This window comes from Pipistrellus hanaki (assembly GCF_964339955.1).
Source record: "Pipistrellus hanaki genome assembly, chromosome: 3".
Lineage (NCBI taxonomy): Eukaryota > Metazoa > Chordata > Mammalia > Chiroptera > Vespertilionidae > Pipistrellus > Pipistrellus hanaki.
Window position 1 is genome coordinate 24,776,716 of NC_140505.1, and position 72,089 is coordinate 24,848,804.

At 40.5% G+C, this 72,089-nt stretch overlaps 3 protein-coding genes and 1 pseudogene across 4 annotated transcripts; 2 read left to right on the forward strand and 2 right to left on the reverse strand.

Annotated features, from left to right (window-relative positions):
• Positions 1-17,015: 17,015 nt before the first annotated feature.
• On the reverse strand, positions 17,016-20,443 carry LOC311620465 (arylamine N-acetyltransferase 1-like). Its single transcript, XM_084879923.1, has 2 exons — positions 20,368-20,443; positions 17,016-18,837 (listed from the first exon to the last, which is right to left on the reverse strand). The coding sequence occupies exon 2, from the start codon at positions 18,829-18,831 to the stop codon at positions 18,061-18,063; it is 771 nt and encodes a 256-aa protein (XP_084736049.1). The 5' UTR covers positions 18,832-18,837; positions 20,368-20,443; the 3' UTR covers positions 17,016-18,060.
• Positions 20,444-25,055: 4,612 nt separating this feature from the next.
• On the reverse strand, positions 25,056-26,350 carry LOC311620458 (arylamine N-acetyltransferase 1-like). Its single transcript, XM_084879889.1, has one exon. The coding sequence runs from the start codon at positions 26,247-26,249 to the stop codon at positions 25,377-25,379; it is 873 nt and encodes a 290-aa protein (XP_084736015.1). The 5' UTR covers positions 26,250-26,350; the 3' UTR covers positions 25,056-25,376.
• A 5,069-nt stretch (positions 26,351-31,419) lies between these two features.
• On the forward strand, positions 31,420-32,601 carry LOC311618544 (heterogeneous nuclear ribonucleoprotein A1-like 2; annotated as a pseudogene). Its single transcript has 2 exons — positions 31,420-32,281; positions 32,527-32,601. The product of its transcript is annotated as a heterogeneous nuclear ribonucleoprotein A1-like 2 (transcript).
• Positions 32,602-67,538: 34,937 nt separating this feature from the next.
• Positions 67,539-68,529, forward strand: LOC311620301 (arylamine N-acetyltransferase 1-like). Its single transcript, XM_084879611.1, has one exon. It carries the CDS (start codon positions 67,540-67,542, stop codon positions 68,410-68,412), a length of 873 nt encoding a protein of 290 aa, XP_084735737.1. The 5' UTR covers position 67,539; the 3' UTR covers positions 68,413-68,529.
• The last annotated feature ends 3,560 nt before the right edge of the window (positions 68,530-72,089 follow it).

The following is a 72,089-nucleotide window of genomic DNA, read 5'->3' on the forward strand; positions in this document are numbered from 1 at the left end:
AGTCCTTGACGTGACTCTAGTTCCTCCTTTCTTTTTTTTTTTTTTTTTTCTTTTTTTTTAATATATTTTATTGATTTTTTACGGAGAGGAAGAGAGAGGGATAGAGAGCTAGAAATGTCGATGAGAGAGAAACATCAATCAGCTGCCTCCTGCACACCCCCAACCAGGGATGTGCCCACAACCAAGGTACATGCCCTTGACTGGAATCAAACCAGGGACCTTTCAGTCCGCAGGCGGACGCTCTATCCACTGAGCCAAACCGGTTTCGGTTCTAGTCCCTCCTTAAATTGACTCCATCAGGGCATACTTTGTAGTCTTGGCTCCCCCTCCCTCCTCCTTATACACCACATATTCTCTGACATCTGTTCATGATATGCACACATATGAAGGCCTGGCTACGTTTTCATCACACATGAAACGTTCTCTGATAAACCAGGCATTTGTGACTAATGTCCTTTGAGTTGCTTATTTTCAGGGTTTCTCACAGCACTTCGTACCTGCTTCATCTCCTTCGTCATGTACAGTCATAACTTAAACCTCTACCCTAGGAAATGCTTCCAACGGTCAAGTGGTGGGTCTCCTTTCTTTTCTTAAGCCTTGAATATTTTAAAATTGAGTTTCTAGCATTATGTTTGTCTTTCTTTTGAGCCTGGGAAAATTAACTCATGTTTTCTGCACCCTCCAATCTTTTCGTAAATGAAAAAGAAATCATTAAAGCCTTCTTACAAGGGAGGTAACACAGAAAAGTAATTTCATCCACAGAGCTCAGAAGAAAAAAGCATTACCCAGTATTTAAATGGCCACTCGAGCCGACACTGCATGTTCCTACTGTTTAATCCTCAAGCCATGTCGCCCTCCGTGTGATTTATTCTCCAAAGTTGATTTAGCCACTGCATGTTCCCTGCCTTTCAGTTTTAAATTTCGCCCGCTTGGTGAGTTATTGGATTGTTTTCCAGCCGCAGCCGCTGAGGTCCATTGAGGGCGCCATTCATTACATGACCTAATTGCACAGAAACAGAAGCGCTGTGGAGACATGGGTTTTCTTGGACATTTGTTTTGAACCTAATGGCTGTTCTAAACCTTTTGCGCTTTCTTTTTGGCCCCTCACCGGCCATTATGCCACTTGTTCTTAACAGATGACCTTGTCTTCTTGATTGAATAGATCGATGCCATCTGTCTTGAACTCTCCCTGTTTTTAAAACCTCCAACTTCATCTGTTCCCATTGATCCAGGGAACCAAGCATCTGTCTGAAGGAGTGGTGCTTCAGCCCCTAGGCCCATGAAAACACCCCGAAACCTGGGTGGCAACCCGCAGAGTATTTGATGACACTGATGAGCGAGGCCTGGGCATTGGTGGTAGGTGTGAGCTCTCCGGGAAACTGTGTGCAGCCAGGGTGGAGGACAGCAGTCTGAGGAGAGGTCTGCCACTCTTTCTTTTTTTTTTTCTAATATATTTTATTGATTTTTTACAGAGAGGAAGAGAGAGGGATAGAGAGTTAGAAACATTGATGAGAGAGAATCATCCATCAGCTGCCTCTTGCACACCCCCTACTGGGGATGTGCCCACAACCAAGGTACATGCCCTTGACCTGAATCGAACCTGGGACCTTTCAGTCCTCAGACTGATGCTCTATCCACTGAGCCAAACCAGTTTTGGCTTCCACTCTTTCTCTTGGGGGACCTGGTTCCCTCTGGGATCTGAGCTCCCTGTCCTTTCTTAGGCAAAAACTTTCCCTCTTCGAGCTTCTCTGTGAGCCACCATTCCCTCCCTGTTGTTCCCTTTTTTTGGCAAAAGAAAGAGAGAAGTATACTCTTAGTACCCCTCATGATGCCTTGTGTCTTGATACAGATGCTATGCTGCTCTAGTGAAAATGCGCTCTCCAAGTTGCCAAGCACCCTCTTAATCATCATTGATGGGGTGATTTTGTTTCGGTCCTTATTTATCTTGTCTGATGCACTTCGCACTGTTAAACATGCTCTTTTCCTTTGACTTTCTGGGTTTTGCATCTTTTACCCCACGGAACTTATTTTCCATCACTTTTAACCATCAAGCCAGTGCTGATACGTGGTGCCAATAGCTGTAGTGATAAGCTCCTAGAAACAAGATCAGCTAGGCCTGGACCAGCCACTTAGATTTCACCTTAACATGGACAAAAAGGTGGTTCAGACTACAAGGAGCAAACAAAAATGAGAAGAGGACATTTCCTGTAGAACACTCTCCTTGAACCCTAAAATTGTCATTTAATCTGGAGAAAGTCATCTCTTCTGTATTTCAATTGCAAATGGTAGAAGCCCAAATTAAATTAGCCCAAGCAAAGTAGTCATGGACTTGTTGGCTTACGGCATTTATAAGACTGGGTGTACATTATTTCAGACACAGATGAACCAGGCACTCAAATGATGGTTTCAGGACTGTTCTTCTCTATACCTACTAGCTGTTTTTGCTCCCTCACAGCAACTTGTGAGAAGGATGGCTGCCAACAGGTCTGTTCTTGTATTTTTTTTCTAGCTCGGCTACTGCAGGCAACTGAGAGTATTTTTCTCAATAATGCCTACCGGAGTTCCAGATCTGATTCCATCATCCTGGACTGGGGTACATGCTCATTAGTAAACTCAGCACTGTAGCTCTACTTGGTCAGTCTGGGGCTGTGGGTTGAGGTCTTCCCCACCTGAATGACATGGGTTGAGAATGAGGAAGGATGATTCCCAAAGGAAGATCAGGGACCTGTTAACTGAAGATGAAATGGACAGGACAGCAGAAATAACAGGTGTCCTGCCCCCTACCAGACCGGATCTCCTTTCAAGTTCCTGACTCCTCTCCACAGTTCCCTTTCTCTCTGAGACAAGATCATCTTGAGTGAGCCACACCTGTTCTCCTTTCCCCCAATCAAAAAAAATATAAGGACTTGTTCTCCTGTCATACATTATCACATCACATGCACCCAGAGTTTTCTCAGAGGACCGGGCTCTAAATGTTGAGATTAAGACCTAGGTTTACATCAGAATAAAAGAGAAGCCAGGTCATAGGCTGTTTTACAAATGACTCCCATGATCTCCTCCTCTTGGTGTTCATGTCCTCGTATAGTTTCCTCCCTTTGAATGTGGATGTGACCTCTGACTATTTTCTAATCAATAGAATAGATATATAAAGGTGATGGGATATATGGGATAATGTAATTGTGTTCAGAAGATGGAAGCACTGGTCTCCCTCTTACTGGTCTCTCTCTCTTTTTCTCTTCTGTTTCTGGCTTTGATGAAGCAAGTGACCATATTAGGGCACCCCCAAAACTGCCAGTGACCTCTAAGAGATGAGGACGGCTTCTGGCAGTCAGCCTGCAGTATGAGCACAGGCCCTCAGTCCTCCAGCTATACAGGAATGAGTTCTGTCAACAATCACAAAGGCTTGTAGCAGAGCCTTCCCCAATCTCATCCTCAGATGAGTCCACAGCCCAAGCCACATCTTCATGGCAGCCTTGCAGAGGACTAGATTCCTGATCCACAGGAACTGGGTGATAATAATTGTTTTAAGCACTGTATTTGTGGTAAAATTTTCCTTCTACCATTTCTCTCTCTCTCTCTCTCTCTCTCTCTCTCTCTCTCTCTCTCTCTCTCTCTCTCTCTCTCTCTCTCTCTCTTTTTTTAAATAACAGCATCCTTTAGACATCCACCCCAATCCACTCCAATTTTAAATTTAGGCTGGGCCACGAAAGTTGGCCAGGGTTTGAAGGTGGGGGTGAGGTTGCTTTTACATGATTTATAACAAGCTCACAAACAAGCAGTGGGAAGGACATCCACAAGATCAAGGACTCAGGTGAGTTGGTGTAGCTCCCCACCACCTCATGGAACTATGCCCGAGGTGGGATTTCAACCAACTTGCACAAAATGATGAACCCACCACGTCAGAAGAGCTAGCCCAGGTGATTCCTAACTTCATATGGAAAGAAGAAGAAACAGTGGGAATTGCCCAGAAGTTCTACGAAAGCAGAGCAATGAGTGGGGACTAACCCAACCAAACACACAAGCAATAAATCTTGGTAATTAAAACCATGAAGTATCAGTCATGAATACATAGTCAAACAGATCACTGGAACATAATAGTTCCAAAATAGTTTACCTGTGTGTGGGTGATGCTGTGGGGAACAGGCACCTTTAAACAGGCACCTTTAGTGATGAGAGGAAAAATTGGTGCCAGCCTCATGAAGGGCCATTGGATAGGAAAGTTACCAATGCATCTATCTTGTCCCCCAATAATTCCACTACTGTACTAGAAAATTATAATGCTAATAACATATATTGATGGGTTTATTTTTAAGCTTCTCCTGAGGGTATGTTTATTGATTTTAGAAAGAAAGGGAGAGAGAGAAACATTAGTCGGTTGCCTCCCATATGAACCCCAACCAGGGATGGAACTGCAACTTAGGTATGTGCCCTGACCAGGAATTGAACCCACAACCTTTTTGGTGTTTGGGACGATGTTCCAGCCAGCTGAGCCACCCGACCAGAGTATGTTGATTTTTTTTTTTTATTGTAGCTTTGTTTATAGTAACAAGATATTGAAAGCAATCCACATGATCCAATAGATTAAATAAATTATGGTGCCTATATATAATGCTATTTTATATCTATAAAAATAAATAAGTAGGCTATGTATTGATGAGGAACAATCTCTGGAATATAGATCTAAGTGAAAAGTAAGTACAGAGGGGTATATGGAGTATAGTATTATTTTTAAAAAGAGAGGGAAGAAAAAAATACATCAGATCCTATATGCATGATGGTTCTCTAAAAGGGAAAAGAAACAAGAGCCGTGTGTGTGTGTGTGTGTGTGTGTGTGTGTGTGTGAGTGTGCGTGCAAGTGGGTTGGGGTGAGAATATTTGTACATATGTTGAGGAGTGGGAGGGAGATATTCATTTTTAAAAATACTTTTTGGTGTTTGAATCCTATAAATGTATTAACTCTTCATAAAATTGAATGAAAGCATCTATGCCAAATGGTATCCAAGCCATAAAGAAAATGTGGAAATGTAATTTATTCTGGCTCTAGAATTTGCATTTTGGGCAGGTTTCGTTTCAAACCATGTATTTTCAGACACATGAGAGTCTATGTTTCTAAAGTCATTTTAACTTCCACTTAGGAATTGTAGCCACTCACAGATCTGCAGCACATGTTCCCAAAATTTCCCAGTAGCTCCAGCATGAACGTGGCCATCCTTGGGAGACAGCAATCAGCCCTGTGCTGCAATGCGTGGCTCAGAGACGCTCTGGTTAGGATCCCAGTTGACATTTTTTCCCTAAATGCAGTGTTTTACCCTTACCCACTCTGGGGTTTTCTGCCATTTTCCTTCCTACCCACACTGCCTCGGAGGTCTTGCTACAGTTTGTTCCCATCAGTGGGGCATTTCTCAACTGAAAAGAGCTAGCCATAAATGATGGCAGAGGAGAAATTCCTGTGTTCTCTTCCCCAGATCACTTTCATAAAAACTGTGTTTATTTTTAGTCTTTATTCGTTTGCTCGAGACATAGGAAATAAACTTGCATTTCTATAGGGGCAGGAAGTAATGTGGGCGAAAGAAATGCCCTGGGTGGGACAATGGGAGAGGGAAGGGAGAAGACCCCAGCCCAGTGTAGCCCAATCTTTCCAGTGTTTTAAGAGCAGCTCAAACTTGATTTTTTTTAAAAAAAATAAAACGTTTGATTTTTTTTTTTTTTTTTTTTTTTTTTGTTAGGATTCTGTGTGGGCTAAACTAAAATATCTGCAAGCAGATCTGAACTGTAATTTTCAACCTCTGATTTTACCATTTTCTCATCCTTGACAAAACTTTTGAATCCTATAGTAATTTTAATGTTTAAATAGACCTTCAGTTGAAATCCTGCAAGGTATTTTTCAAAGCAAGATATATTATATTTTGGCCATTGTCTTCAAGATAGCTTTTTAAATTCTAAAGAGATGAAAATCCTTTTATAGAAACAGCATTGCCTTCACTTTAATAGGTATGTTGGCTTGTCTTGAGCATTTAAGCATTTTTGAAAGGGTGTGACCCCCCCCCAAAAAAAAAAAATGCTCTGGGTAGCAAATCTAACAAAGATTTAGAAACTTTTTATATAAAAGGACTTGTAAAAGAGAAATATGCACTTTGACTGGTGTGGCTTAGTTGTCTGGCGTTTGTGGAGTTGATTTTTACACTGGATAAAAACAAGTCTAAAGCATTGCCTGTAAGATAGGAGCTGCTCTGAGGCTTGCCTTTAAGCTTCCCCCTGCCTGGGCTGCTCTAAGGATCATTCTCCTGTTGCCGGCTGTGCATGCGCACCCTCCCTCCCCTGGGCTAGGACACAGAATGCCAGGCACACTGAGGACAGGGGCATCCTCTCATGGGAGAAGCATTGAAAACTGACATTTGTAACTTTAAGTTGGAAGCTTTTCCTTTTTTTAATCCATAGTTCAAAGCACACGGGAGGTTTTCTTGTGCGGGTGACTAATCATCACAGCCTCTTCGTTTTGTCGTGTAATAAGCTTTCTTCCTTTATTATGTGTCCCTCCAGTTGTTAGAGTGATTCTGGGTTCTTAGCGAACAAATCTCCTTCGTGAGAGGCTGCGTCTCGGCTGAGTGAAGAATGCGGTTGTAGTGTGCTTCCTGTGGCTTCCGTGTCTCCCAAATCCCGGCTTAGAGACAGTTTCCATCTGATGTTCTGTCACTTCGTCAAAAAAGCTCCTGTGGTGACGAGAGGAAACAGTGTTTACATCCCTATCACTTAATGCCCAGTCAGCCCAGTACAAAGAAGCATTTAGCTTCTCATTGTTTCCATAATTCAGATGCATCTATAGAGATCTAGAATTTAATTTCCTTAAATAATGAACAGATTATCCTAATGCAGAGTTAAGTCAAGCTATGAAAGTTTCAACAAGTTTTTCTCACGAATCTTTTCAATCATAGACAATCTAGAGTCCTCAGTCACTATTGCGTCACTTACACAAAGGGAGGGTTTTGATTACGCCCTTGAGTCCCTCGTAGTTTTTCATTTGAGGCGACTGGCAGATGGAGTCTGGAGGGCATCGGCAGGATGTGTTCAGTGATGATCTGCTGGGAATTTACAGGGGGGTCTGCCACGCTAGGCAGGGCATTGGACTCAGACCTTTGAGGTTCTTTCTAGAATTGAGTCAATGAAAGCCATATGTTCAAACTGGATTATAAAAATATCTTACTAAAACTAGAGATTCTCAGAGGGAAAGTAGGGGAGGATAGGGGTAAGGTGAAGAGATCAACCAAAGGACTTGTGTGCATGCATATGGGCCTAGCCAGTAGCCATGGACAACAGGGGGGTGGGGACATATGTAGGGAGGGGTTTGGGATGGGAATGGGGGGATGAGGACAATTATGTGATGCCATAATCAATAAAATTAAAACACACACACACACACACAAAAAAAACCAAAAAAAAACAAAAAACCCTAGAGATTCTTCCTCAGATGAAAAGGAATATGGAGGAGTGGTCACAGATGGTAATGTTTTCCACGAGTGGCCCCACACGGGGGAAGGAATATATGAGGACTGCACGGTGGCGGCCTTGATCGCCTTGGAGAGCAGCCCCACAGTCCCCAGGCCTCAGAACCACCTGAAGAACCACGTGCTCACCCCACACTCAGGGGCTGGAGCCGGCTGTGGGGGCGAGGAGGAGACTGGCTCTCTGTGGTTTCCACGGCGACCACAGTCATTGCTGGCTCTTCTTCTCATGTCTGAATACCTGTTCTTTCAACAATTACAAGGGAGTCACTTTGCCTGGCTGTTCAAAACAGATGGCTAGGATTGTTGCCCAGGGCCCAGACTCCTGGTTTGGGGTTTTAGGATTAAGCCAGGGAAAGCTGATAGTCTCTTCTACCTGTTTTATTGGCATTATCTTGTTTATATATTCATTTTGTGTACAAGTTCTTGCCCTCCTGTCATCCCTTCTCTCCACTGCACCTTGCCCTCGCCTCTCTTCTCCTCATTCTGGAAACAGGAGGGATCTTCCACAGGAGGGCATGGATGGGAGAATATCATTAAAGTAGAAAGATTTGGGGGGCAGGGATTTAGTACCCACTTTTATAATTTCCTGCAGCTCAGAAGTGACATTATGCTAGCACTGTCAGGCAGTGAAATACCACATACTCTCAGGTCACTTGGTTGGATGTGTTTAGCCCTCTTACCAAGAAGCAGTGAATGAGTGTATGTGGAGGAGAAGGGACGCATTCAGAATGTACGGCAAGCATGAGAGCTGTGGTGACTCCTGACTTTGTCCCTGGTATATGAAGGAATGAAATGACTGATTTATGAGTTCGGGAGATGTGCTTCTCAAACAACCCTCATTTCATAGGGCTTTGGTGAGGATTACATGAGTGCGATGGGTAATTGTGAATGTCAACGTGGCTGCCCCAATGTTTGGTCAAACATTCTTCTGGATGTTTCAGTAATTTTGTTTTAGGTGAGATTAAGATTTAAATTGGTGGTCTTTGCAGAAAGCAGATTGTTCGACATAAAGTGGGTGGGACTACTTAGCCTGCATAGAAAAAAGAAAGGACCAGCTTCCCCTGAGCAGACAGGAATTCTCCAGGAGACTGCCCCCCCCCCTTTTTTAAATTAAATTATTATCTGTGTACATATCTTACCATTGCCCTTGACATTCACTTTTCCCTGCTCTTCCCAGGTCTAGGGCCCATACTTTCAGACTCAAACCAGAGCATCAGCTCTCGTGTGTTTCCTGTCCATGCTGTAGTTCTGGACTTGCTGGCCTCCACAATCATATGAGCTGGTTCCTTATAAGTCTGTCTCTCTCTCTCTCTCTCTCTCTCTCTCTCTCTCTCTCTCTCTCTCTCTCTCTCTCACTCATTTTCGCTCTCTCTTTAAACACACACACACACACCCTGTTGATTCTGTTTCCCAGGGGAATTGTGACTAATACAAGGAGGTAATATTTTTATCCTTGTTTCACAGATAGAGAAACTGAGGCTCAGGGAGGACACAGACAGATGTGTCTGCCTTCGGAGCCTGGTCACTTATCCACTTGACTCATCTGCCTCATGAGAAGGTGGGGCATGGATGGATGGGTGGAGTAGCTTTAGGCTTATACTGCCAATCAATCCAGACGCTGAGTTCTGGCTTCCAGTTCTGGCTTTGACTCCACTGCACAGTTTTTACCAAGTCTTGCTCCCACGTTCCTGTTTGTTCTTGTTCTTGTTTGGTTAGGAGACAATAGGAGGTGCGGGTTCAGCGGGTTCAGCAAGGAAGGTTGAGTGCAGAGCAGCAGAGCAGTGCAGGTCCACCCTGACTGATGAGCATTCTGCTTTGTGACGGACTCCCCTGGGAGCCAGCCCCCTTCTGTGTCCTCTGTCACCTGGATAAACAAATACAGTGGAAGTCACTTCACGCATTTCAGCAAGATGTGTGGCCTCTGTGAGGTCATGGGCCAAGGAGTAGATTTGGTTTTCAAATCAAGGCATCTGTAAAAACCAATTTGTCAGATTCATACATTCAATTCCGAGTCACAAAGCACCACCAGAGGGTTGAAGCTTTGAATTCTTTTTTATAAATGTCTCTGACCCAAAGGGAAAAGCCCTTTTCTCCCGCTCGGGGCTGAGATGTCTCGTTCTGCTGAGTCACACTTGCCTTTAAAGACACAGGTTTGTTCACGGCTCTCTCCTTTTAGAAAGTGGGCGTCTTTTTCTCTCAGATTTAAACAATAGCTACATATCCCCAGTGCTTTCCTGTTCCTGGAAATATATCTCATTTCATAAAGCAAGTTACCAGAGCGTGCAGCCTTTGCATAATCTCCATTGTGATGGCACCGTCTCTACCTGAGGCTTGGACCGAGACGAATATAGGCCAATCCTCGAGAGCTCTGTGTTTCTGACACGGCTCCTTGGTGGGAGAGACACTTATTGGACCAAAACGCTTTTCCATTCAGGCCCGTTTTTAGACTATGAAGATGAAAACATAAAACTTGAAAATCATTTGCTTTCCCATTGCTTAGGATTTGTTAGAAAAATGGATGCTCGGGATCATAAATTGGCTAAAATAAGCAAACAACCAGAAAGTGAGTAAAGAATTTTGAGGTAAAGAATTTTGAGGCCTGTGAGATCTCAGGGAAGGAGCCAAGGGCCATCAATTACCCGTGGGTGCTGTGACTTTTTTTCTTGTCTAAACTGCCTTGCCTAAAATGCCGATGGACTTCGTCTTAACCAGATCACATGGGACATACAATCACCTTAACATAATAAAGTGATTCATAATGTACCCTTCCTCAAAAAATTAGACCCTCGCCCTAACTGGTTTGGCTCAGTGGATAGAGCATCAGCCTTTGGACTCAAGGGTCCCAGGTTCGATTCCAGTCAAGGGCATGTACCATGGTTGTGGGCACATCCCCAGGAGGGGGTGTGTAGGAAGCAGCTGATTGATGTTTCTCTCTCATCGATGTTTTCTAAATCTCTGTCCCTCTCCCTTCCTCTCTGTAAAAAATTAATAAAATATATATCTTTTAAAAATTAGATCCTTACCGCCTGCCTCCCAACTACAGAACAAGGATTAATTCTTTGTAATGTCAATCACGTCATGTCAGTATTCTATGGCCTGACCCTAAAACGATGTAGTGGTGTTACCGAATGGGGTTGCTGGCTGAGACCTCAATTCTTCTTGTCGATGCAGAAAAGATTTTAAGTTCAATGAAAAAGAAAGTAAAGCAAAGTGGGATTTATTGAAGATACACTCCAAGTGAGGAGCAGGGCAGTTGCTAGAGATAGTCACCCCCAACCCCTGGGTTATATGATTTAAATGAGAGATTTTCTAGGTAAAGACTTCCATTTGCATTCAGTGATGATTGACAGAAAAGGGTTATATAACTATATTTATTCTGCACATGACCTTACCCATCATGAATACAGAAAAACCCATGGGGGGAGGGGGGAGTGTCAAAACCACAATGCAAATTTTATTATAATTAGTCCAGGACCTTAGTAAGGTCACATTGAGGTCATGTGGTTTTCCTCTGAGCTTGTGCCAAGAACTGGCTGATTCTGAACCTGCCCACAGGTGGTCTGGGCCTCCCACAGAGAGGCAATCTGAAGGCAATGCTGGTCCAACTCCTGTCAAGACCCCAGAGCAGGCCCCATTCCACCCACTCTTGTCTAATCTCCTACCTAACAGTGGATCAAGAATAAATGGAGAAAGGAAACCAGGGAAGTATGAAATTTATCTAGCCTTTCTGGACCTCCCTTTCCACTATCATGATTAGTCCCTCATGAAAACTGTATGGTATTTTAAAAATCGAGTGTCAAAAAATGAATTGTTAAATCATCCAAGAAAATAGTTGTCTATAAATTATTTGAACCTATCCACCACTATCAGGAGCAAATAATGAAATACATTGGGAAACTGCTCAGGACAGCTGAAATGGTCCTTACAGGATGCTATGTTCTGGTTGCCTGTGGTGTGCTGTGAGGAGGGACATCATTGTCTTTGATTGGAATCACAGCCTATTATCCTGGCATTTGCTGTGCTCTGAGAAATTTCTGAAGGGGCTTTCAAATTAAAACAATATTGGCTTATGTCTAATGCCTTCCTTCTTTCCTTCATCTTTTCCTTAAAAAAAAAATTCTAGAGTAATTACTTTCTGAAGGGAAAATGTCAAGGAGTATTAAGGGGTGAAAGGTGACTACTGATTGATTTAAGTGATGTAATGCATAGAAGAAATGTGGTTATATAAAAATCTCTGGAGCCCAGCCCATGTGGCTCAGTGATTGAGCGTTGACCCAGGAACAAAGAGGTAGCTGGGTTAGATTCCTAGTCAGGGCACATGCCCAGGTTGCAGGCTCAATCCCCAGTAGGGGTTGTACAGAAGGCAGACAATGTTTCAGTTTCTCTCTCATCATGATGTTTCTATCTCTCTATTCCTCTCCCTTTCTCTCTATCTAAAATATGTTTATTTTAAATCACTGGAGATCTCTGTCACCTTGTCTAGCCTTAATTCAAACAACAACAAAAAAAAGAATGCTCTTACATGATCAAACTAAATCAATCTCTCAGGATGAGTCACATTTATAAAACTCTTTCCCTGTATTGGAAGAAGAACATGTCATAGGGAAAGAAAGAAAACTAAGTTAAAATAGTACTGGAATGTGGAAATCAGATGAAAAGAATAAAAATGTTCGCATTTGTTTTGTGCCATTAAATCCTTTCCTGTAATCAGAGGTCATACAGGGTAGGACAAAAGTATGTTTACAGGTGGGGTATGTGAAACATGGAGTTTATTCTTGTATTATTTATTAATTATTGTATTCTTTTCCATACAAACAATTGTAAACCTATTTTCCCCATTAATGGTAGAATTCTAGTTATGGACAAGTCATCTTATTATCTTATAAAATAGTGCTAATTTAATAAGACAAATACTGATTTTCCATCATCACATCAACTTGACTCAGCTCTGTGACTGAAGTATTTGCCCTGAAGTTATACAGAACGATTTTAAAAATAATAATAATATCTGAGTAATTACTAGAACTCTATACACCTAAATTTGTACCAAATAACCATACAAAGTCAGATAATATTTTTACATGATAACATTAAAAGTAGTAATTATATGGCTCAGATATTTTTAGAAATCATAAACAACCTTTCTTCATGCATGTACAGTATGTATAAGGAAAACCCAACCAGTGCCAGGAATTTGAATTTTATATAGCATTAGATGGGCCCTCTCCAAAAATCTACTTTCTCACAAGAAAAAAAAAAAAATAATTAAATAAAAATCAAGGCATGTATCAAGACAGCATTTCTGTCTTCTCGCTTAGCCAAGTAGCTATGGTCAGGTACGTGGCTATGGTCATCTGAGCAGCAACATTTGAGAAGTAGAAAGATGTAGAGTTTAAAAGACCTTACCCTCACCCTCACTTCATTATCTGATGCCTAAAGATCTACCATTTACTTAACACATGATCCCCTTTTCAGCAGGTTGCTCAACCTTGGCACTATGGTCATGTGCACATAGCATTTCAGTCAACAATGGATGGTATGTACAGTGGTCCCATCCTATATAATAAAAGGCTAATATACAAATTGTCCCCTTAACTGGGAGTTTGACCGGAAATTTGACCAGGGGGCGGGGCCAGCCGGCCAACCACCTGCAGCCCCTCCTCCCTGCCAGCCCTGCCCTTGATTGGCCCCTCCAAACACAATCTGGGGTGGGGCCGGCCAGCAAACCGCCTGTGGCCTTCCCTCCCCATCCCCCCACCTGCCCTGCCAATCAGGCTGATCAGGGTCGGCCGGTGGGACCCCATCTGTGTACAGATTTGTGTACTGGGCCTCTAGTAAAATTATAATGAAGCTTGTCAGCAAGAGACATTATGTTGTTGCATCACTCACATGTTTGTGCTGATGCTGGTTTAAACACACCTACTGTGGTCAATCGTGTAAAAGTATAGCACGTAACACTTGCTATTGATATTAAACAATGATGTTACTGTTTTATGGATTTACTACACTTTTAAGGTTATTTTAGAGCCTATTGTTTCTAAGAATTTAAAAAAAAAGTTTGCTGTAAAACAGAATGCGTTACACCTGCAGCAGCCTCATACATCTTGAGTTCACTGCATCTCTTGATTGTACCATTTTCTCTCGTGCTTGATTTAATCTGGCGTTGTGCCTTTAGTAACATGCTGTACAGGCTTGTAGCCTAAGAGCAATAGGCTATACCATATAGCCTAGGTGTATAGTTGACTCTACCATCTAGGTTTATGAAGTGCACTCTATTATGTTTGCACAATGACAGAATCGCCTAATAAACTTTTCTCAGAACATGTCTCCATTATTACGTGGAACATGACTGTATTGACATTTTGGCACTAGTAATCCTTAGTGGGGGCTGGCCTGTGCATTGTTGGATGTTAACAGCATTCCTGGCCTTTACCTCCTGGACACCAGTAGCACCTCTTCCCCCAATTGTGAGAACTAAAGGTGTCTCCAGATCTCACCAACCGTCTCCGCATACCGCCAAATGTCCTATTTGGAGTAAAGTTAGACTAGATTGAGAACCACTGCCTTAAAGATAAATGCCACAGTGAGCTGTCATTGGTCTCTTTGTGAGGGAAAGACCATGTAGAATAGTTTGGCTAAGGTGACGGGAAGATGAAACAACAGGTATTTGTGCCTTATGGAGACTTTACAGAGGCACTAGAATGACTGATTCCAGAAGTTGGGAGTTGGCTCATGTACTAAACCACAAAGAAGAATTAACACACAATTAAGGTTTTGTTTGTCTTATTACCCAAACTATTTGCCCACTAGGCTACATTTATTAAGCACTTGGATTTTTTTTTCCTATAGGAATGCATAGTTTAGTGGTGTAGACAAAACAAGTGAATGAGAAGCCCCTGCCCACTGGGCTTGTTGGAGAAGGAGGGCGATATAAGAACAACAGGGCCGAAACCAGTTTGGCTCAGTGGATAGAGCGTCTGCCTGTGGACTGAAGGGTCCTGGGTTCGATTCCGGTCAAGGGCATGCACCCTGGTTGCGGGCACATCCTTAGTGAGGGGTGTGCAGGAGGCAGCTGATCGATGTTTCTCTCTCATAGATGTTTCTAACTCTCTATCCCTCTCCCTTCCTCTCTGTAAAAAATCAATAAAATATATTTAAAAAAAAAAAAAAAAAAAAAAAAAGAACAACAGGGTAATGTGTGGTCAGGGACCTGAGCTCTTGGTTCTCCTGTGACAGAGGTTGCCCTGGTTTCTCCTGGGCCACTGCTGCTGGGACCTACTGGTGGGGGTGGGCAGGCTGCAGCTGATGCCTGCCTGGTGGTATTTGTGTGGCCTTTTTTTTATTTTTTCCCTGTTTTGTTAATCTTCACCCAAAGACATTTTTGCATTGATTTTTATTTTATTTTTTTAAAGATAATTTTTAAATATATTTTATTGATTTTTTTTTTTTTTTTTTACAGAGAGGAAGGGAGAGGGATAGAGAGCTAGAAACATCGATGAGAGAGAAACATCGGCCAGCTGCTCCTGCACACCCCCTACCGGGGATGTGCCTGCAATCAATGTACGTGCCCTTGACTGGAATCGAACCCGGTACCCTTCAGTCCGCAAGCCGACGCTCTATCCACTGAGCCAAACCAGTTTTGGCTCTTCCTCGTATTTGTTACATCAGTACATGAAGTACCCATCATCCAAAGTAACTTATTCTTTTAACTAACATTTTTTCCATTCTAGCCACTGCTTTTCTCTTAAACTTATTCTTAACTACAGAAGAGGTTCAGGCTGCAAAAAAGGACAAAAGGCAATCAGTTGAGCAAAAGGATTCCAGTCCAAGAGATGCAAATTCAGGGAGCAACTCAGCCTGGTTTATAAAGGCAAAACTCAAAACCTGTAATTGTTTTCATGCAAATGAGGGATTGCTGACTAGGTTACCAGGGATTGATTAGTTCCAATAGGTAAATGAGGAAAGCAAAACTACAAGGAGGAAGTCAAATTCATTTGTGTCCATTTAGCAATTGCTCTAGGGCAGTAGTTGGCAAACTGCGGCTTGTGAGCCACATGAGGCTCTTTGGCCCATTGAGTTTTTACCAAAGGCCAGCTTAGGAGGACCCTAATTAAGTTAATAACAATGTACCTACCTATATAGTTTAAGTTTAAAAAATTTGGCTCTCAAAAGAAATTTCAATCATTGTACTGTTGATATTTGGCTCTGTTGACTAATGAGTTTGCAGACCACTGGTCTAGGGTGTTTATGGCTCAGCCTGGAGCTGAGTTAGCAACGTAACAGCAGCTCAGAAAACTGAGGTGCAAGCTGTGCACAGGCTGCAGGGGCCCCACTTCCTTCATAGCCTCCTGACTCTATTGTAAGAGCCTCTCTTAGCAATGTTTATTCCATTTTTTTTTTCATTACCATCATTATAATCACAAGTTGAAAAGGGAGAATACTATTAGGATGAGTCTGCAGTTGAAATTATAGCCCTGATTCTGGAATTCACAAACATAAAATGTGAGTTATAGATAAGAAAGATTCCAACTCTGAAGCACAAAGCCACAGTCAGATTGGGGCCATCTGATACCATATTCACATTTAATCGAAGAAGAAGCAGGCAGATTCAAGACCGGATTCAAGCTACGGAAATAAAGCAAGATGGAAGAACTTCCACCAAAAACATTCCTGACATTCTCCATTCAATCACATAACAAATATTTACTGAGAGCTGACTCTTGTCTGGCACTTAATTGTGTCAGTATTAACCCCATTTTACCTCCGAGGGATCAGAGCCACAGATTCATGAAGTAATTCATTCAATGTCTACAGGATCTGAACTCAGGTCTATACACTCTCACAACAAAGTGTGGGAGGAAGTAAAAGAAAATAACTGGGAGATAAGAAAGTGGATGCGAGGAAGTCCTAGCCCATGGTCTCCTAACTCTGCCAAACAACCACTTCGTGACTGACATTGTATTAGCCAACAATGTTTAATGTACTTGTAGACATCAAGTTTTTTTTTCTTATGCTCTTTATTCAGATTTCCCAACTGCTAATTTTTATCCTATTTGCTTCATTATTTCCCCTCTCTTTTTTCCTGTCCTATTTAGAGTAAGTTGCAAACATTGTACCACTTTATTCCTAAATTCTTTAGTGTGTAGTTCCTAAAAACAAAATTAGGAAATTAATATTGATACATCCTATTATGGAATATATAGACCATAGTGATCTCACCAGTTGTCCCAATGTCCTGTATAGCAAAGAAAAATCCTGGATCCCACATAAATGGCAGCTGTGAGATTAGCACTAGATCTTTCAGCTCATTCTCTCATTGTCTTTCTGCCTCTCTACCCTAAAACATCTGCAGATTTCACTTCCGACAACACCATGGAATTATCCGGAAAACTTGCTACCACCTGAATGCACCTGATCTCGGAAGCTAAGCAGGGTCGGGCCTGGTTAGTACTTGAATGGAAGACACCAAGTTTTTACAGAAAAGTATTTTTATTTTATTTTATTGATTTTATTACAGAGAGGAAGATAGAGGGACAGAGAGTTAGAAACATCAATGAGAGAGAAGCATCTATCAGCTGCCTCTTGCACACCCCTCACTGGGGATGTGCCCACAACCAAGGTACATGCCCTTGACCGGAATCCAACCTGGGACCTTTCAGTCCGCGCAGACCGACGCTCTACCACTGAGCCAAACCGGTTTCGGCTACAGAAAAGTATTTTAAAATTCACAATCATTTTTACTTTTAGACAAAATGACTTAATTCAGGAATTTGAACATTTCTAAATATCAGTGTGTCTATATTAAGGAAATGCTACATAAAAAGCTGTGGTTGCAAAAAGCACCATGTAAGAAATTATTAGCTGTGTCACTCTCTGCGTGCTTAATCACACATTACCAAGTGTTGGTTTAAGCCTTATCTTGAGAACTATTAGAAAGCAATATCATGCCTCATTCTTCTTTGTTGAATTCTAATCCTAAATTATATATGTGGGGTTTTAAAGATTGGGATAGACCCTGTTTGGATTTAATAAAAACGATTTCCTCAATTTTCTATTTACTGAACCATGGGTAAACATTTTTTATGAATTTAACATTCAACCAGCATAGATGCTTTTCTAGCAGAAATCACTGTTTGCTCCCAACAAAACCTTTTATAATAAATAACCTTTATTATTGTTAATTTTGTGAAGACATGTGGTTCGGTTTCTTTTAAATATTTTCTAACTACATGTGCTAACATTTTTAAGAATGAAAATGATTCGATGTCTGATTTTCTTTAATATCATCTGGGATCACTGAGGAAATTTGAGAGAGAGGCAGCCAGTTGATAGTTGGTAAAATTGGTGATAAACAGGGGTTTCTTATTTTATTCTCTCTACTTTTATAATTATTGGAATTTTTTTATGGTAAGAAGTTTCAGTATCTGAAATGATGCTAAAGACCATTTCTACTCCTTACTCTAAATGGTAAAAAATCTATCGCCATGTTTGGGCACAAGCTTTCTCTCCAAGGAAATATTAAATACATTTTTCAACTCTTCTTCTATTTCTTCTTCATTCAGTGTCTTAACTCCACCAGATCCATATTGTCCTTATAACTGAATTTTCTAGAGGTGAGGGTGAAGCCCACTAAACACTGAACTCCGTTTGAGGTTTGCAAGGAGCAGAATGACTTGTTTGTAAACACAGATGCTGGAGACGTCTGAAGATATTCATTAACAGACTCAAAATCTTCAATTGTTCGAGGTTCAAGCGTAAAGGAGTAGATCTTTCTGTACTTTTTCTTTTCCAGGAGCTCAGAATTAAGGAATTCTTGGTTTGGAATGTACTGCTCTCTTCTGATTTGGTCCAGGTACCAGGTTCCTCCCTCTTCTGTCAAGCGGAAGATGCAAGGCACCTGAGGCTGATCCTTCCCAGAAATTAACTCCAGAGGCTGCCATATCTGGTAAGAGCGTCCAAACCCAGCATCAACTATGTAGTTCCTGCCACCCACGGTCACCATCAGCAGCAGGTGAATCATAGCACTGCTGTATTTGTCAACTGGAGTGTGAACATAGCCTCCCAGCATTGTGGTCTCAAAACCCATTGTGGTGAGAGCCCAGTACAGAAGGTGATTGACCTGGAGACACCACCCACCCCAGTTCTTCCTCACAATTTGATCAAAAACGGCCTCCAAGCCCAATTCCATGGGATCCCCACAATGGATGTTAAGGTTCTCAAAGGGAATGGTCTGGACCTGGTGCTGAAGAATGTCAGCTAATGTTTCCAGGTCCAATTTGTCCCTAGAGTTCTTATAACCAATTCTTTCAAAATATGCTTCGAGGTCCATGATCCCCTACGGCAAGGAAAACAAAAACACATAGGATTACTTTTGCACTTGGATGTCTTTGATTAGCCTAATTATAATGAATGTATTTTAAATATGTAAATACAGTCGATATAACTATCTACAATCATAAGTCTTTTGTTTACTACTACTATTGTAATACTGTGATATCAAATGACATATGTAGAAGAAAAACTTGGTACTCATAGTAACTGTCAATGGGAAGATAAAGTCATTAAACAATTTGAAAAAAGCCAAGAGAAAAACAAATTGGTGCTTCTGAAGAAGACTCAAAATGCACAATTAGAAACTGTATATAAAAATAACAAAATGTTTTCCTAAACTAAAGCAAAAATTAAATCTGAAAAACAGCAAAATTCTGAAAAAGTTTGATTCAGTGTTCAACACTGGGATATATTCTGATTAAATTATTGAAAATCAAAGTTAAAGAAAACTACTTGGGTATTTGATAGAAAAGCAGACACTTTTTAAGGGAGAAACCAGCAGGCTGGCATCAGAATACTCCACAGCAATATGTTACTACATCAAGAGGAATGTCTGATCTCCAAATACTATTCTCAGATGCCACCTTTGACTATTGTGAATACTGCTGCTGTGAATGTGTTCAAGTACATTTTTCAGCACAGTATGTGTTTTCAATTATTTTGTGTTTATACCAAGGGATAGAATTGCTGAGTTGATTAGAAGAATTTTAAGGAGTGTTTCTGAGTGACTTCTCTTTCCTGAGCTGTTATTTTCTTTTCCTCTCTGTTTCCCTCCCCGCTTCCCTCCTTTTCCTTCCCTTTCTTCCCTTCTCTTTCCTTTTATTTTGGCTCTGAGACCTACTCTAAGGGACACTACAACCTCGTTAAATCCCAGGGGCAAGTGGCAGGCCCAGTAATTTTCCGGATGGGAAAAAGGTTGATGGGCAAGCCTCACCCACAGACCCTCCTTCAACTCTGCTTGATGTTCTGACAGCCTGTGAGGTGGCCCAGGGAGTCCCATGCGTGGAGATGAGCTGTAACAGGGGAGCTTCCAGAGGGCTTTTGGTTTTTTTATTTTTCTAACTCCTGAGGAAAAGCAGAAACTCAGACAAACTCAGATGTGCAGGTGATATCTGTGTGTTCTTTAAAGTTAGCTCTGAACTTTTAAAACCTATGAAGGGCCAACGAAATAAGTCTCTGTGCAGGATACCTTAGACAGGAAGGTGTTATTATTTTTGAGTGAGAGAAGGTGGGGTCAGCTGTTTTGTGAGAAACTAAAATGAGGGCAGGGAAAGAGAAGGTTACCAGAAAAAAGCTCAGCAGATGCTGCTGCGGGCACTGCTGCTGTGGGCACAGACAGTTTGAATCAAGGGTTCATTATCTTCACATGTACAGTCCTTACAGCATAAGGATTCATAAGGTGTCACTTACTTTCTGAACCACCTCTGGACTTGGAATTCAAGCGCACTGTAGTATCTAGCCTCCTGCACTCCCATTTTAGATAGGATTAAGCCCCGATTTCAAAGCTAAAAAGATTCACTTACCATTCACTTACCGTGTTCAACTAGGACCCACACCAGGAACAAGACTGACTTCACTCCTCTCACTTGAGGTCAATACAGGAAGTGCCCTCCGGGCTTTCCAAACAGTCCCTCCCTGGAGGCTACTCAGAATCACGCAGGGATCTCTGGGAAATGTAGTTGTGAGGCCTTAGGTTGTTCTTGTGTGCCTCCTCTTCAAATCTATTCTTCGGAGAAGGGTGGAGGGCTACATTATCTGATGGGCCTCACGTCACTCAGGTGGTGAGGGGTATGATCTTGTATTTGACACAGTCCTGGCCTTAGGGAGCCTGAAGCCAGATGTCCTAGGTCCAATGTGGGAAGTGAGGGTTTACCGTGGTCCCAGAAGAGCAGATTCATTAAACTAGAACAGTCAGGGGGAAAAAATCAAGATCTTAAATTACTCTCCCAAATGTATGATACCATTTCTTCATCAGTCTTCATGAAGCCACTTGGTTTTTATTCTTCTGCCAGTCATCCCCCATCCTCAGTACCACTCACCACTCCCCGCCCTCCAAGGCTCTGTGGAATGTGTCCAAAATTAGTCTGAATATAGGGTGTGAGTGTGATGTGTCCACAGTAATGGGGTGTTTCTGCTTGTGTTTTTAATTCACATTAATGATATTGCTCTATAACTCTTGCTGTTTCTTACGCATTTCCCCTAGGCTGTGTCTTAAAGCCTGTCTACATGACACAGTTGTTGCCTCTTTTTGGCACTAATGGTTCTAGTCCCTAGCTCTGGTGTCCTGCTGCACGGATTTGGGAGGCCTTTCTCTTGGCCTGTGCGTGGGCAGGCTAGATGGAGATGCAACATAGTGCCCCTGGGACCACCACTCAGCCCAGGATGATGGCAGTTGAAGGATAAATACCCTCAAGTTCTACCTGCTCAGGTGGGATTACTCTGGGGCACAAACAACACTGTCTCCCAATGTCCTCCAGTGAGATTAAGTTCTTATTATTCATTGAGGTCACCTGCCAATATGTATCCTTTACTGACTCCCAAACTGCCCCTGACTCTGCCTTTCCCACTCCATGCTGGTGCTTACTTAAATCGCCTCCCAAAGAAGCTACTGAAGTGCAGACCCTCATCTCAGGGTCTGATTTTGGAGGAAACCAATCAAGTTCATTTGACTTACCAGTATCACTGGTGAAACACAATTAGGTGCCCTCAACTCCCAGTTCCTACAACACCAGTGTCATGAATACCTTCCTTCACATACCCTACAGGTGGACATGGAACCTTACATGGACATACACCAGGAATGAGATATGCTGGGGACAGGGCATATGTGTGCTTAATTTCACTGAGCATTATTGTCCTTTTGTGTAGAGTCCCATTTTCCTCATATCCTGATTGACACTTTCTGTTAGCAACCTTCTCATGTCTGCCCATCTCACGTATCTAAGATGGTAGCTCAGTGATGTTTTAATTTGCACTTCTCTGATTACTGGTGAGTTTGCACAGCTCTTCACGTTCCTACTGACCCTTCAGGTTTCCTGTTTGTGAAGTAAATGGCAAGGTGTTGAAGACACACCCCTCTGTTGTCACCAGGACTTAGCAGCAATGAAGGATAGATGGCAGAGCCAAACTTGTAAAACATTGCTCAGAAGGACACAATCCCATAATGTAGCTTTGGGGCTGGACTATTCTGGCACAAAGTGAAATGAAATGAAACAGATTGTTCAATCAAGTATGACTCTTGTCCCCCTGATCCTGGGAACTTTGACCCATGAGAATCTCCAGCAAGAACTGTCCCAGGAATCTGAGTCATGAGGTCATGAGTCATGAGGTCCATGTATGGATCCTGGTATCTGAGGGCAGTAACAGCTGGGATTATAGGGCAGAGATTTCTGTGAGCTTGAGAATGTTCTCCTGCCTCCAGCAGAGTGGTCATCCAAACGTTCAAGCAAAATCTCACTCCTTCCTATGTTTTCTTCATGGAAGGAGAGCAAAACAGGGAAATACTGTATATGAACTGACACCTAGCACTCTCCTCACCATAGGAGGGACAGAGATACAGAGGTGGCTGGCAGTGGTAATGAGGATAACACGAAGGAAGGCTCCATCTTCACCCTGACACAGGCAATTTGAAAGAATGCTGATTGTGTTTTTTAATAAATAAGCACTAGAATTAGTGTGTAAAGATTCTACTCTGAGTTAATTTTACTTGCATACTTTTTTTTTCCTTGCCAAAGAACCTACATTTATTTTTGTAAAGGCGTAAGGAAGGAAAGAAATGCTTGCTTTTCTCTGACCTCATCTGAAAGAGGTATCATGGTGGACAATGGCTCTAAGTAGAGATTTTATTCATAAGTGATTTTTTGTCATATTTTCTGTTTTCCCTGTATGTATAAGTATGGTTTCATATTACTGACATTTGGATAAAATTATTATTATTAATAGTGTGCAGTAAGCCAGAATCTAGGTATAATTTTCAACTTGAAACTGTGTTCTCCAAGTGGAAATTAAAAATACTTACTTGGGAAATAAAAAAGTGCTGAAATGTCTATTTGTAGATGAGTTTAAGGAGCAATTTCTTGCATAAATAGTTGATCTGGTGAATGCTTTGAATAATTTTGTGTCATTTCCAGAATGATCTGGGTTTCTTGGGTTTTAACTAAAATGTTCAAAGAAATTGTTAAATAATATTTCTACTGCAGACATGATTTTGTTTAGGGGACATGACCACAGTGATCTTGATCATGGGGGAAGGGCACATAATAAGAACAGAGCCACAGTTGTTTAATAATTGCTCACCTTACTAACTATAGATAAGTGGTTTTCTTACAGACCCTGGGAAACTGGAGGATGAAACAAGGTCGTAAAAAGATAAGATGCCTCGATGGATCCATTACTCATAAAAGAAATACACTTTGAGAACAGACCAAGGACAGAACATACTTTTGATTTAGTTGCTGTGCCGGGACCCTACCGGCCTGTAGGAGTTTGCCTCAGGAACAGGCTGAGCTTTTATAACATCATAGAAGATTAGCCACCTTGTTATCGGACTTTGAACTCCTGAAGGCCCAACCACAGACCCTACCCTCTGCTTTCTCTGTTACCTTTGCAGCTCACAGCTGCACGTAGCTATCTCCTCCCTCAAGCTTATATAATCAGCCAACTGGCAGGAGGCTGCAGGGATGGAGGTGGGGGTAGAGAGGGTAAGGGGGGTGGGGAGGTTGGAGAGTGGGGGGGGGGGGGTCAGAGCAGAATTCCCAGGGTGACTGACTGCTCTCTCCATACTACCAGTGTTACTGGAATAAACACTCATGTATGATTCAACCCTGTCTTTGCTCTGGCTGTAACATGGGGAAGAGAAAGGTCCATGGAGAAATGTCTGAAAATGCTCCTTTGGAGACACTTTCTTTTTATCTACCAGTGTTTAAACAATATGACTATATAGGCCTCAAACTTCTGTTTCTCTTTATGAGTGACCATAAGTCCTCATCGTATGGTCACTGGACATTCATGCACCTAGTACCCAACAGGATAAGGAGATGTACATATCAGATCATTTATGACAACCACAGTCATTATAGCTGACATATCCCGAGTGTTTTCAGTGCCAGGCATTTTTTAAAGCACTTTACCTTATTTATCTCATTGCATGCTCAGTAACAATCCTTTGATGGAAGTCTTCTTCTTCTTCCCACTGTACAGGCAAGTTGGAGCCCAGAGTGGTTAATAGCTTGCTCACGATCACCTAATTAGGAAGTGGCAGAGCGGGGGTTTCCTCACACAGTATGCCTCCCAACCATGTTTGGAACCACTCTAAGTGACTAACTCTAGAGCTGGCAGATATCAGAGTTTCCTGAAATTACCAGGCTCCTTGGTTGGCTGCAAACATTGAACAAGAATAGGTCCAAATCTTTGTTGTTCTCAGCCAAGTTCTTGTGATGGCTGAGAACAGTGTGATTTGGCAAGTCCAAGGTCCTTGATAATGATCTGGGCCCAGTCTATGGACCTCCGGGTCCATAACCTTTCCTTTGACCTGCTGTTTTAAAGCAATACATGCACTCATTACTTAATAATGAGATCTTGGATGTTTGGGTTTTTTAGTAGGATGACTGTGCTTCTCTGCCTGGGGCAGTCCTGCTTTATACCTGTTATCCTGGCACAATAATTTGTGGTTTTCCCTTTCATTCTCGGAAGAGTCCTGCTTTGAGCAATAAAATGATCATTTTACTTAGATACAGACTTTACTGAAATACTATCCAGTTCTTCCCCTAATTCTTATTTTTCCCATGTCATAACAATTCTTTATTTTTGTAAATCCAATTTATATTGATAAAAATATAATTTTAATTATATATATTTATTTATCATATTAGTTAAGGTCAATGAAGCCATCTACTGAAACAGACAAACACTGAAAATTTCAGGAAGAGTTTATTTTTCACCCATATTACATTACATCCCATGTTGTACCCCACAGGTGTTCAGGGACCCAAGAACTTTTCATCTGTGGCCCCACTTTCTCTATGTCTTCAGTGTCTTTTCCCTCTTCTACCTCACCTACCTCCTACCCCTCTAGAAATCACCATGCTGTGGTCTTTGTCTATAAGTTTTGTTGTTGTTTTTGCTTAACCCCTTCACCTTTTTCACCCAACACTAACCCTCCACCCTTTCATATGGTTTTGATTTGCATTTTTCTAATAACTAGTGAATTTGAGCATTTTTTTATACATCTGTTGGCCATTTTTATGTCTTCTTGGAAGAAGTGCTTATTCAGGTCCTCTGCTCATTTTCTAAAATTTAACTTTATTGTTCTAAGTATTTTTAATAAGATTTTTTGGTTCTTGAGTTGTATAAGGTCTTTATATAGTTTGGATATAAGCCACTTATCAGAGGTATTGTTGGAAAATATCTTCTCCCATTAGATTGGTTGCTTGTTTTGTTGATGGTTTCTTCCACTGTACAGAAGCCTTTTCGTTTGGTGTAGTCCCATTCATTTACTTTTTATTCCCTTTCCTTTGGGACTGATCCATTTTATTACTCATTACTCTAAATGGTAAAAACAGTTGCACTATGTTTGGGCACAAACTTTTTCTCCAAGGAAATATTAAATATCTTTTTCAGCTCTTCCTGTACTTCTTCCATATTCAGTGTCTTAAACTCCACCAGATCCATGTTGTCCTTGTAACTGAATCTTCGATGCATGAGAGTAAAACCCACTAAGCAATAAACTCCATCTGGGGTATGAATGACACAATAAGAATCTTTTACACACGCAGATGCTGGAGATGTCTGAAAGTATGAATTCGGAGACTCAAAATCTTCAATTGTTCGAGGTTCAAGCGTAAAGTAGAAGATCTTTCTGTACTTTTTCTTTTCCAGGAGCTCAGAATTAAGGAATTCTTGGTTTGGAACATACTGCTCTCTTCTGATTTGGTCCAGATACCAGGTTCCTCCCTCTTCTGTTAAGCGGAAGATGCACGGCAACTGAGGCTGATCCTTCCCAGAAATTAACTCGAGAGGCTGCCTCATCTGGAAAGAGCTCCCATACCCAGCATCAACTATGTATTTCCTGCCACACAGGGTCACCATCACCAGGGGGTGCATGACAGCCCTGCCGTATCTTTCAGCTGTAATGTTGTAAACATAGCTTCCCAGCATTGTGGTCTCAAAACCCATTGTGGTGAGAGCCCAGTGCAGAAGTTGGTTTATCTGGAGACACCACCCACCACGTTTCTTCCTCACAATTTGATCAAAAACGGCCTCCAAGCCCAATTCCATGGGCTCCCCACAATGGATGTTAAGGTTGTCAAAGGGAATGGTTTGGACCTGGTGCTGAAGAATGTCAGTTAATGTTTCCAGGTCCAATTTGTTCCTAGAATTCTTATAACCAATTCTTTCAAAATATGCTTCGATGTCCATGATCCCCTATGGCAAGGTAAAGAAAACAAGAACACATACTGTTATATTTGCAGTTTGATTTCCTTAAGTAGGTTAATTATAGTCATGTATTTTAAGTATATACAGACAAATACTAAAGTTAAAATGGTTATAAACATCCGTAATTATAATACTTTTAAAGATTTTAATATTTATTTTTAAATAAAAATTTTTTCATTATTTTGTTATTTTTGACATATAACATATGTGAGTTTAAGGTGTGCAATGTGATAATTAAGTACATTTATATTGCAAAGTGATTACCATAATAAGATTAGCTAACACCATTTTGTAACCTTTTTTTTTTTTTCTGGTGTTGGTGATTACATTTAAGATATGCTCTCTTACCAACTTCCTTTTTATTTCTTTTTGTATATAATACTAGAGGCCTAGTGCATAAAAATTTCTTGCCCTGGAGGTGGGGGGTCCCCAAGCCCTGCCTGCCCCCCTCTCACAGTCCAGGAGCACTCAGGGGATGTCCTACAGGGATCAGGACTAAGCCACAGTCTGTCCTCCCCTCTGCAGGAAGCAACTGGAAAATCAGGGGAAGGTAACACCTTCATCACACCACTGCTGCTGCCACTGAGGCTCAGGCAGCCATGGTGGCCGACAGGGTAAACATACTTAGGGAGCCCACTGAGATGCCTCAGAAAAGCACTTAATATATGTGTAAGGAAGTTAGATGTAAAATAATATTTTGTTTTAATTCAGAAGACTTAGAATGTTTCTTCTTCTAGGTCCAAACTCTAGAAATAATTGGGGGGGTGGGGGGGGGGAGATGAAGAAAACTACTTGGGTATTGGCAGAAAAGCAAACTCTTTAGAAGGGAGAGACATCTATCAGGATGGCATCAGAATATTTCACAGAAATATGTTTCCATGTTAAGAGAAAAGTCTGATCCCCAAATATTATTCTCAGCTACTATTTCATTTCATCACAAAGGTATCATGAATATGAAGATAATCTCAAAGATGAAAGAACTTGAGGAATGAATGTATGAGGAACAACCCCAATAAAGTGTTACCTCCTAATTGGCCAATGAAGTGGAAATCAAAATGAAAAAAAGAAAGAGTGAGGCCACAGCAAAAGACTAATGGGCAATATTGGCTCCTTTTATTACAAAACTAAGAGTAGAAAAGTTATGAGAATTATGGGTATTGAATGAACCAGTTTTATGGAAATAGAAATAAGTTAAATTAACATGTTTACTTAAACAAAAATATATAGTAAAAGTTGACTCTTTTTTTATTAAAGTTCATTTAAAATGACATTTCTGCACATTAGAGAAATATTTTCGAAAGTATGTCCTATGCTACAGAAACATTTTTAAGTCCTTATGATACACTAAAATAATTCCAAATTCTTTGAAGAGAAAACATTTTCCTAATTTCAACACTAAGAAAGAATTATAATCAATAATTATTTCTGGTCTTTTTCTATGCCATTTAATAGAGTTGAAAAATGTTTATAATGTTTTATCCTTTATTTTTCTCTCAATGCTAGAACGTATGTTTTTATAACATGTAATTACAATTATCTGTGCTGATTAACTTTCCCCTAAAGATGTTAAAATGCTTTTAGAAATAAAAATACAAGTGTAAAAAACAATCGATTAATAGTAATTACTATTTTTTAAATACTACTCTAGGGTCAAATCTAAGAATTTGATATCTATACTTATATTTAATTCTGAGAAGAGGAAGTTATAAGTTTATGGATTTAAATTATTTCCCCAAGATTACTCATTTACCTAGTATTTAAACTCAGATCTTCGAAGTTGTCAAGCCAGACATGATGCAGAATATTAATCTTAGTTAAAGGTTATGATTTAGTAAATGGAAATGTGGCTATGTACGTGATATGATTAAAGTAGAGGGAGTCTAAGCAGATGACCTGAATCAATAAGACAGATGTTATAGGGAACCAATATCTGAGATCAATGTTGAGTATATCTCAGGAAAGAAGAAATACCCAGGAGTAACTCAATAAAGGAAAAATTACATGTGAAAATCAAAGATACCAAATTTCTAGGAAAATTTGATCAAGCCTGCTTACCACTGGAACATCATCTGGTTAAATGACTGAACTGGAAAGGCAGGAAGCATCCAGTATAATAACTGGGGAAGAGTGGAGCCTGAAGGGAGTTGGAGAGGGTATTCTCTAAAGTAAAGGAAACCCATTAGACCTACTGGCCTCCACCTCATAGAGAGGGGGTATGGATAGAGCATGCTCAGTGTACCTAGAGGGGGCAGTTGGGATTGATGAGGATTCAGGACTGAGGTTACTATGAGGAGAATTCTGTCTGTACCATCCAGGTCCCTTCAGATGTCTTTTACCATTTTACTGTGCCTCTGGAATGGCTTCTGTGTCCTCATGCTTAAGGACCTGCACCCTAGCCTCTCTTTGGAGGACCTCTTAAGAACTCCCAGAGTTGCTTTTCCTTCTTATGCAGACAGCTGGCAAGCCAGGGAATTCCTATCCTGCAACGGCAGCTTTGAGTGAATGAGTTTCTGGATCAAGGTATTGTAACCTTGCATTGTGGCTGGCAAAGTCTAAGACATAATTCATAGCCACACTGAAACTCAAGCTGAAGCTGAGGATTTTTCCAAATCTCATACATGCTAGGATTCTTCCTCTATCCAGTTTTACTTTTCCAATACTTAATTGGTTATTCCCAAAAGCACTTCCGTAATAAATTACTTGCACATAAATCCTTGTCTGTCTGAATCTTGGGAACATGACTGAGACACTTGAGTGGTGCATTTTGGAAAGTGGTGTGGAAGGTCAGATAAACAGAATCAGGCCAATTTCAGAGGGCCTCTCATGTCAGACGAAAGAGTGACCTCTTTTTGTGGATTGCAGAAATGCCTGTTGTTTTGTTGAATGGTCGGTATTGAAGTTGGGCCCACTGTTTGATTTATCTCTCTGGGATATTGCAAATCACCCTCTCGGGTATATCTCTGCAGAGCAGATTCATATGCAGAACTGACTTGTTCCCCATCTCTAGAATTCTTTCTCAAACAACAGCAATTTTCAAGTTCGTTATAGATCTTTCCTCTTCCCTTAAATGAAGCTGTAATCAGGAGCCTAATATAGAAGAATAAAAGCTGATTGATCCAGAGATAGTCTGCTCATGAAAGTTGGCTCTGAACTCTTTAAGCACATAGGCAAACAAAGTAAGTCTCTGGGTTGGATAGAGTAAATAGTTGAGAGTTAACAACTTCCTTTTGAACCAGTAGTTCCGTGAGCATGAAATTAAAGCGAGGGCCCTTCCAAAGGGAAGGAGCAGTTTATTAAAAATAATAATAATAAATAAAAAGGAGCCCACCCAGCTGTTGAGGTGGACATTGCACTAGCACAGGGGAGCAATGCCTGAGCTGAAAGCCCTTAAACCCTGGCTGCTGGCTATCTGCCCTCCCATGGAACCCTGCACAGCTCTGCCAGGGAGTGTCCTCAGGCTGCCTGCCTGACAGAGAAGGAGCTGATTCTTGTAGTTTATGGCTCCTGGAGATCCTCCCCTGAGTCTCCTGCCAGTAGTTTGACAATGCATCTCAGCCTCCCTGACTATTTGGGATTACAGTTCTGATCACATAATACAGAGGGAACAGGAATAGTTATGAACCTGCTGCCAGTGGAACTAACGGGGCGCTTTGGCTCACTCCAGTTTGGGACAGAAGAGATGGACATTGCTGTTTCTGTTCTCCAACATGGAAATTCAGTTCCCTGAAACACATACATGCTTTTATACTCTTCTTTGATCCTCACAAGCCTTTTAAGTAAGCTGTCTAACGAGCTCCATTTTACTGGCAGAGAAAGTGACTGTTAGAGATGCCCGGGTCCTCACAGCAAGGATGTGGTATGGCTATGACCCTAATCCAGACAGTTTGACCCAAAGGTTTGTTATTTCCACCATCATACTATAAAGCATGTCAGAATTTTTTGAAATACCTTTGGATGTGAAATTCAGGTATGGTGCAGTATCTAGTCTCCTGGACTCACCTTTGAGATAGGATGAATCTCCAATTTCAAAGCATAAAAAAGCTACTTACCAAGTCTGCTAGAGCCCACACCAGGACCAGAGTGACTGCAATCCTCTCTCTTGCAGAGCCAGCACCAGAAGTGAGATTTCCGAACTGGGCCTCACCTGGAGTCTACTTATGGTAGAGTCCTCACCCAGGGATCTCTGGGAAATGTAGGTGTGGGTCCTTAGGGTTGGCCTTGTGTTCCTCATTTCCAAATCAATTCATTGGAGAAGATTAAAGAGCTTCATTACATGATGAGCCCCAGCCACAGGCTATGAGAAATATGTCCTGTGTTTGGCACAGTTCCTGCTTTTAAGGAACAGGAAGCAAGATTTTCCAGCCAAATAGGTCAAAGTGATTCTAGAAACTTTGGAGGAAGTTGGGGAGGTGGTTTTGGTGGGAATGATAACTTTGGTTGTGGGGGAAACTATGGAATCCAGGGCAGAGTAATATGGGGTTTTGAGTGGGTCCAGGAAAAGCAGATCCATTAAGCCAGAGGAGGCAGAAAATAGATGTTTTAAATCACTCTCCTTGGATTATGCTACTGTTTTATCATCAATTTCCATGCGGCCCCTCAGGTTCCTATTCTTTTTTTTTTTTTTTTTTTCCTCTTCCATCCTCAGTCCCACTCATCACTCCCTGCCCCACAAGGCCCTGCATAAGGTGATTGAAATGACTCTGCATGGTATGAGTGTGATGTGTCTACAGTAGTGTGGTGGAGTTTCTGCTTGGGTTTTTAATTCACATTAATGAGATTGCTCTATAACTCTTGCTGTTACTTATAAATTTCACCCTATACTATTTTTAAAAATCTATCTATTATTGTTTCATGCCCTCTTTGGGGCACATAGCTCTGGTGTCCTGCTGCATGGACTTGGGAGGCCTTTCTCTTGTCCTGTGTTTGGGCAGGCTAGATGAAGATGCAACTTAGTGCTCCCAGGAGCACCACTCAGCCCCGGCTGATGAGAGTTGAAGGATAAGTACCCCCAAGTTCTACCTGCTTAGGTGAGACTACTCTGGGGCATGAACAACACTGCCGTCCCTCCCACAGTCGTCATGGCTAAGTCAGTCTCCCAAAGAGCTGGATCCGCTGCAGCTCTTTATCAGAAGTTTGAGCTTTGAAACAACCCATGAGAGTCTACGGAGCCTTTCTGATGAGAGATCCAAACACCAGGTGCTCCAGAGGCTTTGGGTTGGTCAGGTGTGCTATTGTGGAGGAGGTAGATGCAGCCACGAATGCAAGGCCACAGGAGGGGGTGGAAGAGTTGTGGAACCAAAGAGAAGATTCTCAAAGGCCTGGTGCCCACTTAACTGTGAAAAGGATTTTTGTTGGTGGCATCAAAGAAGACACTGAAGAACATTACCTAAGAGATTATTTTGAACAGTATGGGAAAATTGAAGTGATTGAAATCATTACTGACAGGGGCAGTGGCAAAAAGAAAGACTTAGCTCTTGTAACCCTTGATGACCATAACTCTGTATACAAGGTTGTCATTCAGAAATACCATACTGTGAACGGCCACCACTGTAAAGTAAGAAGAGCCCTGCCTAAGCAAGAGATGAGATGGCTAGTGCTTCATCCAGCCAAAGAGATCAACGTGGTTCTAGAAACTTCGGAGGAAGTTGGGGAGGTGGTTTTGGTGGGAATGAGAACTTTGGTCGTGAGGGAAACTTCAGTGGTCAAGGTAGCTTTGTGGCAGCCATGATGGTGGTGGATTTGGTGGTAGTGGGGATGGCTATCATGGGTTTGATAATGATGGTGGTTATGGAAGATGTAACCCTGGTTACTCTGGAGGAAGTAGAACCTGTGGAAGTGGTGCACAGGGTTATGGAATCCAGGGCAGTGGCTATGGCGAGAGTGGCAATTGTGACTGCTATCACCCTGGGGGAGGCAGAAGCAGGTTTGGCAATGGTGGTGGACACAATTTTGGAGGTGGCAGAAGCTACAAGGATTTTAGCAATTACAACGAACAATCTTCAAATTTTGGACCCATGAAAGGAGGAAGCTTTATCGACTGATTTATCCCCTCTACGCCCTCTTCCACCTCCACCATTCCCCTTCACCCCTGCAATCACCACACTGTTGTCTGTGTCCATGAGTTCTCTTCGTTTTCTTTTTTTTTCTTTTTTGCTCAATTCCTCTCTTCCACACCCCTCTCCCCCTCAACCCCAAGCTGTCTGCCTGCTCTCTATGAGTCTGTCTCTATTTTGCTTAGTAGTTCAGTTTGTTCATTAAATTGAAAGGAGGAAACTTTGGCAGCAAAAGCTCTGGCCCTTATGGTGGTGGAAGCCTATACTTTGCCAAACCATGAAACCAAGGTGGCTATGGCGGTTCCAGCAGCAGCAGTAGCTATAGCATCGGCAGAAGGTTTTAATTACTGCCAGGAAACAAATTTTAGCAGGGGAGGAGAGCCAGAGACATTTCAGGGAAGCTACAGGTTACAATAGATTTGTGAACTCAGCCAAGCACAGGGGTGGCAGAGCTTAGCTGCTACCAAGAAGACATTCTTAGGCAATACTCATGTGAATGGGCCAAAGACTTGAGGACTACATTTGTGACTAATTAATTATATAATAGGTTATTTTAGTTCCTGTTTTGTGGAAAATGTAAAACATTCCAACAAAGGGTTTTAATGTAGATTTTTGTTTTGCACCCATGCTATTGATTGCTAAATATAATAATAGTCTGATCATGACAGTTAATAAATGTCTTTTCTAAATTGTGCTGTGTAAAGTGAGTCTGCTCTGAAGCCATCATGGTAAATTACCCAACCAGGTGACGTTCAAATTCCTTTAGGGCGTTAGGCTCTTCCATGCTTCTATCTCTCTGGGTCTATTTTGTTCATTAATTGCAATTATATGTCTTTTTATATTTAAATATATTTTTAAACATCAATGATGAGAGAGAATCATTGATCAGCTGCCTCCTGCTTGCCCCCTTCCAGGGATTGAGCCTGCGATCCGAGCATGTGTCCTTGACCAGAATCAAACTTGGGTCCCTTTGGTCCACAGGCCAATACTCTGTTTATTGAGCCAAACCAGCTAGGCCTAGATTTTATATCTTTTTATTAGTGTATTGATATTATTCACATTTAAGTGGTTGCTTAATATTTGGATTAATATCTACCATATTTTTAACTGTTTTCTGTTGGTGGCATTTTTCCCCCCCGCCTTTTATGCCTTCTTAGTTTTAGTAGAACATCTTAGGATTCCATGTCTCTCTTCTCTTAGCATATCAATTGTACTTATTTTAAAAATGTTTGCATTACTTGCCCAAGAGTTTGCAGCATACATTCACAACTAATCTGGTAATGCTTCATATATAATGCAGATATTTTATAATATTGTATAGTATTCCAAATCCTCCTTCACATCCTTCATCATATTTGTCATTCATTTCACTTACCAATTAGCCATAATCACACAATACATTGTTCCTATTATCATTTTGAACAAATTGTTATCTATTAGATAAATTAAGAATAAGAAAGGTACAAGTCCTTTTTTAAGAGAGAAGATTGAACTTTTCTCCTTTTATAAAAATGTTTTATTGATTTGAGGGATAAAGGGAGGAAGAGAGATATAGAAACATTGATGAGAGAGAAACATCTACACCCCACACTGGGGAATGAGCCTACAACCCAGGCATGTGCCCTGACTAGGAATCCAACCAGTGACCTTTTGGTTCATGGGTTGATAGATGCTCAACTACTGAGCCACACCAAGAGGACTCTTTCAACACTTCAAATATTTCTCTTTTTTGCTTGCATGGTTTCCAAAAAGAAATTTAATATAATGCTTCTTGTTGTTCTATATGAAAAATATGTTTTTCCCCTCTAGATTCTTTCTAGATTTTCTTTTTGATCTGCTTTTCTATAGTTTTAATATGATATTCCTAGGTGTCCATTTTGGGCTATTTATTATATGTGGTGATGTGGTTCTCTGAGTTTCCTGGGTCAGAGAACACCACACCATGACCAAATGGGATTTATTCCCAGGATGCAAGGTTGGTCCAATATCCACAAATCAATTAATATGATATTCCACATGAAAATGAAGGAAAAAATTATGTCATCAGATCAATAGATACAGAAAAATAATTTGATAAAATATAGCATCCAGTTATGATAAACATTATCAGCAAAGTGGGGAGAGAGGCAATATATCTCAACATAATGAAAGCTATATATGGCAAACCATAGCTAACATCATGCTCAACAGTAAAAAGCTAAAAACTTTTTCTTTAAGATCAGTAACAAAACAAAAATTCCACTCTCACTTTTTCCAGACAAGAAATGAAATACATCCATATTGGAATGGAAGAAGTAAAACTGTCATGTGCAGATACTATATACTAATTCTAGAAGAAAAAATACAAACAATAAGTAGTCAATAAATACATATCTATCAAAATAAACAAACAGGGAATCTAATGAACAAAATAAGCTAATGAATAAAATAGAACAGGGTCAGGGAAACATAGAATAAACTGAGAAGAGGGGAGGGAGGTGGGAAGAGATTAAAGAACTTATATGCATATGTGCATTACCCATGGACACAGACAATAATTAGGGTTATGAAGGACTGGGGCGGGGTGGGAATCCGGGTGGAGGGGGGCAATAAGAGAGGAGTAAGGGGAGCAATATCTGTAATATTCTCAACAATAAAGAGATTTAAAATAAGAAAGAAAATTAAGAAACAGTCTCATTTGCAATTGTATCAAAAAGAATAAAATACCTAAGAATAAATTTAAATAAGGCTAAAGACCTGTACTCAAAAAACTATAACATTGCTGAAAGAAATCAATGAAGACACAAAATAAATGGAAAGATCTACCATGCTCATGGATTGGAAGAATTCACATTGTTAAAATGTCCATATTACCCAAAGTGATTTGCAGGTTCAAAGCAATCCTTATCAAAATACCAATGGCATTTTACACAGAATTATAAACTTACATGATCTTTATGTTTAAAAGTCTGCTTTATCTTATCATTGTCAGCATATTCATTTAAATATTTTAGATTTTTCTTTATGATTTCACCTTACAAGTAATGTTTTGATCTATCTGGGAATTTATTTTGGCTCTTGTTAGAGATCCATCTCACCCTATTCCCCAAATGGCTAGCCAATTGCCCAAAACAATTTATTGCATCATCTGTCTTTCCCCCATTCAACTGAAATGTGGTGTCTATTCTCTTATATATTCTTAGATATATTTGGAGATATTTCTCTTGTATTTCATGGATCTGTTTCTCTTCCTGCCCTAGCATGATGTCATTTTACCTGCTTAGCTTTCTAACAAGGTTTAACATCTGGCAGGCTAGTTTTTAATTCTGTTTTGGACAAGTTGACTTTCTGAACCCTGTGGGATTTCTAAGATGAAATCAGAAGGTTCAGTAAGCAATACCCAAAGAGAGGCCAATAAGCTCATCCTACTGAGCAGGTCAGTAGGAGAGGTATTTCCACATATTTCTGGTATTAGTAATAATGTTAGTCTTAATGTGGACATTGTCAGCACTTTGGTTAAAATTATTATCCTTGCTTAGACTGATAACCTGTGAGTCACTTGGAAATGAACAAAACTGCTTTAATAAATTGCTCTAAATCAGTCCAAGTTGAAGAGAGGTCACCATATTGTTTTCAAAACTCATTTTTCAAAAGTAATTTTTAGCTTACCAACAGTTTGTCTCTTCTTATAGTCTTTAATCAACAATGGAATCATTCATGTGTATAAATATTATTTATAAAAGATGTTGGCATAATAACCCACTACAAAAACGATAGCATGTGGGAACAACTGATTTAAGGCATTCTAAGAATATAAGAAACCCATGGGACAGATATAGCATATATCATTTTAAAGGAAAAGAATTATTTTATATAGTTATTTAAACCTAGTAAAAAATAGATGTTTCTGCATTCTAGTTTGTATTCATTGGTTTCATAACATGAAGGTCTTTTTAAAAATTTATCTTTATTGTTGAAAGTATAGATGTCCCCTTTATTTGTGTTTTTTCCCATTGACCCCATCCACCCTGCACCTGCCCCTCCCAGCCTTCACCACTTTATTGTCTGTGTCCATGGGTTATGCTTATATGCATGTAAGTTCCTCCATTAATCACTTCCCACCCACCACCCACCCCGCCTTCTCTCTGAAATGTCATCTTTTTAATTGATCAATATTTGAGATTCATCTGGATATCTGATAAGTGGGGCTCTCAGTCACAAAGAGAATAGATTTGTGGATTCTGAAAGTTATCCCTAAATATTACATAAGCCACATTGTAGTGCCCTTTGAATTTTTTGTTTCATTTTATGGCATTTTCCTGTGTCCTGAATAATACAAAGCCAGGGGACCTAGCACACTGTCTGTCATACAGTTGGGTCACCTGTTGGGCATAGCTCAGTGGTTGAGCATCAACCTGTGAAACAGGAGGTCACAGTTCAATTCCCAGTCAGGGCATATACCCGGGTGGCAGGCTCTGGCTCAATCCCCAGAGCCTGAGTGTATATACAGCCTACTTATTGAGTATCTGCATAGCAGCTCTCACTTTTCACCAAAGAAGCAACAAACTGTCAATGAACCAGTATGTGTATGACTCTAAGCACCCTGTTAAAACACCACGAAATACAGAGTTAAATGCCAAATTAGGTTCTAAAAGTTATGCTTTAATAGATGGGAGAAATGGGCCTCCACTGGAAGCTTCCCCCACCAGGCGATTTCAGGATGGGAAAAGAACTACTGTTGCCAAAAATTTTTTGTGAAAAGGAGTCACGTGGCCCTCAACTATTTTAGGGAATTTGGTGCACCCAAGAGATAGAAGTGGAAGTCTCAGTGCTCACTTCGGCCTAGGAGGCAGCAGATGTGGTTCCCTCAAAGGGCAGAGGAGCTAAGTGAGGAAAGCAGTGTGCCGGGACAGAACCTCTGCAGGTGACAGAGCAGAGGAAATTTTTATTTATTTATTTATTTGTTTGTTTGTTTATTTATTTATTTATTTAAATATATTTTATTGATTTTTTACAGAGAGGGATGAAGAGTTAGAAACATCGATGATAGAGAAACTTCGATCAGCTGCCTCTTGCACATCCCCTACTGGGGATGTGCCCGCAACCAAGGTACATGCCCTTGACCAGAATCGAACCTGGGACCTTTGTCTGCAGGCCGATGCTCTATCCACTGAGCAAAACCGGTTTTGGCAACAGAGAAAATTTTTATTCGCTACGTTGAGTGTGGAACATTGGGGAGAAGAAATGATGTCTCAAATGGATATTTGGAAAGTTTTCTGTAAGATTTTTATTATAGAAAATCCCTTCACTAGGATTCCTCCCTTTAGAGGATGCATATAAAAAATAAGCTGTATTCTGTTGAAATAAGACCATCCAAATCTGTAGAGAGTTTTTATAGAAATTTATTTGAGTCAAACAGAGGATATGCCTGGAAGCAAGATCTCAGCAGACTGAGAAAATGCTTCTCAGAAAAGTGGTCTGCGGCTTCATTTATATATTTCAGAGAGAAGGGGAGAGGGAGAGAGTTATAGAAACATCAATGATGGGAGTGAGTTATTGATGGGCTGCTTCCTGCATGCCCCCCATTGGGGATCCAGCCTGCAACCCAGTCATGTTCAATATCCTGACTGGGAATTGAACCCTGACCTCGTAGTTCATAAGTTGATACTCAACCATTGAGCCATGCCAGATGGGATGAGCTTCTTTTGTGCATTTAGAATTAAGAAGATTACATGGAAGTGATAGAAATCAAGGTGGGGATTATGTATTTTCTTGAGGGTGTTTTCTCTTCTGAGAAGTCTGAAAAGAGGCATTTCCAAGGTTTTTAGTTAACCTAATGCCCAGAAACAATGGACAGGGCTTGCTTACAGCAAAAGATTTAACCTTTTACTAAAGAAGTCTTATGCCTGGTGTGTGACTACCCACCATGATCTGCCAGGTAGGAATTTATGATCAGATCACCCTGTGAGGTTACATTCAGTTAGATCTACCCTGTTTCCCCGAAAATAGGACAGTGTCTTATATTAATTTTTGCTCCCAAAGACGCACTAGGTCTTATTTTCAGGGGATGTCTTATTTTTCCATGAAGAAGAATACGGTACACATTTATTGTTAAATGAAAATAAAGGAAATTTATTACCTGTATACGGTACGGTAGTACGGTAGTAGGATTTATCCCAGGGAGCAAGGATGGTACAATATCTGCAAATCAATAAGCGTGATACATCACATAAACAAATTGAGAGATAAAAATCACATAGTCATATCTATTTATGTAGAAAAAGCATTTGACAAAATCCAACACCCTTTCCTGATAAAAACTCTCAACAAGGTGGGAGTACAAGGATCATACCTCAACATAATAAAAGCTATGTATGACAAACCCACAGCCAACATCATACTCAATGGGCAAAAACTAAAACCATTTCCTCTAAGAACAGGAACAAGACAGGGATGCCCACTCTCATCACTCCTGTTCAACATAGGGCTGAAAGTAGCTATCAGAGGAGAAGAAGAAATAAAAGGGATCCAAATTGGAAAAGAAGTAAAATTGTCCTTATTCGAAGATGACATGATAGTGTACATAGAAAACCCTAAAGACTCCATCAAAAAATTATTAGACTTAATAAATGAATTCAGCAATGTAGCAGGATACAAAATCAATGCCAAGAAATCTATGGCATTTCTATACACCAATAGTGAGCTTACAGAAACAGAGACTAAAAAGCAATCCCATTTACCATGGCACCAAAAAAAAATTAAGATACCTAGGAATAAACTTAACTAAGGAGGTAAAAGACCTATACATGGAAAACTACACGACACTGAAAAAAAAGATAGAGGAAGATGTAAACAGATGAAAGAACATACCATGTTCATGGATTGGTAGAATCAGCATCATTAAAATGTCCATACTACCCAAAGCAATCTATAGATTTAATGCACTTCCCATTAAAATATCAACAGCACATTTCACAGACCTAGAAAGAACTCTCCAAAAATTCATCTGCAACAATAAAAGACCCCAAATAGCCACAGCAATCCTAAGAAAGAAGAATAAAGTAGAAGGGATCTGGATACCAGATTTCAAGATGTATTACAAAGCCATTGTTCTCAAACAGCCTGGTACTGGCACAAGAACAGAAAGACCAATGGAATAGAATAGAGAATCCAGATATCAACCCAAATCACTATGCTCAATTAATATTTGACAAAGGAGGCACGAACATACAATGGAGTCAAGACAACTCTTCAATAAATGGTGTTGGAAAAATTGGACAGATACATGCAAAAGAATGAAACTAGATCACCAACTTACACCATACACAAAAATAAACTCAAAGTGGATACAGAACTTAAACATAAGACGGGAAACCATAAAAATACTAGAGGAATCAACAGGCAGGAAAATCTCAGACACATGCTGAAAGAACTTCTTCACTGATACAGCAAAAGAAACCATCAACAAAACAACAAGAAAGTCCACTGTGTGGGAGAACATATTTGCAAATGTTACCACTGATAAAGGTTTAATCTCCAACATCTACAGACAGCTTATACAACTAAATAAAAGGAAGATGAATGATCCAATTAAAAAATGGGCAATCGACCTAAATAGAATATTTTCAAAAGAAGACAGAAGGAAGGCCAAAAGGCACACGAAAACATGCTCAAAGTCACTAATTATCTGAGAGATGCAAATCAAAACCACAATGCGTACCATCTCACACCTGTCAGAATGGCCAACATCAACAAATCAACAAACGACAAGTGTTGGCCAGGTTGCGAAGAAAAAGGAACCCTGGTGCACTACTGGTGGGAATGCAGACTGGTGCAACCACTGTGGAAAACAGTGTGGAGTTTCCTCAAAAAAAACTGAAAATGGAACTCCCATTTGACCCAGTAATCCCACTCCTAGGAATATATCCCAAGAAGCTAGAAACACCAATCAGAAAGGATATATGCACCCCTATGTTCATAGCAGCTCAATTCACCATAGCTAAGGTCCTGAAACAGCCTAAATGCCCATCAGCAGATGAATGGATTAAAAAACTGTGGTACATCTACACAATGGAATATTATGCTGCAATAAAAAAGAAAGTGTTCTTACCATTTGCAGCAACATGGATGGAGATGGAGAGCATTATGTTAAGTGAAATTAGCCAGGCAGAGAAAGATAAACATCACATGATCTCACTCATTTATGGAATATAATGAACAGCATAGACTGATGAACACCTGAGAACGCCTTTACTGCCATGCTAGCAGTCATCAGTTGTATGGTAATATAACCTGGGGCTATTGGCTAAGTATTTCTGGACTTAATGTTTCTAATCCTTCACGGGTGGGAGCCCTTACCTGGGCTGAGCCTCCTGCCCAACGTAGTAACTGATGATAACAAACACCTTGGTTATCCAGGAGGACCCCAGGTGGGACAAGAAAGTATAATTACATAGGGGTCACCACCCAGCTGCCCTTCTGACACAAAATTAAACCACTGCTCCTTTGGGCTTAAAATTAAAGAGAGGTTTCTGGCTTGTGAGGACACCAAAGGAAGGGACCACCACTGCTTCCTCCTGTTAGAGGTGTAGAAAATGTAACAAAGGGGAAAGTTGAGAAGATGGCTGCATAGGTAATCACCTGTACTTGCTGCCTCTCACAACCACATCAAAATGACAGCTAGGGATCTTATCAGAGACCTGAAAAAACCACAACTGTGGATACCACTGAGCAGCTGTGGGGCCCCGGTTGGTGCGGACACACAGATTCTACAGAAAGGTTGAATTTTGCCGAGGATAACGTGGGGTGTCTGGGTCCTGGCAGCGGAGGCGGCAGCTGCAGGGGCTTTGGTAGCAGAAGCTGCAGAGACAAAAGCCAGCGGCAGAGACAAAAGCACGCGTGTGCTGTGTGACCCAGAGGACTGCGGAGATCTGTGTCCACAAAAGCCCCCCGTTGTTGGGTCTGGCGTGATCTGTGAGAGTAGACAGGGGCCCTCAAGGTTGCTAGTAGTGGGGTTCTCTAGGGAGCAACCCATTGGGATCTGACACGGAGGGAGAACATAGGAGATTGAAAGGTAGGCAGTCTGTTTGTAATTGCGTGTAGACTGGCCAGTCGCACACCTGGCCTTGTTCCCCTGCAACCCTTTGCTTCTGATTACAAAGGAGAGACCACCCAGATTGGCTGGTCCTAAGAGACGGCAGGGGGAAACTGCTTTACTGGAAGCTGGGAAGCTGAGCAGGGTGATACTAGGAACCAGCTCCGCGACAGCCCACTTCCACAAACCGGTATTGAGAGCCATAAAGAAAGAGGGCTAGAGCAGCCGAAAAGACGGCGACATCAATCCAGAAACACTGCCACCTAGGGGCTGGAGTACAAACTGACTGTGTTTATTATTAGTTTTATGTAATCAAAAACCAAGAAACTAAGAAATCGCCAATTTAAAGTTAAGGACTAGCTTACAACACTTAGATGCAGCGAAACACAGGGAACCGCAATACTGTTAGGATTGAGAAACAGGCGTGCAAAACAGAATAACGGAGGAAGTGAATGGCCTTCACTACTGTACACTATTTTTGCTAATTTTTTATTTTTTATTTTATTTTCATTTTTTTGCATCTTTTACTTAAGAAACAATTTTTTCCCTTTGTTCCTCACTTGATTTTACCTTTTAAATTATTACATTTTTAGGTTCAACCAGCATTATTACTACAGCTATTTTAACTTTTTTTTCCCTTTTTTTTTCTAAGTGCCATTTTATTTTCTCTATATTTGACATTGGAATTAGTGTTCTTCATTCTATTTTCATTTCTCCTTTAGCATCGTTTAACCCTGTCTCAACATGACCTTTACACCATCACTCTCATCCGAACCTTAACCCTTTTGCTGTCCTGTTTAACTTAACCGTTTCCTGCTTTAGATTTCCTTACTCTTTCTGTCTACCCCCTGCTAAAAATTTTACCCTACTTATATATCTAATTTCCAATCCCCTGTGCCATGCGCATACACACCCCTCTCTAAGTTGTATTAATTAGCAAAAAAAAATTGTTTTTCTCTCTGTCCTTTTGATGCTGTTTGTGTAAATGTTGATTATATTGTATTTTTATGCTTTTTAGTGAGATTATTTTGCTTATCTTTTTTTGTTGCTGTTGCTTGCTATATTTTATTTGCTTTGTTTTTGTTTGTTTTTTACTTCTGTATTCCCTTGCTTTACTGGATATTAGTGGGTGTTGTAGTTTGTATTAATCTCCAGGCACTGTTGCTGGCATTTGCTGGGGTTAGTGGTTGTTCTATTTAAATCTTCTCCCATAAAAACACTTTGTTCCACTTTTCTCTCTTAGTTTCTTTATTGTCACTCTCGCCCCCTTTTTTTTGTTGTTGTTGTTTCCCAAATTCATTTTGACACTCCTTTTCCCCCCTTTTTATCTTCTCTTTTTTTTTTCTCCCTCCCTCTTCTCTTTTTACTCTTCTCCTTTCTCTCCTAGCCCCTAATTTGCCTTTCCCTAGTGGTCACCTTTATTGGAGGTTATTAATATCGCAAATACATTTCTGCTTTTCTTTCATATGCGGGCTGTTTCTTTGTCTCCCCATGATCTCTCTTTTCAGGATGTCTGGTTATGTAGTTCTATCTCTCCTGCGTTGATTTAAAGGCACAAAATACAACACAACCAGGTACAACACACAAGGCACTGAACAGAAATGTGTGTGCGATATTAATAGCCTCCAATAAAGGTGACCATTAGAGAAAGGTAAATTGGGGGGTAGGAGAGATAAAAGAGAAAGAGGGAAAAAAAAGAGTGGCAAAATGAAATTGGGAGGAGAAAAAAAAAGAGAGAGAGAAAAACTAGAATGATGCTAAGAGGGAGATGAGGAACTAGCTATATATGGGAAGGAAACTCCAATAGAACAACCCTTAACCACAGCAAATGCCAGCAATAAGTTTCCGGGGATTAATACAACTTACAATACCAACTAATATCAAGCGAGGAAAGGGAAAGCAGAAGTAAAAACTAACAAAAACACAGCTAACAAAAATATACAATCAAACAAAAAGAATAAGCAAAACAATCTCACAAAAAAGCATAAAACTTTGATATAGTTAACATTCAACATACAACTACAAAAGGATAGAGAGAAAGACTTTTTGTTTTGTTTTGTTTTGTTTTTTTAGGACAGCGAAAAGGGAGGTTTGTATGGGCTTGGAGTAGGGGGTTGAAAATTAGATATACACAAGTAGGGTGAAATTTTAGCAGTGCGTAAACAGAAAGAATAGGGAAAATACACAGCGGAAAAAAGTTAAGATATACAGGACACCAAAGGGGGAAAGATTAGGAAGAGAGTGATGGCATACAGGTAGGGTTGAGATAGAATAAAGCATTGGTGAAGGAAAGGTAAAAATAGACTGTAGGACATTAATCCCAAAGTAAAATAAAGAGCAAATAATATGACACTTAAAAAAATAATAATAAAAATAAACAACAGTAAGAGAAACCAAGATGGCGGCATAGGGTAGACACCCGAATGCAGCCTACCATAACAAATTTGAATTTAGAACTGGAAAACAGGGGAGGCATTGTCCTGAAGCACTGGGAGGCTAGCTGAGATGAGGCTCTGCCTTCTGGGAAGGAGAGAAAAGGCACGCTGACCCCCAGAAACTGTGAAGGTGCGGAGAACTGTGCACGCGAAAAGACGCTGGGTTAATCCTGGCATGCGGAGAGGAAGGGCCGAGATTGCTGCTGGTGTACTCCCAGTGCTCAAAGAGGGCAGGCCGGGCTGAGTTCGCTACTGGCTTACTCCTGGTACGTGAAGAGGGTGGGCCTGGCCGAGTTCGCTACTGGCTTACTCCCAACACACGAAGAGGGCAGACAGCTAATGCGTGGCTGGCTTTCTTGTTCAAGAGGAAAACAGAATCACCCTATTGCTCTGATAGACAGCCCCAGTCAGGGAGAGGCCAGACTGTCAGGCAGCGGGCAGAGATGTTTTGGAGCAGGGGTCCTCAAACTTTTTAAAGTGGGGGCCAGATCACGGTCCCTCAGAGAGCTGGAGGGCCGGACTATATGAACTACTAATTCCTACTGTAACACCTCAGCTGTGCTCACTGCCCAAAAAACCTGGCTGGCAGGATCAGACTCCTCTGCGGGCCACATGTGGCCCACGGGCCGTAGTTTGAAGACCCCTGTTTTGGAAGTTTGTGAAGCCAGCAGCCATTACTGCGGGACTTAGGGAGGAGCCACTTGGGGAGGAACCGATGGGAAAACAAAGCTTGTCTGTACCACCCTGAGACTCCGCCCCATCCAAGCTGAGCACAGAAGCTCTCCCAGAGGCTAGCTTTTTCTAAGGAGGGACTGGCCAGAATCCAAAGCTTGTCTCTGCCTTTATTAAAGAGGTGCGCGAGCCTGAAACCAATCTGGTAAAATTCACCACGAACAGGTCTTTTCTAAGGCGAGACTGACAGGGAACCAAAGATTGTCTGCGCCACCCTGAGACTCTGCCCCATCCAAGCAGAGTACAGAAGCCCTCCTAGCTGAGACACTGCTGACCCTCACAGCCAACTGGCTTGGAGATCAACGCTTCCCAGTGATAAGCAAGGCTTAACAACAAGATTGCACACATAGCCCACAAAGGGCTACACCAAGACTGTCCATCTCAGGTAACTGGGAAGGCTGTGCTACTAGGCTCTACCTGAACACCTAACACACAAAACTATTCCATCAAATCAGGAAAACAACTAAAATGCAGACAAGAGGCAGGACACAAAGGAAGGAGATGGAGGAAAAGAAAAGAATGGACATTGAGTTCAAAACCACTGTTATAAGGCTTTTCAATAATACCCTAAAAAAGTCCGATAGAATAAATGAGACCTATGAGGATATGAAAAGGGATCAACTATAAATAATAAGGGATCAACTAGAAATAAAAAGAGATCAACTAGAAATAAAGAAAATATTGTCTGAAATAAAAAATATTATACAGAGTCCTAAAAACAGACTGAAAGATCTCAAGAATCAAGACAAAGATTTAGAATATAAAGAACCAGAGGACACTCCTCTGCAGAAGCAAGAAGATAAGAGAATCCAGAAAGTTGAAGATAGTGTAAGAAACCTCTGGGATAATTTGAAGCGAACCAACATCAGAATTATGGGGATCCCAGAAGAAGAGAGAGAGCAAGATACCGAAAGAATACTGAAAGAAGTAGTGACAGAAAACTTCCCCCTCATGGGGAAAGAAATAGACTTACAAGTCTAGGAAGTGCACAGAACCCCAAACAAAAGGAATCCAAAGAGGACCACACCAAGACACATCATAATTAAAATTCCAAGAGCAAAAGACAAAGAGAGAATATTAAAAGCAGAAAGAGAAAAGCAGGTAGTTACCTAGAAAGGAGCACCCATACGATTGTCATCTGATTTCTCAACAGAAACCATGCAGGCCAGACAGGAATGGCAAGAAATATTCAAGGTGATGAATAGTAAGAACCTACAGCCAAAAATACTCTACCCAGCAAAGCTATCACTCAGAATCGAAGGCCAAATAAAGAGCTTCACAAATAAAATAAAAAAAGCTAAAGGAGTTCATCACCACCAAACCAGAATTATATGAATTGCTGAAGGGGGTTATTTAAAAGAGGAAGAAGATAAAGATAAAAATTATGAACAACAAATACGTAACTATCAACAAGTGAAACTAAAAACCAAGGGAATTAAAAAATCTGATGAACAATATTAACTGGTGAATATAATAGAATCAGAGGTATGGAAGGAGAGTGGACTGACGATTCTCGGGGAAAAGGGGAGTGGGGGTGCAAGAAGAGAATGAAAAAAACTGTATACCTATGGATAAGGACACTGGGCAATGGGGAAGGACAGAGGGTGGGGTGGGAACCTGGTGGAGGGGCGCAATTGAGGGGAGGGGGGGAGAGGAACACATTTGTAATAATCTGAATGAAGATTTATTAGAAAATAATAAACAAAAGTAAATAATATAAAAAAGGTAAAATAGTAGTAGTAATAATGCTAATTAAAAATAAAAATGTATTAATTTAAAAGGTAGAATAAAGTGAGGACAAAAGAAAAAAATAGTTTCTTGAGTAGATGATGCAAATAATGAAAATAAAAACAAAAATTAAAAATTAAAAAATAAAAATAAAAATATTAAATAAAATGTGCAGTAGTAAAGGTCATTCACTTCCTCAATCGTTCTGTTTGGCATGCCTGTTTCCCAGTCCAGACAGTATTGCAGCTCCCTGCATTTCACTTCTCCTCAGTGTTGTAATCCAGTCCTGAATTTTAAGCGGGCCTTGCTTTGATTTTTTATTACACTAGGATCAATTTGTGATTTAGCCTCTCAGTTAAATCATGTTGTATACTTTAATAAATAATATTATTTGTCAAGTATACCTCACAAAAATTGGAGGGGAAAATTAAATTCATGATTTTAAAATTCTAAATGTTTATGTTCATTTAATTTGATTAAGTTCTTGTTGTTGTTATTTTTGTTTTGTTTTGTTTTATGCTGGAGCAATAGGGGTTTGTGAAATACATAAATTTATTTTCTTTTTGAAACCCCTCACCTTTTGTGCAAGCTGTTTTGAAGTTGTATAAATGCTGTAATTTACTTTTATTATTCATTCTAGGATTCTGGTGAATTTCTACCCTCCAATACAGCAATTTTCAACCTATTGCATCTCATAGAACACATAAACTAATTACTAACATTCCGCAGCACAACAGAATAATGTATTTTTTGCTGATTGGACAAAAAAATGTATAATTTTGATTTTTTTCATACTGGACAGCTACTGTGTTGGCTGTTGACTTTTTTTATTTTTTATTTGACAATCTAAGGGAAGAGAGGTCAGTGCCCTTGACTAAATAGTCAGGTATGTTTTAAAAATTCTTGTGGTACACTGGTTAAAAATCAGTGCTCTAATAGCATGCAGATTTGACCTCAGCCACCATTTCCAAAAAGTGATGGGTTAACTCATGGTTTAATGCAATCCTAATTATTTAAAGCTCATGAATTTGATATGGGCAAATTAGTTTATTTTGCTTTACTTTTTTCCAGGTCAAATCCTTTTAAAAATAATTTACAAATTATACAGGTAATAATGTTCATTATATAAAACTGGGAAAATTCAGAGGTATAGGCAGATAACAAATCATAATTCTATACTTTTTAGAGGCAATTGATGTTAACACTGTGGGCACGTTCAATGGTGTGATGATAAATGTTTAACAACCATATTGTGATTCCAGTGTGAATTCCAACGTGTAATCTGAGTGTTGGTTGATATTTTTGTTTATATTAACAAGTAAGATAAAAGTGAAACATATGTCAGAGTTTACATTTATTTGTCAATGACACAAGCAACTTCTTTGCTGATTCAGATAATAGTTTTCAAATGCTAAAAGAATGTTTCCTCAAATTTTTTGTGCTATTCATAATGTAACAGCTACAGGCACAACACATTTTTAAGTTGAATCTGCATAACTAACACATGAGGATCAGACCTAGAAAGTCTCATACATGGGCACCGCTACTTCATTTTCTTCCATGTGAAACTACAATATGTTAGAGGCAATTTAAAAAGACTCTTTATATTATTAGATTTCAACCTGCTCCAGAGCAGACAAACCTTGTCAAAAACAAAACAAAAAAACCCCAAACATATTAGTAATCCAGAATGAAAAAGAAAAAAAAGTAAAAATAGATAAATTGGACTACTTCAAAATTAGAAACTTCTGTGCATTAAAAGACACAATCAACAAAGTGAGAGGGTAACCTAAGAAATGGGAAAAAGTATTTGTAAATACCATATCCAATAAAGATTAATATCCAAATATATAAAGAATTTTTACATCTCAACAATAAGAAACCATATAACCCAATTAAAAGTTGAACAAAAGATTTGAATATATATTTTTCCAGAGTTTATATAAAAGTGGCCAAAAATCACATGAAAAGTTGCTCAACATCACTAAACATTAGGAAAATCAAAGTCAAAATTACAATGATATTATCATCTTATACCCATTAGGACAACTACTATAAAACACACACAAAATAAACATTGGCAGAAACATGGAGAAATTGGAAGGCACTGTGCCTTGTTGGTGGGAATGTAAACTGTACATCTGCTATGGAAAACAATATGAAGATTCTTCAAAAAAATGAGAAATAAAATATGATCTAGCATGTCCATTTCTGAGTATATACTCAAAGGAATTGAAAGCAGAGTCTAGAAAAGATATTTGGGTGTTCATGTTCATAGCAGCACTAGTCTAAATGTCTATCAATGGATGAATGGATACACAGAATCTGGCATAGAATACAATGAAATATTATTCAGCCTTGAAAAGGAATGAAATTTTGACACATGCTAGTACATGGATACGATTTGAGGTTGATCACACATGTCCACCCACAAAAACCCAAACCCTGTAAGGTTCCCCTTAAATGAGGAACCTGGAGAAGTGAAATGTATAACAACACAAGGTAGGATGGCAGCTGCACGGAGTTGCCGGTAAAGGGAACGGGGAGTTGTTTAATGTCTATAGTCTTTTGGTTTTGTAAGATATAAAACATCTGGAGATTGGTTGCACAGCAGTGTGAGTATACATAACAAAATTGAACTGCATAATTAGAATGATCAAGACGGTAAATTTTAGGTTATGTGTATGTTAGCACAATTTTAAAAAGTTGATAGAGGCTAAGAGACACTGATTTTGTAATATATTTCACATGCCACTCCCATGCAAACCGCTTTCTAACCTCCACCCTTTTATAACAAGTAGGGAGCCAATTTTCATGAAAGGGAACAAACACAGTGAGGTTTGGTATGTGCCTGTGACCTTAACCAGTGACCTCCAGGACGTTGGGCTTGGTCAAGTATGGCTCAGAGCCATAAGTACAGTTCCCGAATACCAAGATTACAAAAATCCCACATGAGCATATTTAGGAAAGGTGTAGGACCCTGTTCTAATGATATCCCAGTCACAAAGAAAAATGGTGAAACATTCCAAAGTTCGATCCAGAATGCGGGCTGGCATCTGGTGGAGTATTCCCATCTCCAAAAGCACTTCACATCAATGGAAAAGACTCTTAGCAACAAAATAAAATGAATGACGTCCACTGCAAAGGAATCCACAGCCCTAGAATTCCCTCTGCCTGGAATACTCCACGCTCATTCCACCTCCTGTTTAAACCCCATTCATTCTTCAGGTTGTAGCTTAGTCATTTCTCCCCTTGGAAGCCTTCCCCCACTCCCTGCCCGCCCCAGCCCCATCCACTCACACACAGTTAGAGCTTCTCCTCTGAGCTTCAGTCACATCCTCTTACTTAACCCTTTCGCAGTTCATATTTGTTTACTTGGATTGACTTGTTTACTTCTTGTCTTCCTCACTAAAGCGTGAGTCCCATGGTGGCAAGGATCAGGTTTATCTTATTCATCAAGGTTACAGCACCCAGCACAGCACGAAGTTCCTACTCAACAAAGGTTTCTGAGCTCCTCTGTCTTAGACTCTCTTCTGTCCCAAGTAGAGATGCGATGCTGAGACTGAGGACGGGAGAAAGGATGTTTAGAACTGTCCTCAAAGTCTTCCAAGAGTCCCCGTGTTTTTCCACCACCAGGATGCCCAGGCTCCTGCCTCTCACCCCACAAGGTGCTTCAAAGGGCAAAAGCATTCATATGAAAATATTGATCCTTCTTTCCTTGACAAAGGCTTCTCTTCCTCTGATACCCACACAGCAATTTCAATCACTCCTCCAGCTGCTTTCTCTCTGTGACAGGATGTCTCCATCTTCCAGGATGGGGTCATGCCTTCCCACAGAACCATCAGGGGCGGCTAAGCGCTGCCAAGGGAGCTTGGACCTCAATGAACCTCATTCTCTCTTTGCACATGTTGCTATTTCCGGTTTTTTCCATTATTAATAAAGTCTTTCATACTCATCAATATTTCAGAGATTTCATCCACCTGGTGCCTGAAGACAGAGATGAGGTAGAGGACCTTCCCAGAGGGCAGTTATCTGTTGCAGGAAGCGGCTTTTACATGCACAGCTCAGCTGCAGACCCCAGAACTGAGTTATGAGGGCAGAATGTGGGGCACCAGGAATTATGTAACCCATTCCTACCAACTCAGTGTCAACAGCATGATTTAGGTTGGCTTAAAATCCAGGTAACATTTTACAAAGCCATTTCCCACATCTATCAGGGGAGCAGTCACCTGCAGAGCACCGAATGTACCCAGATAGCAAAGTACCTACCTCCATCTTATCCTTATTCCTTATACTCCTTGAAGTAGACGCTGCCTGTTTGTCAAATACATTTGGCACTTCCTTTTGCTCAGTATGGAATTTTTAATGTTCCTCCTGGCAAAAAAAAATCAGAGGTGTACACTGTTAAAGCAGTAACATTTTTTATTGGAGACTATTGCCACAGGGGAGAAGAGAAGACAGTGTTGAACCAGGCTCAGCTGTGAATGCATTATGGGAAAGTGGGAATTGGCAGTCAAGGAGCAGGGTTGGGGTTAGAACATATGCATTCACTGAAAGGAAGCATCAAGGGTAATGGAGACCCTGGCTAGCCTGGCCTACCAGTATCTCTGCTGAAGACAGCAAGGGTGATCGAACCTCACCCGGGAGGTGGGGAGAATGAGGAACCCAGGTAGATGCTGAGGTTGCTCAGAGATGGAGGGTGGGAGACTCTAGCTAAACTGACTGAACAGGGTTCTTGCCAAAACAGAATTTTATAAGTCAGAGCACAGATGGGCCTAGGAGAAGGTTCAGGAGGCTGACGACAGTTCAGTCAAGCAAAGGATTTCTGTCACTCTCTATCCTCTGCTACCCATTCCAGGCAAGATCTTGGAATGCCTATTTTATATTAATTAATTAATTAATTTATTTATTTATTTATTTATTTATTTATTGTGTTAATCCTCACCCAAGGATATTTTTCCATTTATTCTTAGAGAGAGTGGAGGGGAGGGTGAGGGAGAAGAGAAAGAGAGAGAGAAACATTGATGTGAGAGACACGTCGATTAGTTGCTTCTCACGTGTGCTCCACTAGTATTGTGCCCTTACCAGTGTCGAACACAGAAACATTCAGTCTGAGGGCCGATACTCTACCCACTGAGCCGAATAGGCGAGGGTTAAGGGCTCACCTGCTGTTCCTCAATCTGGCCCCCAGGGTCACTGTGGGCAGAGAGGCACTCCCTCTCTTGCCCGTGTAGCCTACAACTTGTGCCGTTACATGATCTCACATGAAATTACTTGTCTGTGTAACTGGACTGAAAGTCAGCAGAGAACACCTACAATAGTTTACTTACCTTTGTGTCCACATCGAAATGCATGGCACTCAGTGAGTGCTTAGTAAGCATTCATAGGCTGAATTTCATTGAACTGTTAAATTTGTGGATTAAGGGTTTTGGTATTCAGCATTTATTCTGGATGGACCTGCCTTCCTATTTCCTAATTTTTTTCTGATTCACCCATTACCCTGCCCCTTCCTGAGAATCTGGAGTGTACAGAGAGGAGTCTTCATTGTTGAAAATGTGATTAACAGAATATGTATATTTCCAGAATAAGCATATTTTAAAGGATAGGTTTTTGTTTTGTTTTTAAGTATTGTGCCTACAGATGAGATTTAAAACCTGCAGCTACAGAAGCCCTGTTTATCAATTATTTTGAAGTAAATTTTTTCATTTGGAACAAATAACTTTTTATAAAATTATTATAGTCCCTGTGCATGAAATTAGTGCACAGGGGGGTGGGGGTATCCTTCAGCCCAGCCTGCACCCTCTCCAATCTGGGACACCCATCTCATAATTCAGACTGCTGGCTCCCAACTACTCGCCTGCCTGCCTTCCTGATAGCCCTAACTGCTTCTGCCTGCCAGCCTGATCACCCCTAGCTACTCCCCTGACTGCCTGATTGACGCCTAACTGCTCTCCTGCCAGCCTGATTGTCCCTAACTGCCCTCTCCTGCTGGCCATCTTGTGGTGACTATCTATGTCCACATAGGATCAGGATCTTTGACCACATGGGGCAGCCATCTTGTGTGTTGGAGTGATGGTCAATCTGCATATTATTCTTTTATTAGATAGAGGCCTGGTGCATGGGTGGAGGGCAGCTGGTTTGCCCTGAAGGGTGTCCCAGATCAGGGTGGGGGCTCCCTTGGGATGTTGGGCAGCTTAGATGATGGGCCTGTGGTGGTTTGCAGGCCGGCCATGCTCCCTGGTGACCTAAACAGAGGCCCTGGTATCTGGGAATAATTTATCTTCTACAATTGAAACTTTGTAGGCTGAAGTGGAGCCCTGGGCTGGCCAGGGCTGCAGAAGCTTGGCTTCCTCCATTACTGGGGACAACCCTAGCCTTCTGCTCTCTCCAGCTCTGTGGCTGTCACCATTTATATTGGGATTTATTTATCTTCTATCATTGAAACTTTGTAGCCAGCAAGGGCAGGCGAAAAGCTTGGCTTCCTCCACTGCCAGGAAAACCCAAGCCTCCCTCCTGCTCTCCATGGATGCAGCCATCTTGGTTGAGTTTATTTGCATATTTGCTCCTAGTTGACCAGTGAGTGTGGCTTGTGGGTGTAGCAGAGGTGCTGTCAATTTACATATCACTTTATTAGATAGGATGCCACTTGTTTTTAATTTCCTGAAGTCTTCTGTATGTAGGAAAAGTGAGTGTGGTCTTGCCAATGTGTGCACCATTAGCAGACGGACTTGTACAGCGTTAAGCGAAGCCAGCTCTATATTCATGTCACGAGATGCTTCAAAGCGAAAACCCATTTAAATTAAAAACACACTTAAATTAATTTCAGTATAATTCAGATTTTTCATCCATATCAATGGAATCAATGTAAAGGTTTATTCTTTCAAAGGTTAAACATCTGACCTTGTTGCAAATTTTTCTGTAAATTCAATTAAAAATTTAATACTGAAAACAAAATTGTGTGCTTGTGTATTTGTATTGATTATACTAATTTATGCTTTGGTGACACAGAGTCTTAGAAAATGATATTCTTACTAAAGTAAGCAATCTATGGAGCAGATTTATACTCATAATTGGTTGTGGTGCACATATATTTCATACTTGTGTTCAGATAAGCTTATAATATTTTATTAATCAAAGAAAAGTTTTACAACCCAATATTTACATATGTATACCCAGAGTTAGAATTACTGAACTCCAAAATTATTGCCTCACTAGACACCTGACGCAGGAAGATTCATGCAGAATGGGCCTTCCTTACCCTGGCTTCCGGCACAGCTTTTGCTCCTTCCCACATTGCCGAGAGGCCTGGAGCAGCTGGTGCTGTGAAATGCCTGCATCATCACCATGGCAAGCATCCCATCCCAGCTGCTGGGCCTCTGTACATGCAAATTAACCCACCACCTTTCTTGGGTTAATTTGCATAGTAATGCCTGATTGGCTGGTGGGTATCACAAAGGTATGGTCAATTTGCATCTTTCCCTTTCAATATTGTAGATTAACTTCCATCTTCTCTCTCTCTTTTTTTTTAGGTATCCAATTTTTCAGGTATCTGTCCTTATATAACAGTATTTTAATTTTTTTTTAAATTGTGATGAAATACAAATAACATTTTTTTATTGCCAATATTACAGATATTCCCCGTTTTTACCCCTTTTCCCTCCTCAACCCAACCCCCACTCCACTTCAGGCCTTCCACACACTATTGTCTGTGTCCATATTCTTTAGTTAATCCCTCTCCCCCGTCCCCATCCTCTCCACCGGCCTCCCCTCTGAGATGTCATTTCCTTTTTCAACATTATTCCAGAAGTCCTGGCTAATGCAAAAACCTAAGGAAAATAAAAATAAGTTCTGAGACATAAACATCACAATCATCCTCTTAGGAGAGAAACTTGTATACACATGCATCTGTGAACAAAAAGAGCGGGGGGGAGGGGGGGTGTTGCTGTAATAAATCTAACTGATAATTTTTATCATAAATGGATGCTAGATTTTGTCAAGTGATTTTTCTGCATCTATTGATCAGATGACATAATTTTTATCCTTCATTTTTGTTGAATGGAGAAGAGACCACCCAAGAGGTAGAGACCCCTACCCGGGAAACAACTCCAACTAGCCAATTGCGGAGTCAAATAACAAATTTTATTACAGATTCGAATCTGGGCTGCCGCCGCCAGGATGGAGCAGGCAACAAACAGCCGCAAGCAGTTACAAATCCAGCTTTTTATGCACATTTCAAACAAGGGGGTGGAGGTTCACGGGGCTGGAGCTGTTTGGTTTCTATATTGCTTAACCTTGCGGTTGTATGCATTGGCCAGATGGCCTAATCTCCCTTCCTGGTTCGTTCTGTTCTTTTGGCCTTGACTAACCCAGACTGTTGATTTGGCCTTCAGGTCCAGGAGTGGGAGAGAGTAGTAACTTTCTACCCTCCAGGCAAGGTCAGTAATTTTCCACTCCTCAGCAAGTAATCGAAGGTTGAAGTCAGATAGCAAGGCTAAAATTCAAACAGCAGTTTTTACCAAAGTATGGTTACCACTATATTTCAATTTTCATGTGGTATATCATGTTAATTGATTTGTGGATATTGGACCAACCTTGAATCCTGGGAATAAATCCCATTTGGTCATGGTGTGGTGTTCTCTGATCCAGGAAACTCAGAGAACCACATCACCACATATAATAAATAGCCCAAAATGGACACCTAGGAATATCATATTAAAACTATAGGAAAGCAGAATCAAAGAGAAAATCTAGGAAGAATCTAGAGGGGAAAAAACTTACTTTTCGTATAGAACAATAAGAAGTATTATATGAAATTTTTTTTCAGAAAACATGCAAGCAGAAAGTGAAATATTTGAAGTGTTGAAAGAGTCCTCTTGGTGTGGCTCAGTAGTTGAGCATCTATCAACCCATGAACCAAAAGGTCACTGGTTGGATTTCTAGTCAGGGCACATGCCTGGTTTGCCTGCACAATCCCCAATGTGGGGTGTAGATGTTTCTCTCTCATCAATGTTTCTATATCTCTCTTCCTTCCTTTCTCCCTCAAATCAATAAAACATTTTTTTAAAGGAGAAAAGTTCAATCTTCTCTCCTAAAAAAGGACTTGTACTTTTCTTATTCTTAATTCATCTAATAGATAACAATTTGTTCAAAATGATAATAGGAACAATATATTGTGTGATTATGGCTAATTGGTAAGTGAAATGAATGACAAATATGATGAAGGATGTGAAGGAGGATTTGGAATACTTAACAGTATTATAAAATATCTGCATTATATATGAAGCATTACCAGATTAGTTGTGAATGTATGCTGCAAACTCTTGGGCAAGTAATGCAAACATTTTTAAAATAAGTACAATTGATATGCTAAGAGAAGAGAGACATGGAATCCTAAGATGTTCTACTAAAACTAAGAAGGCATAAAAGGCAGGGGAAAAATGCAACAGACAGAAAACAGTTAAAAATATGGTAGATATTAATTTAACTATTAAATAACCACTTAAAAGTGAATAGTATAAATACACTAATAAAAAGACATACAATCTAGCCCTAGCTGGTTTGTCTCAGTGAATAGAGTATCGCCCTGTGGACCAAAGGGTCCCAAGTTTGATTCTGGTCAAGGACACATGCCGGGGTCGCAGGCTCGATCCCCAGTAGGGGGCAAGCAGGAGGCAGCTGATCAGTGATTCTCTCTCATCATTGATGTTTAAAAAATATATTTAAAAATAAAAAGACATATAATTGTAATTAATGAACAAAATAGACCAGAGACATAGAAGCGAGGAATAGCCTGTCGAACACCCAAAAGGAATTAGAACTTCACCCAGTTGGGAAATTTACCATGATGGCTTCAGAGCAGACTCACTTTACACAGCACAATTTAGAAAAGACATTTATTAACTGTCATGATCAGACTATTATTTAGCAACTAATAGCATGGGCACAAAACAAAAACCTACATTAAAACCCTTTGTTGGAATGTTTTACATTTTCCACAAAACAGAAACTAAAATAACTTATTATAAAATTAATCACAAAAAGAGTCCTCAAGTTTTTTTGCCCATTCACATGAGTATTGCTTAAGACATGTCTTCTTGGTAGCAGCTAAGCTCTGCCACCCCTGTGCTTGGCTGAGTTCATAAATCTATTGTAACCTGTAGCTTCCCTGAAATGTCTCTGGCTCTCCTCCCCTGCTAAAATTTGTTTCCTGGCAGTAATTAAAACCTTCTGCCGATGCTATAGCTACTGCTGCTGCTGGAACCGCCATAGCCACCTTGGTTTCATGGTTTGGCAAAGTATTGGCTTCCACCACCATAAGGGCCAGAGCTTCTGCTGCCAAAGTTTCCTCCTTTCAATTTAATGAACTAACTGAACTACCAAGCAAAATAGAGACAGGCTCACAGAGAGCAAGCAGACAGCTTGGGGTTGAGAAGGAGGTAGTAGAGAGGAATTGAGCAAAGAAGAAAAAAAAAAAAAAGAAAAGGAAGAAAACTCATGGACGTAGACAACAGTGTGGTGATTGCAGGGGTGAAGGGGGATGGTGGAGATGGAAGAGGGCATAGAAGGGATAAATGGTGATGAGGAAATCAATCAACCAAGGTTTCCTCCTTTCATGGGTCCAAAATTTGAAGATTGTTCATTGTTATTGCCAAAATCCTTGTAGCTTCTGCCACCTCCAAAATTGCGTCCACCACCACTGCCAAACCTGCCTCTGTCTCCTCCACGGTGACAGCTGTCACTCTCGCCATAGCCACTGCCCTGGATTCCATAGCCCTGTGCAACACTTCCACAGGTTCTGCTTCCTCCAGAGTAACCAGGATTATCTCTTCCATAGTCACCATCATTATCAAACCCATGATAGCCATCCCCACTACCACCAAATCCACCACCATCCATGGCTGCCACCAAAGCTACCTTGACCACTGAATTTTCCCCCATGACCAAAGTTCTCATTCCCACCAAAACCACCTCCCCAACTTCCTCCAAAGTTTCTAGAACCACTTTGACCTCTTTGGCTGGAAAATCTGGCTTTAGATTTTTTTTTAAAGCAAGAACTGTGTCAAACACAGGACATATTTCTCACAGCCTCTGGCTGGGGCTCATCCTGTAACAAAGCTCTCTAATCTTCTCCAATGAATTGATTTGGAAAGGAGGAACACAAGGTCAACCTAAGGTCCCACACCTACATTTCCCAGAGATCCCTGGGTGACGACTCTACCATAAGTAGACTCCAGGGGAGGCGCAGTTTGGAAAGCTCACTTCTGGTGCTGGCTCTGCAAGAGGGAGGTTTGCAGTCACACTGGTCCTGGTGTAGACTCTAGCAGACTTGGTAAGTAGCTTTTTTATGCTTTGAAATTGGAGATTCATCCTATCTCAAAGGTGAGTCCAGGAGACTAGATACTGCACCATACCTGAATTTCACATCCAAAGGTATTTCAAAAAATTCTGACATGCTTTATAGTATGATGGTGGAAATAACAAACCTTTGGGTCAAACTGTCTGGATTAGGGTCATAGCTATACCACATCCTCACTGTTAGGACCCGGGCATCTCTAAAAGTCAGTTTTTCTGCCAGTAAAATGGAGCTCGTTAGACAGTTTACTTAAAAGGCTTGTGAGGATCAAAGAAGAGTATAAAAGCATGTTTGTGTTTCAGGGAACTGAATTTCCATGTTGGAGAACAGAAACAGCGATGTCCATCTCTTCTGTCCCAAACTGGAGTGTCCCAGAGAGCCTAGTTAGTTCTGTTGGCAGCAGGTTCATAATTATTCCTGGTCCCTCTGTATTATGTGATCAGAACTTTAATCCCAAATAGCCAGGGAGACTGAGATGCATTATCAAATTATTGGCAGGAGACTCAGGGAGAGGATCTCCAGGAGCCATAAACTATAAGAATCAGCTCCTTCCCTGTCAGGCAGGCAGCCTGAGGACACTCTCCCTGGCAGAGCTGTGCAGGGTTCCATGGGAGGGCAGATAGCCAGCAGCCAGGGCTTAAGGGCTTTCAGCTCCATGCATTGCTTCCCTGCTCTGGTGCAATGTCCACCACAACAATGTGTAGGCAGCAGCTGCTTCTTCTTCTCCTTCTTCTCCTTCTTCTCCTTCTTCTCCTTCTTCTTCTCCTTCTTCTCCTTCTTCTCCTTCTTCTCCTTCTTCTCCTTCTTCTTCTTCTTCTTCTTCTTCTTCTTCTTCTTCTTCTTCTTCTTCTTCTTCTTCTCCTTCTCCTTCTCCTTCTCCTTCTCCTTCTCCTTCTCCTTCTCCTTCTCCTTCTCCTTCTCCTTCTCCTTCTCCTTCTCCTTCTCCTTCTCCTTCTCCTTCTCCTTCTCCTTCTCCTTCTCCTTCTCCTTCTCCTTCTCCTTCTCCTTCTCCTTCTCCTTCTCCTTCTCCTTCTCCTTCTCCTTCTTCTTCTTCTTCTTCTTCTTCTTCTACTTCCACTACTATAAACTACTCCTTCCCTTTGGAAGGGCTCTCGCTTTAATTTTATGCTCACGGAACTACTGGTTCAAAAGGAAGTTGTTAACTCTCAACGATTTACTCTATCCCACCCAGAGACTTATTTTGTTTGCCTATGTGCTTAAAGAGTTCAGAGCCAACTTTCATGAGAAGACTATCTCTGGATCAATCAGCTTTTATTCTTTTATATTAGGCTCTTGATTACAGTTTCATTTAAAGGGAAGAGGAAAGATCTATAACCAATTGCTGTTGAAAATTGCTATTGTATGAAAAAGAATTCCAGAGATGGGGAACAAGTCAGTTCTGCATATGAATCTGCTCTGCAGGGATATACCCAAGAGGGTGATTTGCAATATCCCAGAGGGATGTATCAAACAGTGGATTCAACTTCAATACCGACCATTGAACAAAATGACAGGCATTTCTGCGATCCACAAAAAGAGGTCACTCTTTCATCTGACATGCGAGGCCCTCTGAAATTGGCCTGATTCTGTTTATCTGACCTTCCACACCACTTTCCAAAATGTACCACTCAACATGTCTCAAGTCAGGTTCCCAAGATTCAGACAGACAAGGATTTATGTGCAAGTAATTTATTATGGAAGTGCTCCTGGGAATAACCAATTAAGTATTGGAAAAGTAAGATTGGATAGAGGAAGAATCCTAGCATGTATGAGATTCAGAAAAATCCTCAGCTTCAGCTTGAGTTTCAGTGTGGCTATGAATTATGTCTTAGACTTTGCCAGCCACAATGCAAGGTTACAATACCTTGATCCAGAAACTCATTCACTCAAAGTTGCCCTGGCAAGATAGGAATTCCCTGGCTTGCCAGCTGTCTGCATAGGAAGGAAAAGCAACTCTGGGAGTTCTTAAGAGGTCCTCCAAAGAGAGGCTAGGGTGCAGGTCCTTAAGCATGAGGACACAGAAGCCATTCCAGAGGCACAGTGAAATGGTAAAAGACATCTGAAGGGACCTGGATGGTACAAACAGAATTCTCCTCATAGTAACCTCAGCCCTGAATCCTCATCAATCCCAACTGCCCCCTCTAAGTACACAGAGCATGCTCTATCCATACCCCCTCTCTATGAGGTGGAGGCCAGTAGGTCTAATGGGTTTCATTTACTTTAGAGAATACCCTCTCCACCTCCCTTCAGGCTCCACTCTTCCCCAGTTATTATACTGGATGCTTCCTGCCTTTCCAGTTTAGTCATTTAACCAGATGATGTTCCAGTGGTAAGCAGGCTTGATCAAATTTTCCTAGAAATTTGGTATCTTTGATTTTCACATGTAATTTTTGCTTTTGGTGAGTTACTCCTGGGTCTTTCTTCTTTCCTGAGATATACTCAACATTGATCTCAGATATTGGTTCACTATAACATCTGTCTTATTGATTCAGGTCATCTGTTTAGACTCCTTCTACTTTAATCATATCACGTACATAGCCACATTTCCATTTACTAAATCATAACCTTTAACTAAGATTAATATACTACATCATGTCTGGCTTGGCAACTTTGAAGATCTGAGTTTAAATACTAGATAAATGAGTAATCTTGGGGAAATAATTTAAATCCATAAACTTATAACTTCCTCTTCTTAGAATTAAATATAAATATGAGTATCAAATTCTTAGATTTGACCCTAGAGAATAGTATTTAAAAAATAGTAATTACTATTAATTGATTATTTGTTTACACTTGTATTTTTATTTCTAAAAGCTTTTTAACATCTTTAGGGGAAAGTTAATCAGCACAGATAATTGTAATTACATGTTAGAAAAACCATACTTTCTAGAGTTGAGAGAAAAATAAAGGATAAAACATTATAAACATTTTCAACTCCATTAAATGGCATAGAAAAAGACCAGAAATAATTATTGATTATAATTCTTTCTTAGTGTTGAAATTAGGAAAATGTTTACTCTTCAAAGAATTTGGAATTTTTTTAGTATATCATAAGGACTTAAAAATGTTTCTGTAGCACAGGACATACTTTTGAAAATATTTCTCTAATGTGCAGAAATCACATTTTAAATAAACATAAATAAAAAAGAGTAAACTTTTACTATACATTTTTGTTCAAGTAAACAAGTTAATTTAACTTATTTCTATTTTCATAAAACTGGTTCATTCAATACCCATAATTCTTTTTTTAATTTTATTAAATTTTTTTTATTAAGGTATTATATGAGTACATACCTTACAAATCCCTCCCCACTCCCATAGATGCCCTCCTTCCCCAGAGTTTTACGTCCATTGGTTATGCTTATATGCATGCATACAAGTCCTTTGGTTGATCTCTTATCTCCCCCATATCTCCCTACTCTCCCCAGTGTAATTTGACAGACTGTTGCTTTACTGTCTCTGTATATATCTTTTTGGTCATCAGTTTATAATGTTCCTTATTATCCATAAATGAGTGAAATCACGTGGTGTTTTTCTTTCATTGACTGGCTTATTTCACTCAGCATAATGTTCTCCAATTCCATCCAGATTGCTGCAAATAATAACAATTCCTTCTTTTTATAGCAGCATAATATTCCATTGTGTAGATATACCATAGTTTCTTTATTCAATCATTTGCTGACGGGCACCTAGGCTGTTTCCAAATTCTAGCTATTGCAAATTGTGCTGCTATGAACACAGGGATGCATATATCCTTTTTGATTGGTGTTTCTAGTTTCTTAGGATATATTCCTAGGAGTGGGATTACTGGGTCTAATGGGAGTTCCATTTTCAGTTTTTTGAGGAAACTCCATACTGTTCTCCACAGTGGTTGCACCAATCTGCATTCCCACCAGCAGTGCATGAGGGTTCCTTTTTCTCTGCATCTATGCCAGCACTTGTGGTTTGCTGATTCGTTGATGATAGCCATTCTGATGGGTGTGAGATGGTACCGCATTGTTGTTTTGATTTGCATCTCTCAGATAATTAGTGACTTTGAGCATGTTTTCATGTGCCTTTTGGCCTTCCTTCTGTCTTCTTTTGAAAATATTCTATTTAGGTCCATTGCCCATTTTTTTAAATATATTTTATTGATTTTTTACAGAGAGGAAGGGAGAGAGCCAGAGAGCCAGAAACGTCGATGAGAGAGAAACATCGACCAGCCGCCTCCTGCACATCCCCTACCGGGGATGAGCCTGCAGCCAAATATGTTCTCCCATACATATGGGAGATATGTATGGGCTTTTTTGTTGGGCTTTTTTGTTGTTTTGTTGGTGGTTTCTTTTGCTGTAAAAAAGCTTTTTATTTTGATGTAGTCTCATTTGTTTATTTTCTCTTTAGCTTCCATTGCCCTAGGGGCAGTATCATTGAAGAAATTCATTTGGCATATGTCTGAGATTTTGATGCCTGTGGAATGCCTCTAGTATTTTTAGGTTTTCCAATCTTATGTTTAAGTCCTGTATCCATTTTGAGTTTATTTTTGTGTATGGTGTAAGTTGGTAATCTAATTTCATTCTTTTGCATGTATCTGTCCAATTTTCCTAACACCATTTATTGAAGAGACTGTCTTGACTCCATTGTATGTTTGTGCCTCCTTTGTCAAATATTAATTGAGCATAGTGATTTGGGTTGATAACTGGATTCTCTATTCTGTTCCATTGATCTATATGTCTTTTTTTGTGCCAGTACCAGGATGTTTTGAGAACAGTGGCTTTGCAATACAGCTTGAAATCTGGTATTGAAATCCCTTCGACTTTATTCTTCTTTCTCAGGATTGCTGTGGCTATTCAGGGTCTTTTATTGTTGCAGATGAATTTTTGGAGAGTTCTTTCTAGGTCTGTGAAATATGCCATTGGTATTTTAATGGGGAGTGCATTGAATCTATAAATTGCTTTGGGAATTATGGACATTTTAATGATGCTGATTCTACCAATCCATGAACATGGTATGTTCTTCCATCTGTTTACATCTTCCTCTATCTCTTTTTTCAGTGTCGTGTAGTTTTCCATGTATAGGTCTTTTACCTCCTTAGTTAAGTTTATTCCTAGGCATCTTAATTTTTTTTTTTTTGGTGTGATGGTAAATGGGATTGCTTTTTTAGTCTCTGTTTTTTTAAGTTCACTATTGGTGTATAGAAATGCCATAGATTTCTTGGCATTGATTTTTGTATCCTGCTACATTGCCAAATTCATTTATTAAGTCTATTCGTTTATTGATGGAGTCTTTTGGTTTTTTTATGTACAATATCATGTCATCTGCAAATAAGGACAATTTTACTTATTCTTTTCCACTTTTGGATGCCTTTTATTTCTTCTTCTTGTCTTATTACAATTGCTAGTACTTCCAGCCCTATGTTGAACAGGAGTGGTGAGAGTGGGCATCCCTATCTTGTTCCTGTTCTTAGAGGAAGTGGTTTTAGTTTTTGCCCATTGAGTATGATGTTGGCTATGGGTTTATCATATATAGCTTTTATAATATTATGATGAGGTATGATCCTTGTACTCACACCTTGTTGAGAGTTTTAATCAAGAAAGGGTGTTATATTTTATCAAATGCTTTTTCTGCATCAATTGATATAACTATATTATTTTTATCTCTCAATTTGTTTATGTAATGTATCACGTTTACTGATTTGCAGATATTGTACCCTCATTGCATTCCTGGAATAAATCCTACTTGGTCATGGTGTATGATCATTCTGATGTACTGCTGGAGCCGATTTGCTAGAATTTTGTTGAGGATTTTGGCATCTATGTTCATGAGGGATATTGGCCTGTAATTTTCTTTCATTGTGTTGTCTTTATCTGGTTTTGGTATTAGGGTGATGCTGGCTTCATAGAAGGAGCATGGAAGTGTTCCTTCCTCTTGAATTTTTTGGAATAGTCTAAGAAGGATAGGTTTTAGTTCTTACTTGAATGTTTGGTAAAACTCTCCTGAGAAGCCATGTGACCCTGGGCTTTTGTTTGCTGGAAGCTTTTTGATGACTGCTTCAATTTCTTCCCAAGTAACTGGTCTATTAAGATTTTCAGATTTTTTCCTGATTGAGTTTTGGAAGGTTATACTTATCTAGAAATATGTCCATTTCCTCCAGGTTGTCCAGTTTGTTGGAATAGAGTTGTTCATAGTATTTTGTAACATTCCTTTGTATTTCTGTGGAGTCTGTTGTTATTTCACCTCTTTCGTTTCTGATTTTGTTTATTTGGGTCCTCTCTCTTTGCTTTTTGGTGAGCCTGGCTAGAGGTTCATCAATCTTATTTATCCTTTCAAAGAACCAGCTCTTGGTTTTGTTGATCTTTTGTATTGTTTCTTTGGTCTCTATGTCATTTATTTCCACTCTGATTTTTATTATTTCCCTCCTTCTGCTTACATTGGGCTTTTCTTGTTGCTCTTTTTCTAACTCTTTGAGTTGTAGAGTTAGATAATTTGTTACACTTTTTTCTTGTTTTTTGCAATAGGCTTGTAGAGATATGAACTTCCTCTCAAAACTGCTTTTGCTGTGTCCCATAGATTTTGGATTGTTGTGTTTTCCTTGTCATTTGTTGCCAGGATGTTTTTAATTTCTTCCTTGATTTCTCTGATAACCTAATCTTTGTTTAATAGCATGCTGTTTAGTCTCCATGTGTTTGATTTCTTCAGATTATTTTTATTGTAGTTAATTTCCAGTTTTATGCCACTATGATCTGAGAAGATGCTTGATATGATTTCTATCTTCTTGAATTTGAAGAGACTTTGCTTATGTCCCAACATGTGGTCTATCTTTGAAAATGACCCATGTGCACTTGAGAAGAATGTATGTTCTGTGGCTTTGGAGTGGAATGTTCTGAAGATGTTGATTAATTCCATCTGATTTAGTGAGTCATTTAGGATTGATATTTCTTTGCTGTTTTTTTGTTTAGATTATTTGTCCAAGGGTGATATTGGAATATAAAAATATTATGATTGTATTGCTCTTAATTTTGCCTTAATGTCCTCCAGTAGTTTTTTTTTTATGTATTAGGGTGCTCCCTTATTGAGTAAATATATGTTTACCAGGGTTATTTCTTCTTCTTGGGTTTCTTGCTTTAGTATTATGAAGTGGCCTTCATTATCTTTTGTTATGTCCTTCACTTTGAGATCTAATTTGTCAGATATAAGCATTGCTATCCCAGCTCTCTTTCATTTACATTCGCCTGGAAAACCTTTTTCCATCCCTTCACCCCCAGTCTGTGTGTGTCTTTTTTTCTGAAATGGGTTTCTTGTAGATAGCAGATATATGGGTCTTGTTTTCTTATTCAATCCGTTATCCTATGTCTTTTGATTGAGGCATTTAATCCATTTACATTTAAAGTTATTACTGATAGGTACTTATTTGTTGCCATTTTTATTCTATACCCCTGTGTTCCTTCTTTGGTTCATATATATAATTTTTTTTTTTTTTAACAGCAGACCCTTTAGCATTTCTTGCATTGCTGGTTTGGTGGTAATAAATTTCCTTAGTCTTTTTTTGTCTGTGAAGCTCCTGATTTCACCTTCAATTTTGATTAATAGCCTTGCTGGGTACAGTATTCTTGGATTCAGACCCTTCCTTTGCATGATTTTGTATATTTCATTCCATTCCCTTCTGGCCTGATGAATTCTGTTGAGAAATCAGTTACTAGTCTGATGGGGGTTCCTTTATATTTAACTTTCTGTCTCTCTCTAGCTGCTTTTAAGATTCTTACTTTGTCGTTGGTGTTTGCCACTTTAATTATAATATGCCTTGGTATCGGTCTTTTGGGATTCATTTTGCTTGGGATTCTTCGAGTTTCTTGGATTTGTGTGGGTTTTTTTCTTCTCTATCTCCGGAAAGTTTTCTGTCATTATTTCTTGAAACAGGTTTTCCACGTCTTCCTCAATTTTCTTTCCTTCTGGAACCCCTATTATTCTAATATTGTTTTGTTTTGTATTGTCCCAAAGTTCTCTTAGGCTCTCCTCCTGCTTTTTAATTTTTTTTTCCCCAGAAGCTACTCTAATGGAGTATATTTTTTCCATCCTGTCTTCTAGCTCACTGATGCAGTCCTCTGCTTCTTATAGTCGACTCTTGATTCTTTACAATAGCGGTATTATTTTTCATTTCTTCTTGGTTCTTCTTCATTTCCTCTTGGTTCTTATTCATATTGTCAAATTTGTCTTCCATTCTTTTTAGCCATCTTATGATCATTACTCTGAATTCTTGCTCTGGTAGATTGCTTGCCTATAACTTTTTTACTTTCTTTTCTGATGATGCCTGCTTTTCTTTCATATGTGTGCTGTTTCTTTGTCTCCCCATGATCTCACTTTTCAGGATGTCTGGTTATGTAGTTCTCTCTCTCCTTTTTGTGGTGTGGTGGAGTGCTCCTTTGAGTCCAAGTGTTCATGCCACCTGAGACTGATTTTGTGGGGCTCACAGCTGCTCAGTGGTCACTGCAGATTTGGATATTCAGGCCCCTCACAAGACCCACTTTTCCTTTAAAGATGGCGAGATTTCCCTGTCTAAGCCAGTAGGTAGCTCTGGGAGGGCACCCAGCCCTGGTGTGGGTGCTTCCCTGTTAGGGGAACCATGATCAGCAGTCCTCCGCCTTCTCCTGGAGTTCACCTGTCCCTTAGCTTGCTAACAAACACTCCCAGCGTGACCCTCAGCTGCTCTCTCTTTCTGCTTTGGGACAAGACTCAGAACCCATCCATCTATTCTTCCGCCATTTTGTCTCCTCGATACCCATAATTCTCATAACTTTTCTACTCTTAGTTTTGTAATAAAAGGAGCCAATATTGCCCATTAGTCCTTTGCTGTGGCCTCACTCTTACTTTTTTTTTTTTTTTTCATTTTGATTTCCACTTCATTGGCCAATTAGGAGGTAACACTTTATTGGGGTAGTTCCTCATACATTCATTTCTCAAGTTCTTTCATCTTTGAGATTGTCTTCATATTCATGATACCTTCCTGATGAAATGAAATAGTAGCTGAGAATAATATTTGGGGATCAGACTTTTCTCTTAACTTGGTAACATATTACTGTGAAATATTCTGATGCCAGCCTGATAGTCTCTCCTTTCTAAAGAGTGCTTTTCTGCCAATACCCATTTTTTTTCCTATTATTTCTAGAGTTTGGACCGAGAAGAAGAAACATTCTAAGTCTTCTGAATTAAAACAAAAAAATTATTCTACATCTAACTTCCTTACACATATATTAAGTGCTTTTCTGAGGCATTTCAGTGGGCTCCCTAAGAATGTTTACCTTGTTGGCCGCCAAGGCTGCCTGAGCCTCAGTGGCGGCAGCAGTGGTGTGATGAAGGTGTTACCTTCCCCTGATTTTCCAGTTCCTTCCTGCAGAGGGAGGCCAGACTGTGGCTTAGTCCTGATCCCGGTAGGACATCCCCTGAGCGCTCCTGGACTGTGAGAGGGGGGCAGGCAGGGCTGAGGGACACCCCCCCACACACACCTCCAGAGCAAGAAATTTTTATGCACCAGTCCTCTAGTATTATATACAAAAAGAAATAAAAAGGAAGTTATTAAGAGAGCATATCTAAAATGTAATCACCAACACCAGAAAAAAATGGTTACAAGATGGTGTTATTATGATAATCACTTTGCAATATAAATGAATTTAATAATCACATTATACACCTTAAACTTACATATATTATATGTCAAAAATAACACAATAATGAAAAAAATTTTAATTTAAAAATAAATATTAAGAGCTTTAAAAGAAGTATAATTACAGATATTTATAACCATTTTAACTTTAGTATTAGTCTGTATATACTTAAAATACATGACTATAATTAACCTACTTAAGGAAATCCAACTGTAAATATAACAGTATGTGTTCTTGTTTTCTTTACCTTGCTGTAGGGGAACATGGACATCGAAGCATATTTTGAAAGAATTGGTTATAAGAACTCTAGGAACAAATTGGACCTGGAAACATTAACTGACATTCTTCAGCACCAGATCCAGACCATTCCCTTTGAGAACCTTAACATCCATTGTGGGGAACCCATGGAATTGGGCTTGGAGGCCGTTTTTGATCAAATTGTGAGGAAGAAACGCGGTGGGTGGTGTCTCCAGATAAACCAACTTCTGCATTGGGCTCTCACCACAATGGGTTTTGAGACCACAATGCTGGAAAGCTTTGTTTACAATGTTGAAGCTGAAAGATACGGCAGGGCTCCCATGCACCTCCTGCTGATGGTTACTGTGGGTGGCAGGAAATACATAGTTGATACTGGGTATGGGAGCTCTTTCCAGATGAGGCAGCCTCTCGAGTTAATTTCTGGGAAGTATCAGCCTCAGTTGCCTTGCATCTTCCGCTTGACAGAAGAGGGAGGAACCTGGCAGCTGGATCAAATCAGAAGAGAGCAGTATGTTCCAAACCAAGAATTCCTTAATTCTGAGCTCCTGGAAAAGGAAAAGTACAGAAAGATCTACTACTTTACACTTGAACCTCGAACAATGGAATATTTTGAGCATCCAAATTCATACTTTCAGACATCTCCAGGATCTGTGTTTGTAAAAGACACTTACTGTATCATTCATACCCCAGATGGAGTTTACTGCTTAGTGGGTTTTACTCTCATGCATCGAAGATTCAGTTACAAAGACAACATGGATCTGGTGGAGTTTAAGACACTGAATATGGAAGAAGTACAGGAAGAGCTGAAAAAGATATTTAATATTTCCTTGGAGAAAAAGTTTGTGCCCAAACATAGTGCAACTTTTTTTACCATTTAGAGTAATGAGTAATAAAATGGATCAGTCCCCAAAGGAGAGGGAAGTAAAAGTAAATGAATGGGACTACACCAAACTAAAAGTCTTCTGCACAATGAAAGAAACAATCAACAAAACAAAAAGACAATCAACCTAATGGGAGAAGATATTTTCAATAATACCTCTGATAAGTGACTTATATCCAAACTATTATAAAGACCTTATACAACTCAAGAACCAAAAAATCTAATTAAAAATACTTAGAACAATAAAGTTAAATTTTAGAAAATGAGCAGAGGCCCTGAATAAGCACTTCTTCCAAGAGGACATAAAAATGGCCAACGGATGTATAAAAAAATGCTCAAATTCACTAGTGATTAGGAAAATGCAAATCAAAACCATATGAAAGGGTGGGGGGTTAGTGTTGGGTGAAAAAGGTGAAGGGGTTAAGCAAAAACAACAACAAAACTTATAGACAAAGACCACAACATGGTGATTTCTAGAGGGGTAGGAGGTAGGTGAGGTAGAAGAGGGAAAAGACACTGCAGGCATAGAGAAAGTGGGGCTACAGATGAAAAGATCTTGGGTCCCTGAACACCTGTGGGGTACAACATGGGATGTAATGTAATATGGGTGAAAAATAAACTCTTCCTGAAATTTTCAGTGTTTGTCTGTTTCAGTAGATGGCTTCATTGACCTTAACTGATATGATAAATAAATATATATAATTAAAATTATGTTTTTATCAATATAAATTGGATTTACAAAAATAAAGAACTGTTGTTATGACATGGGAAAAATGAGAATTAGGGGAAGAACTGGATAGTATTTCAGTAAAGTCTGTATCTAAGTAAAATGATCATTTTATTGCTCAAAGCAGGACTCTTCTGAGAATGAAAGGAAAACCACAAATTATTGTGCCAGGATAACAGGTATAAAGCAGGACTGCCCCAGGCAGAGAAGCACAGTCATCCTACTAAAAAACCCAACCATCCAAGATCTCATTATTAAGTAATGAGTGCATGTATTGCCTTAAAACAGCAGGTCAAAGGAAAGGTTATGGACCTGGAGGTCCATAGACTGGGCCCAGATCATTATCAAGGACCTTGGACTTGCCAAATCACACTGTTCTCAACCATCACAAGAACTTGGCTGAGAACAACAAAGATTTGGACCAATTCTTGTTCAATGATTGCAGCCAACCAAGGAGCCTGGTAATTTCAGGAAACTCTGATATCTGCCAGCTCTAGAGTTAGTCACTTAGAGTGGTTCCAAACATGGTTGGGAGGCATACTGTGTGAGGAAACCCCCGCTCTGCCACTTCCTAATTAGGTGATCGTGAGCAAGCTATTAACCACTCTGGGCTCCAACTTGCCTGTACAGTGGGAAGAAGAAGAAGACTTCCATCAAAGGATTGTTACTGAGCATGCAATGAGATAAATAAGGTAAAGTGCTTTAAAAAATGCCTGGCACTGAAAACACTCCGGATATGTCAGCTATAATGACTGTGGTTGTCATAAACGATCTGAACTGTCTATCTCCTTATCCTGTTGGGTACTAGGTGCATGAGTGTCAGTGACCATACGATGAGGACTTATGGTCATTCATAAAGAGAGAAAGAAAGTTTGAGGCCTGGGAGGGGGAAAAAGATGGCAACTAGCAGGACGGAGCTGAGAGAGAGGAAGTTAGTAAGGGTATGAAAGGAGTGTTTGTGTGGAAATGCATGGGTTGTGTATCAGTGAGTGAGGGAAAGTTAAATCACACAAGAGCAGCAGAAGCTATAGACAGTCTCCCCTGGTTAAGGAGAGACTATCCTTATGCAGGGAGGCGGGACTCCAGCAAGGAGCCCACGCCATCTTGAATGGCATTTTTTAGAAACTCACCAACATCACCAACAAGATAGGCCTTGGAACTGCCCCGCGACCCAGCACACACTCTAGCCAATATCCTGTGACCCCAGCTGCAGACCCGCGGACGCTGGGATCTTGACCTCCAAAGACACACCATTCCGCAGCTGTAAATAAAACTCCTCCTTCCCAACAGCTGAACTGTGGATTTGCGGAAGCCCAGAACTCTTCACTAGCAGGACATCTCCAGGCAGGGCACACCTGCGCGTGACCCAGGAACTCTTTACTTGGGTCGCTGAACCGTCTCCAGACAGTGTGTGTTTGCACGTGAGCCCAGAACTCTACTTGGCTAGCTGAGCCATCTCCAGGCAGTGCGTGTTTGCCTGCCAGCCTGGAACTCTTCACCTGGCTAACCGGGCACTCTCCAGGTAGTGCACCTTTGCGCGCGAACCTGAAATACTTGACTGGGCTCGCCAGGCATCTCCAAGTCTGTGCGCCAGCGCTCAAGCTCAGAACTCTTTGTTTGTGGGGCGTCTCTTTGGGTGGCTCAGGGGAGAAGCCAAAAACACCCAAGGGTGTGTTTCTGGGCCGACAGGGGCGCTCGTTCCCCCTTCCATAGGCAGGCCTGAACAATCTACTCCTGCTAGTGGGTATCTCCTTGGACTGCGCTTGGGAGAGGGAGAAAGCACCAGAGGGTGTGTTTCTGTGCGGGCTGGGGCGCGTGCATTCATTATCACATAGACAGGCCTGACCACCTTACTCCTGCTAGCTGGAGTCTCCTTGGGCTGTAGTGTGGAGGAATCAAAAACACCCGAGGGTGTGTTTCGGTGCAGACAGGGGCATACTGGTTCCCTGTCCCATAGGCAAGCCTGAAAACTTTACTCCTGCTTGTGGGCATCTCCTTGGGTGGCAGTAGGGAGTCGCTAAAAGCATCCGAAAATGTGTTTCTGTGCAGACTGAGTGGCGCGGCCCCACAGTGGAAATTCTGAATTCCCTCTTCCTGGAGGGTCACCACATTCACCCTAGCTGCTCAACGGCAGTGCCGAGACCCCTTGGAGTATATCGCAGTTCTGCACTCTGAGAGCATGACATCCTAGCAGCCTGGCACACCGAGTACAACTAACCACAGGGCGCTAGTGGGAGCCACTGTGAGCTCCTCTTTGGGGCGATCTTGAACAAGCAGGGAGCGCACTCCTCTCCAGGAGTAGAGCCTTTGTATTCACTTAGTCTGGATACTGACCACAGGCACCTCAATTGCATGGCTACACTGCCAGAACCCTTCAGAGTCCTTCAGTGTGCCTCACTGACAAACGCATTGAAGGTGCTCCCGTGAACTGCCAACTGCCGCTGGGAGTAAGCACCTATCCACCAGGTACAACAGCATAGCTGAGTCTACCCACCCCACAACTGCAGAACCCTGGGCAACATAGTCACGCCTTTCCAAAAAGCAGGTCACCTGGGCCCCAACACCCCAAACAGATGGTTCCTGAGGCCCACTGTGAGTCCCTGCAGGGCAAGGGTGATTACAATCAAGGGTGCAGGAAAGCAAAAATTGGGACACTCCCCCCAAACAGTGGCTGACTCCTGGACACCAGAGTTGTGCCTCTCAAGCTCGCAGGCCTACACCAAAAGAACCCAAATAGCTCAAGTAGGGAGCTACACTAGATTAACAAACACAGGAAAACTGAGAGATTACACCAGTAGCACCATCCCCAAAAAAAAACCTGGGCAGCAAAGCAAAAGCACCTTTTTCTTTCCTGAGCACAAATTGGCTTTCGATAGTAGATATGACTTGGTGTTGGATGATTTCCTATTGCCGCTTTTTAACATGTTTGAAAAACTTCAGTTGACTAT

Coding starts and splice junctions, on each gene's coding strand:
- LOC311620465 (XM_084879923.1), bottom strand. CDS start 18,831: ATGGACCTCGAAGCATATTTTGAAAGAATTGGTTATAAGAACTCTAGG.
- LOC311620458 (XM_084879889.1), bottom strand. CDS start 26,249: ATGGACATCGAAGCATATTTTGAAAGAATTGGTTATAAGAATTCTAGG.
- LOC311620301 (XM_084879611.1), top strand. CDS start 67,540: ATGGACATCGAAGCATATTTTGAAAGAATTGGTTATAAGAACTCTAGG.